The sequence below is a fragment of the Mirounga leonina genome, unplaced genomic scaffold (assembly GCF_011800145.1).
Source record: "Mirounga leonina isolate KUSES-001 unplaced genomic scaffold, KU_Mleo_1.0 Mir_239, whole genome shotgun sequence".
Classification (NCBI taxonomy): Eukaryota; Metazoa; Chordata; class Mammalia; order Carnivora; family Phocidae; genus Mirounga; species Mirounga leonina.
The window spans coordinates 588,249-650,148 of NW_023270624.1; the positions used below are offsets into that span (position 1 = coordinate 588,249).

At 52.1% G+C, this 61,900-nt stretch overlaps 1 protein-coding gene across 1 annotated transcript; it reads left to right on the plus strand.

Annotated features, from left to right (window-relative positions):
• Positions 1-20,134: 20,134 nt before the first annotated feature.
• On the plus strand, positions 20,135-53,123 carry RASGEF1C (RasGEF domain family member 1C). The gene is made up of 13 exons (XM_035029329.1): positions 20,135-20,485; positions 20,642-20,764; positions 21,949-22,086; positions 28,120-28,320; positions 29,506-29,580; positions 37,825-37,914; positions 39,471-39,573; positions 40,064-40,143; positions 40,226-40,321; positions 44,542-44,637; positions 46,389-46,512; positions 51,810-51,882; positions 52,373-53,123. The coding sequence occupies exons 1-13, from the start codon at positions 20,309-20,311 to the stop codon at positions 52,395-52,397; spliced, it is 1,401 nt and encodes a 466-aa protein (XP_034885220.1). The 5' UTR covers positions 20,135-20,308; the 3' UTR covers positions 52,398-53,123.
• Positions 53,124-61,900: the final 8,777 nt, after the last annotated feature.

A 61,900-nucleotide genomic window follows, 5' to 3' on the forward strand; every position in this document is an offset into this window, starting at 1 on the left:
CCTGCTCCAGATGCTGGGGGCACAGCTGTGAGCAGGACTGACAAAGCTGTGCCCCAGAGAAGCTCACAGCCCCATAGGGAGAATGGCAGATAAACAAGTAGCTAAGAGACACCATCACTATTCGGATAAGTGGCAACAACATGAAAGGAGGCCCGGGGTGCAGTGAGTGGGCAGCGGCCAGAGGAGGCTCTGCTGGGGGGTACCAGGGAGGCAACCAGGGGAAGGCCTGGAGGATGAGCATTCCCAGGGGGAGCACAGAAAGCACAGGGCTCCCCCGGGGTGCAAGTGAGTGCAGCATGTGCAACAGGGGAGTGTGGGGAGAATTGGAGACAAGATCAGAGAGGTCGTCTTGGAGCCCAGTCAGTGGGACCTCATGGGCCATGAGAAGGGCTTTAGGGAAGGGCCCGGACCTGTCACGGGATGGCTGGGCACATTCATGCACAGCCTCTCCGGAGCGGACACGGGCTTGTTAGCCCCCTTGTGCGTGGGGGGAAACTGAGGCTCAGGGAGGCGCCTGCACACTTCCTTGCTGCTCACATCCACCTGCCACGGCTCCTCCTCTCCCAGCAGACCAGCCCTGGGACGTGTCCTGTTCTGGGACCCCAGTGGCTCTGCATCCTCCCAATGCATTGGCCCCAGCCCCCTGCCTGCTGCCATTCTGAAGGTCCCTCCCAGGAGGGGACCCTGTGGCTGGACCTCCAAAGGGAACAGGAGAAGAGTGTTCTAAAACAGAGGAGACGGTGAAAAGCCTGACTCAGAGGCATGTCTGGGGCACGGCAAGCAAGCAGATAGGTCTGGCATCGTCTTGCTATTTTTTTTTTTTTTTGGTAAAATCGACTCATTTATTAAAATGAATATATTTTGTGATGAAATTTTATTTTCCTACCTAAGTTATCAGCATCACTTCCCATAAATAGAAAGTGACTGTTAAAATTCATGTAACAGGGGCACCTGGGTGGCTCAGTTGGTTAAACGTCTGCCTTCAGCTCAGGTCATGATCCCAGGGTTCTGGGATTGAGCCCCGCACTGGGCTCCTTGCTCAGTGGGGAGTCTGCTTCTCTCTCTCCCTCTACTGTGCCCCACCATGGGCTCATGCTCTCTCTCTAATAAATAAAATCTCTAAAAAAATTTTTTAAATTCATGTAACAAAAATGAGTATTAATTTTTAAAAAGAATAAAATTACAGAATAAAATATAAGCACCAGTGTTCTGGTTCTAGGAGAGTTCCGCTCTACCTTTCCCACTGAACACAGCTTAAAATCTGACAGAAGGCAGGGAGGAGCTATTTGGGGACTTGGGAAGCTAAGTCATCGTAGGCAACTGGGGAAGAAGAGCAGAATTTGAGGCACCACCAAACTGACAGTGGGCTTACCATTTTCCCTCTGCAGACGTCCCTCCCGCAACCACCAGAAACCACGGAGGGACCTTTGCGCCACGAGAGAGCTGCAGGGCAGACGCTCTGGTTCTGGCTCAAAGAGCAGGAAAGGGTCTCTTATTACACAGACAGAGTCTGAAAATAATGCATTTTTAAACATCTTTCTCCCACTTTTTCAGATCCCGGCCCATACACATTCCCGGGGAGCCTTCCTGGGCCCTGCATGAGCCTCACCCCTAAATGAGGGGAACCTTCTCTCTCTCAGTGGACGAGCTGATGTCCCCCAGAAGGCATGAGGAATCCTCTGCTTTTCTCTCTCTCTCTGTCCTCCTATCACTGGATGTAGACATAGTCATGGGGAGTGCACAGCAGAAGGGGGGTGAATTAAGCCCTAGCTTTCTGGCTGGCCAACCCAAAAGGGGAGCCCCAGGAAACTGCAAAATACCATAGAGATTTTAGAAAGGGGGGGCTCAGGAAAGCAAGGGCCTGACGTTGTTTATGCTCTCAAATCATAGAAGGCAAAGATACATAAACAAGAATATATAATACATATTTAATCAAGAATATATAATTATATAATTATTGTATTTTATGTAACATATACATTTTTAAATCAAAACATATAAACAACAGAAGAATCTCCAGACACTTAGACATTAAGCAGCACATGTCTAAATAGTCCACAGAGAAGAGAGGAAGTAAGTTTCAGGGCGAATTTGAAAACATTTTGAACTGAATGAGAATGAAAACATTACATTTGCATGTGAGAATTTGTGGGATGGGCCTAAAACAGCCCTTAGAAGAAACTGATAGCATCCAATTCTCACATTAGAAGGGGAGAAAGGTCTTAAATGAATACTTACAAATTTCACCTTAAGAAGATAGAAAAAGAGCAAAATCGACCCAAAGCAGGTGGAAGGAAGGAAATAATAAAGATAAATGTCAAAATCAGTGGCATGAAAAACATATCGTGGTCATGGGTTGGAACACTATCAACTCTCCCCAAATTCATGTACACATTTACTGCAGTTCCGGTCCGAGTCCCAGCGGGGTTTTTTGTAGATACAGACAAGGTCATTCTGAATCGAATACGAGAAAGGCAGAGGAATCAGAATAGCTTAAAACACCAACATGTGAGTAGCAATAAACGTAAATCAGCTTGTGACCATACATGCCTATAAAAAAAGTTCCTGAGTGCAACAGGAGGCATCGTGGATCAAACGTCGTCACTAATTAGAGGCCATCCGGCTCTGTCGCTCAGGGTGGCACAGAGGGGATCGAAGTCGGGACGAGGGGTCCGTCCTCTGGCGCCCTCTCGCGTCTGCTCTGCGTGCTGGCACATGGGCTGTGGACCCAGGGGCTGCGGACGCTCGGGGCTGGTGGCCAGTGTTTGCGCACGGAGTGCAAATATCCCCTTGCTGGGCCTCCGTTTGTCCACCTGCTGGCCCCGCCGGACTGTCACCTGGCACTTGGAGAGACTTGGGGGTGAATGCCCAGCCTCTGCATGGGGCCTCCGTGACCAGGTGGCTCCAGCAAGCACACACCGTCCGTTTTTTCAGAAAGCAGGCAGGGCCCGCCAGCGGGAAGCCAGGCTGCGGTTGACTTTGGACAGTCCTCGTGCCCCTGTGCAGACCAGAGCCAGACAGCGCCCCCCCTCCCCCCGGGATCTTCCCACCTCAGTCCTGCGAGGCCCAGAGAAGGAAAGCGAAATGTCCAAGGCCACACCGCAGTGACAGGCACTCACTGTCATGCACCGTGCGTATCCACTGCATGCACCCATTCCGACGTGTTTCAGACGTGTTTTGGGGGGCCCACCAAGCACAGTCCAGGCCCTGCGGAGGCTGCAGTGGGTACGATCTTGTGGGGAGACAGAAGGACGAAGTAAGCTAAAAGACGTGTAAACCTCAGGAGGGGCAAGGAGGGAGAAGATCTCCCTGGTGATGTGATATCGAGGGGCCACCAAAGGCCAGTCTGCTGGACCTGAGCTGAGAGGGTCACTTCCCACGCCCGCTGGGCATCCACAGTGTAACTCGGCGCTCACACCATCTGCCTGGAGACAGGGTCAGACTCCAGGGGTTAGGGGCTCCCTGCACCCCACAGGGCTTCCCCCAGCCCCCGCCACCCCGGTCGCCAGTCACAAGCCCGGTCTGTCACCCCTGCTTCCGATAGACTGACTATACATCAGAGGTTCCCCTGATTTGTTAGAGTGGCGCCCAGAACTCAGAGAAACATTTACTTATATTTACCCGTTTATTTAAAGAGTATGGGGAAGGATGCCGATGAACAGCCAGATGAAGGGGGTACATAGGGCAAGGTCTGGGGAAAGTCGCGCAGCTTCCTCGCTCTCTCCAAGTACGTGACTCTCCCAGCCTCTGCGCGTTCACCAGTCTGGAGGCTCTCTGAACCCCGTCCTTCTGGGCTTTTACCGGGGGCTTCATTACATAGGGACGATGCATTGAATCACTGGCCGCGGGCAATTGGTTCAACCGCCAGCCCCTCTCCCCTCCCCCGGAGGTCAGGGGGCGGGACTGAGAGTTCCAACCCTCCAATCACACGGTTGGCTCCGCCCGGTGAGCACCGCCCCCCACCTCCTTCGGCACTTTGCAAAAGTCATCTCGTTAACATAAACCAGGTGTGGTTGAAAGGGGTTTATTATGACTATCGCAATACCTGGATTGCTCTTACCGCTTAGGAAATTAAAAGGTTTTAGGAGCACTGTGCCAGGAACAGGGACGAGTATATTGCTTATTAGAAATGACCAGATCACAGAGGTCCTCTCTGGCAGATGCATCCCAGCAAGCTCCGAATGATGGGGAGTCAGCCAGGTGACGTGAGGGAAGGGAGCTCCTGGCAGATAGTGTTCTGAGCTGAGTCGTGTGGAGGAGGCCAGACGGGACCTCCTTTACCTCCCTTGCCCTCCTGCTGTTCTTTAGAGTCCTGACAATCTCTCACCCTCCTGGGAGGGCAGATTCCGGCCTGTATGGACCTCTGCCCTCCCGGGCTGCATCCAGGGCACTAAAGTGTGGGAAGCTAGGATTAGACACTTGGTGTCCCCATCCCTTAGACTGGGTATGCCCATGGCCCCATCTAGGCGGCGCAGGTGAACCACGGTTCAGGCCCCACGGTTCTCTGCACCTCTCCCTCCCTGCAGCCCCTCCTTCTCCCCCAAGCCTGAGAGAGTCCTGTTTCTCTGCTTCTCTGCTCTTTGCTGCCACTAGCTTCCCGGGGCTCCAGCAACAGGCTGGCGGAGGGGGGCGGGGGGCGGGGGGAAGGTGGGGAAGGGGACACTGTAGGGAAACTGGTTACTCTCTTAAGTGATGCCCCTCCTCCTTTCAGTATCCCCGACTTTCCAGGGGAGGGGGCCGAACTGGCAGGTCCTTAAGCTGTGGGTGGATTATCGCTGCCTTTCCAAAAGGAGATATTCTTCTCAATACCCTCCCCCGCCCCGACTTTGTGCTCCTAGCTAGAGGTTAACTTTCTGTTTGTCCACTTTAAAGGCATTTTTACAAGCTTTCCTAACACTGTGTCATTGATGACAAGCATATTGTATATGGCTTATCTGCAGTAGGGAGCCAGGTTTTTTCTTCACAGAGACAAGGCTGACCTGGATGATGGGGATGATGCTGGAACTGTATTGGGATGGGAATCTGCCAGAGGGTCTTTCCCTGGAGGTTCTGCTCCAGGGAGCCAGGTGGAGGGACCTGGGGCAGGGGGGCAGTGTGGGTCACCTACACAGAGGACATTCTTCCCAGCATGGGGCCCACCTCTTGCACAGCCTGGAGAAAGAAGTCATGGTCCACAGAACAACGTGCCCAGGTGCGTGGGAAGCAAGGGGTGTCCAGTCACATGGAAGGACGTGTGCCCTGACTGGACCCCAGAGCCCTCACTGACCCCTCTCTGCTCCTCAGGCCCAGGCAACGCCAAATGGCTCCTTGCAGGTGGGACCTGAGAGGGGTGCTGGACAGAGCCACCAGCAGCTAGGGGGAACCTACAGGAGGCACCTCCAAGTTAGCAGAGTTCCACTGGTATGTCCCTGTCCACCTTCAGTTGGGGAAAGGAGGCCACGGGTGGGCAGTCGTGAGCCCTGAAGGTAGGAGTCTCCCTGGAGCAATTTTTTTTTTTTTTTTTTTTTGGCATCAAGATTCTTTCCACTTCTGGTGACGCAGGTCACCCAGGTCAAATTGGCCAAAAAAAAAAAAAAAAAAAAAGGGCCAGGTTTTGACCCAAATTGACCCAGGTCAAATTGGCCAAAAAAGAAAAAAAAGAAAACCAAAAAAACAACAACAAAAATGTGAATTTACTGTTTCACATCCAAAAAAGCCTACCAGTGGGGCTAACATTGGGCGCAGCTGGATCTCAAACACTGTGCTTAAGGCTTTTCCTCCTGCCCCCTCTCAGTCCTCCTTACCTTGCAGGGGTGGGGGGGCAGGAAGGAGGCTTCCCAGCAGCTCAGGCCTTCGTCTCCTCCATCTCCATTCCAGCTGGAAAGAGAGCATCCCCCACACTGAGACCTCCGCTAGAATACACTAATAGGACCCTTGTTAAACACACACACATGGACAGGGAAAATAGGAGTAGCAACGACAGCAAGAAACTTTAGGAAGCTGGACAGCAGGTTGGGTGAGTAACCAAAGATAGAGCAGCCTTATAGAGCAGCCTGAGAAGTCAAACCACAGCCTGCAGACTAAGTAAGAGGGTGGGCTCCAGTCAGGAATTAGGCCTACAGCTCCTCTTCCCAGCCCCCAGATCAGAGTTCCTCCCCCAGGCAGCCCACCCGGATTTCCCCCTCCACCAGCTACTCCACAAGCCCTGCCCTCTCCCTCAGAGTGTCCAACCAGCTTCTTAGTCTCTGACAGCCAAGGATTCCCAGACACCTGAGGAATCCTTCCAACAGGGCACTTGTTGACCAAGACAAACGAGGGGGAAAGGCAAATTGGGGCAAGCAAAGACAATGCAGGAGAGAAGAAAATTTCTAATAAAACTAGGCTACTGATATCCTCAGAGAGGTAAGAGAAGATTTTACATCTATGAAAAAAGAACAGAGCTTCATACATTTAAAAAGGAACCTTCAAACGAAAAATACCTCATAGAAATTAAAAACAGATCAACAGAAATAAACAACAGAAGGTTCAGAATACAAAATTGAAAAACTCAGAAAGTAGAGTGATATGGGTTTTTTTTTAATGGAAAATAGGAAAGAAAGGACAAAAATTGGAGGACAAGCCCAGGAGGTCCAACATGAGTACTGAGAGTCCCAAAGAAAAGAGAGGAAGTCTTCAGTGAAATCACTTAATTAAATGTCCCAGCACTGAAGGGCATGAGTTTCTCACAGAAGAAGCTGGAAAGTGCTCCACACGATGGAAATGACCCATAGCAAGGGGCATCACTGTGAACGTTTGGGACACTTAGGACTGGGATGAACAACCATCTTGGTGTGCCTGGGGCTGAGGGGTTTCTTAAAATACGGATTTTCAATGCTAAAACGAGGATGGTCCTGGGAAACCCAGAATGACCAGTCATCCTACTGGGATCCAAAAAGTCTATAAATCTCAGAGAGAAGCCAGAAGGCAATGGCTTCAAAATTCCAAAGAAAAGTGATTTCTAATTTAGAATTCTATACCCTGCTGAGCTTTCAATCATACTAGCAAGTGTGACGGTAAAGAGAGAACCTTTCCAGATATGTAAGGTCTCAAAATTTTTTTTCCTAAGCATCTCTTCCCAAGAGACTATTGGAGGACGTGCTCCATCAAAATGAAAGCATAACCCCAATGTTCATAGCAGCAATGTCCGCAATAGCCAAACTGTGGAAAGAGCCGAGATGCCCTTCAACAGATGAATGGATAAAGAAGATGTGGTCCATATACACAATGGAATATTACTCAGCCATCAGAAAGGATGAATACCCAACTTTTACATCAACATGGATGGGACTGGAGGAGATTATGCTAAGTGAAATAAGTCAAGCAGAGAAAGTCAATTATCATATGGTTTCACTTATTTGTGGAACATAAGGAATAGCATGGAGGACAATAGGAGAAGGAAGGGGAAAATGGGGGTGGGGGGAATTGGAGGGAGAGATGAACCATGAGAGACTATGGACTCTGAGAAACAAACAAGGTTTTAGAGGGGAGGGGAGGGGGATTGGTTAGCCCAGTGATGGGTCTTAAGGAGGGCACGTACTGCATGGAGCACTGGGTGTTATACGAAAACAATGGATCGTGGAACACTACACCAAAAACTAATGATGTATTGTAAGGTGACCAACATAACATAATAAAATTAAAAAAAAAAAAATGAAAGCATAAACCAAGAAGGGTGAGGAGACAAGGTACAGAAAGCAACCCAACACAAGAGATGGGGAGGGACTCCCTTGGAGGATGATGGAGCGCTCCTAGGACGGCAGCTCTGCATGGAGGGAGCTGAGCCATCCGGCAGCAGGGTGACCCCAGAGACAGACGGTCATCATGAAGACCCCCCCACTTCCATCAGGCCATCTTCTTAAACCAAGGACAGAACGTCCAGGATGGCTTGGCCCAGATTCTCGCCAGGACTTGGCTTGTCTTGACCATGTGCCCCCGAGGGTCTCTCCCCTGATGCTCTGCTGAGGGTACGCATATCCCCCATAGAAGTTCTCAGCGTTTCCCTGAGAGCAGGAGGCAGCCCCTTCCCTCTGGCCATGCTTCTGGCACATGTCCGGTGCCTGGTCCACACCTCAGCCTTGCTAAGCGCCCAAGTGTGAAGAGCCCTGTGTTTCCCAAGACTCACTCGTGACCTTGCTTGCAACTTCCCCAGAAGGGGCCTTGTCAACTCCCACAGAAGGAGAAGTCAGACCACGACCTGAAGACTGTTTGTTCCATTCACCTCCTCCTAGAGCCTCTGTCCAGTGTGCCTGCCCTCTGTTTTTCAAGACTAGGTGGTATATTGTCTGGGATAGATATGCAGGTAGAACTATAATGAAAAGCAAGGAAACAATTAGCACAAAAGGATGGTCATCAGCTAGAGTTGAGGGTTAAGAAGTCAGCCTGATTTGGGAAGGTGCATAAGGGATTTTAAGGTACTGATGATCCTTTTTATATTAGCCTGGGTATAGTTCACAGATGTTCATTTAGTTATAGTAATAAAAAATTATTATATTTAAATTGTAGATGTGTTTATAGACTCTTTTGTGTTTAATTTTTGTAGAGGTATAGAGAGGAAAAAGTATCAAGGGAACATGTCTCTGGGGTGATCTCCCAGCAAGGCCCAGGATTTACTCTGATTGGATAAGTTGGGTCCCTGGTCAGGGGTGGGAGGGGGGGTTGCTGCATTCTCACTGGCCTGGACCCAGTTAGCCCCTCACCCCAACTCTAACCAAGGTTCCAGCCAGTGGGGAGAAGGGGTTCTGGGAAGGAAGGAAGCATAATGGTTGGGAGCCTAAAACAAAACCTCTTCACTGTGATTCAGGAAAGCAATTGGGAAGGACATTTTGATTCCCTTGAAAGGACTGACATCCTTCAGCCCATTGCCTCTCCTTACAGAAGTCTGCCCTCAGGAAATAATTGAGGATAGAGACCAAGAGTGAGGGACCATATGGGTTATGGAGCAGGAGAGAGGCCGACTTTTCCCTCTTTGAAAAGCTCCGTGTTCAGTCACCGTCCTGTGGTGGGGCTTGGGGCTATCAACCTGCACTTGGCAGACTGGCTGTGTGCTGGGCCCTGAGCTCTCAGAAACTGGAGCTTCCTGAGATCTAGAAGCAGCAGGCTCTGTCAGCAGGAGCTGAGGGCCATATGGAGTATAAAACTAACTCAGGCCTGTCCTCCCCTCCCTCTGTCAGACCAAATCTGTTGGATGGCCTCCTGAAGGAAAGGCCAGGTGCATTCCCAGCCCAGGCAAGCAGAACCCCCGGGCTCAGGCCTGGGAGAGGCCCTGATGCCTCCACAGCATCCTTGCAGATACCAGGGAACAGAGAGGAACCCTTCACGGGTCCCGAATTGGAATGAGAAGAGTGTCTCAGCCCCAGGCTTTGTTGGGGGGGGAGGTGGAGAACCACAGCATTTTGGGGCCCCGAACAAGATGCTGCCACTGCTCAGAGTAGCAGGGCGTGAGTTGGCATGGTCCAGGGCCCTACCCAGGGTGGCCTGTGAGAGTCAAGAAGAACTTGCCTGTAAGCTGAGGTCTCCTCTTCAGATGAGTCCATTAGGGGCTGCTCAGCAGGCTCCATGCCTCCTGAAATCCAGGGCATGTTGGGGTTCCCAGTATTCAGGTTACCCTCCCCAAGCTCCTAGTCCCTGAGCCCAGCTCCCTTGATGAATCTCCAGACCATATCTATCTCCCACTCAGCCTTTGCCAGTTTCCCCTCTGAGGGTCAGGGCCAGGAGCTGGGCCTGGAGTCAGGAGCCCAAGGTTCTAGGGTACTAGTCACCAGCTGCTAACCTTGTGCACCCCACTTTACCTTTTAGGGTGCAGGTTTTCCCATCTATGGAGTGGTCAATCATTCCCATATGGTTGTGTTAAGAATTCAGTGATGTGTGAGAACAAAAGACACATAAAGCATGACACATGTTTTCTCTTGAACTGAAACCGCTGGGACATAGAAACTGTCTGGGTCAGGTGGCCCAGGCATTTCATCCAAGACCCTTGGAAAAGGCCCCAAGTTCAGCTCCCCACCACCCCCAAGGGCACAGGGACTGTGTCTGTTCCTGCAGAAGCAGTCCCAAGCAAAGATGCCCATTTGGCTCTTTAACAATGCACTGATCTGGCTGAAGCTCCCAACCTCCTACCTGGGGAGCAAGTCTGGTGTGGACCCTGCAAGGAAACCTGTAATTCAGGCTTCTTCTTGGAGCTCCTGCAGGCTCTGCAGAGATTGCACAGATAAAAGCAAAACTGGACAAAGCTGAAACGGGCTCTGAGGAGAACCAGCTGGACTGGAGTAGGCACTCATTCTCATGACAGGGAAAGAAAGAGACCTGGGGTTTTCAGGATACACACACAGAGCCGGGAGCTGTGTGGCTTCAGCTCCTCCCAAAACACTGCAGGGGGACTAGGAACATCACCCTAGAAGGGCTCTAAGCTCAACCCCCAGAGCACACCTGGCCCTGATAGAAAGATGGAACAGTGTCAGATGCTTATTCTCACCAGCATTATTCTCTTTGTCCTGGAAATTTCTGTCCAATGCATTATGACAAGAAGACTGTGTGAGGTTTAACCACCCAGAAAGGAAGAGATTAAATCACCATGAATTGTAGACATAATTGTCTTCTGGAAAAACAAGGCTGTTAGAACTAATGAGATCTAAAAATCCACATATAAAATCCAATAGCAATATCCAGTTAAAGACACAATGGGGAGAGGAGAGTATTGGGAAAGACAGTGGAGCAAGAAGCACCAGGACTCCACCACCAGCTAGACAGCAAAACTGACAGAATTCGTCTGATGTAACCGTCTTAGAACTCTGGAGCCCATCCAAAGACCTTCAGCTTCCAGAGGAAGGCTTGGAAAGTTTCAGTTCATTTTGGTCAATTTAAGCTCTTAGCACAGTAGCAGCTACCCATCCTCCACCAACGACCCCCCACCCCCACCCCCGGCCTCTCGGTAGCAGCCTTGCACATATTCCTGGAGTAGCTTACCCACAGCTGCGGGAGCCAAGGTGGGCAAGAAGGGCCTTGTCCTGCAAATACTGGGGAATCTGTGTCCTGATGCTTATTGCTGTTTTTGATCACAGAGGTGCAGATACGGAGGCAGGCCATCATTACTGCGATCTGTACTGGCTGAAGAGAATTCCAGGGGATTTAAAGAGCCAGAGCCTGTTACTTTCCCCCCTTCATTCTTCCCTTTTTTCTCTTTTGGGAGCCAGACATTTAAGGATTAGGATCTTCAAAAGCAACCACGTATACAAAGGAATTTAAAGTTACTGCACATGCCCAGAGAAAGGTGTAGGCTCAGAGAAGACCCAAAAGGGCCTTAAATTCATACCTCAGTCTGATCCGGGCACAGAGGCACCCTACAACAATTTAAAAAAACAAACAAAACAGAAACCCCTGCAGAAATCTGATTTCTAGGGTTACTACATTACAAGATTCAAACGTCCCATTTTCAACAACAACAACAACAGATCACAAGACCTACAAAGAAATAGGAAGGAAAAGACTGTTAAGGGGTGGAGGAAATTAATCAGAGAAGCCATGCCTAAGAAAGATGAGATGATGAACTGATTAGGCAAAGACTTCAAAACAACTATCTCAAAGATGTTCAGAGAGCTGAAGTTAAAGATGGATAGTCAAGAAAACTATGTATGAACAAAATAGAAATATCAATAAAGAGATAAAGAACATAAAAAGGAACCCAAAAGAAATTTTTAGAGCAGAAAAATACAATACTGAAATGAGAAATTCACTAGAAGTTTCCAAAAGCAGATTTGAGCAGACAGAAAAATCAGTGAACTTGAAGACAGGACAACTGAAGTGATTGATTCTGAGCAACAGGGGGGGAAATGAAGAAAAATGAACAGAACCCAAGGGATGTGTGGGACACCATTAAGCAGACCAACATACATGTTGTGAGAGTCCTAGAAAGAGAACAGAGAGAAGGGGCAGTGGGGTTATTTGAAGAGATAATGGCTGAAAACCTCCCAAAGTTAATAAAAGACATGAATATAAACATACAAGAAGGTCAACAAATTCCAAGTAGGATAAATTCAAAGAGACTCACACTGGGAAACACATTATAATCAAACTGTTGAAAGATAGAGAGAATCTTGAAAACAGAAAGAGAAAAGTGACTTGTCACATACAAGGAATCCTCAATAATATTATCAGCAGATTTCTTATGAGAAACCTTGGGGGCCAGAAGGCAGTGGGTTAATCAGAGTGTCAAAAGTAAAAAATTGTCAACCAAGAATCCTACATGCAGCAAAACTGTACTTCAAAAATGAGGGAGAAATTAAGACATTCTCAGATAGCATCATCCTCAATGATGAAAGACTGAAGGCTTTTCCACTAAGATCAGAGGATGCCCACAACACAAGGATGCCCACCTCTGCCACTGCTATTCCACAAAGTACAAGAAGTTCTAGCCAGCGCAAAGATAAATAAAGCCACTCAAATCGGAAAGGTGGAAGTAAAATTAGTTCTTATATGTAGAAAACCCTAAACACGCAGACTGTCACACACACACATGCTTATTGGACTAATTAACATTCATTTAGCAAAACAACAGGATACAAAATCAACACCAAAAAAAACCCAATTGTGTTTCTACACACTAACAATGAACAATCAAAAAAGGAAATTAAGATGGGGCTCCTGGGTGGCACAGTCCGTTAAGCATCTTTCTTCAGCTCAGGTCATGATCCCAGGGTCCTGGGATCGAGCCCCACATCGGGCTCCCTGCTCTGCGGGAGTCCTGCTTCTTCCTCTCCCACTCCCCCTGCTTGTGTTCCCTCTCTCGCTGTGTCTCTCTCTGTCAAATAAATAAATAAAATCTTAAAAAAAAAAAAAAAAAGGAGGGCACCTGAGTGGCTCAGTTGGTTAAGCAACTGCCTTCAGCTCAGGTCATGATCCTGGAGTCCTGGGGTCGAGTCCCTCATCGGGCTCCCTGCTCAGCAGGGAGTCTGCTTCTCCCTCTGACCCTTCCCCCTCTCACGCTCTGTCTCTCTCTCTCATTCTCTCTCTCAAATAAATAAATAAAATCTTAAAAAAACATAAAAAATAAAGGAAATTAATAAAGCCATCCCACTTACAATAGCATCACAAAGAATAGACTTAGGAGCTTATAGTTAGGAATCAACTCAGCCCAGGAAACGAAAAACTTACACAGTGAAAAGTATAAAATGTGGCTGAAAGAAATGAGAGAAGACACAAATAAATGGAAAGACACCCTGTATTCATGGATTGATATTGTTAAGATGTCAATTCTATCCAAAGCAATCTACAAATTTAATGCAATCTCTATCAAAATTCCAGTGGTGTTGGGGTAGAGGGCCCTCCAAGCCTCAGCCAGCTTGGAAAACCTGGTAAATCGTGGGAGCCCAGTGGACAAGTCTTTTTGGCCCAGAGCACCATTAGCAGTTGGAAGGACGACCCGTGTTACGGCTCCAGGCCCTGCAGGTGGCGTGGGCCCTTGGGGAGGACTGGTCTTGGCGGCCCTTTCTTCTCCATGGCAGACACTGTGCTGGGTGCTTTGTACACTTAATCTCGTGGCTCCTCTCCATAAACTGAAGAGGAGGGATTCTTCTTCCCGTTCTCAGCACATGAAGGCACTTGAAAAGCTCAGGAGACTCTTCGTGCAGCAAAGGGTCATCCTCTAGGGGCGTCCTCTGTCTCTGTCCCTTCAGCCAGGCCTGGCCCAGCGCCCAGCCAGGGACGGAGGCCTGGGAGCACGTCTCTCCAGCCCCCAAGACACACTCTGCTGACCAGCCATGTGCTTTTCTTCCATAGGTTCTATGGCTTTCCATTCTTTGCATTCTTTGTTTTCGAATGCCAACCAACAAACAGTACCGGGGACTGTGACAGCAGAGCGGGGCTTGGAAACTGCCCACCTGGGAGCTAGAGATGTTGTTTCTGAATATGCTTTTGTCCCACGCTGTGGCCCCCATGGTGGCTTTTTTTTTTTTAATAAGTTGAATTGCCACCTTTAAAATCAGAGTAGCCAGGGTGCCTGGTTGGCTCAGTCGGTTGAGCCTCCGACTCTTGGTTTTGGCTCAGGGCATGATCTCAGGCTTGTGAGATCAAGCCCCGTATCAGGCTCCTGGGCATGAAGCCTGCTTGAGATTCTCTCTCTCCCTCTCCCTCTGCTCCCCCTTCTAAGAAAAAGAAAAAGAAAAAATGAAGATACCAAGCATACAAGTCAAGAGTCCTGGCATTTATTAAACTTGGAAGGTCTGAGCATGTGGTCAGCCCCCCAAGATCCCAGTGGAGCTGTGCTCTTTTGTGCCCACAACTCTAGACTCTCTCTATGGACTTCTCCTTGGGGGGAACCACAGGGCCCTTGCCAGCCTCTTGCCAGTGAAGAGGAAGGTTAGATGTTTGGGGAATGAGAGAAATGTTGGGGAATGAGAGAAAGGTTACCCTCTAGGTCTGTACCTTCCCGGGAATTCCATCTGATCCAACACTTGTCCCTGTGTCACATACAGGAGTTAGGCTTAGGCCACACAGTCCCAAAAAGCTGTCCAGCACTAGACCCCGGCGGCAGGTGGGCTCTGGGTCTGACAGCGCAAAACCCCAGAAGGAAGGGTGCCCACCTGCAGGATGGCTTTGGGGGGGCAGGGTCCTCCCCGCAGATGCAGCGCAGACTGGCAGCCTCGTAACTGTCGCGGGAGCCCCAGGACCTCCAGATGCTGGGCCTGGAGACCTAAACACGCAGAGACAGATGCGCCTCATGGGTGGGGGCTGGGCAAGCGGGAGTAGGGGATGTGAGCAGGGAAACCACGACAGAAGTGCACGTGTAGGAAGGGGGCAGCTGTGACTCAGAAGCCAAGCCCTCCCAGGCCGGCCTCTTCAGGTCAGGCCCTCTTCAGGTGCATTTTTCAGGGTGGCAGCGTCTGATCAGCCAGGGCTGGTGCCCGCCCCTTGGCCAGGTGTGGGCGGAGCCTCCCTGAAGGTCTCAGCACCCCGGTCTGTATTCATCGCAAGGCGTGGTTATTGCGGGAACACCCTCAAAGCCTGGTGTTCTGGCCACAAGGAAAGGAAATGGATGCCGAGGAGGCAGACCCAACAGATGGAAGCACGAGGGGGGTGGACTTGGGTCCGGATCCAGGGTCTGAGCTGGGAAGGAGACATGGCACCCGGGACTGGTGCCCACGGGCCAGACTCCATGTGGGCGAGGGCTGGCCTGTCTCCAGGAGGGGCTGAGGTGACCCCCGCGGCCAGCCAGCACATGCTTCTCTCCTCACGCCCTGGGCACTGCTGGTCACACTTTCGGAGTCTGCCGCGTCCCCTGGAGGCTGTGGTCTGGGGGCGCCAGCATCAGGGCCCAGCTGGGCTGGTGGACAGGAATGGGGCCTGGGACTCAGATACACCTGTGCTCAAGTCCCACTCAGCCAGGTACGCAGTGTGGGAGCTGGGCACCCGCCTTTCTCTGCGAGCATTCATCTCCTCATCTGAATGATGGGAGGGCTGAGGGGTCAGCGAGCGGGGCCAGGCCCAGGGGCTTCTCCCTGCTCCTCCCTCCCGCTGACTCTCCCACTCGGAAGCCCGCATGTCAGCCGCATCCCCCCATGCCACTCTAATCTCAGGCCCCTCTGCTCTCACCTGCGCTGCTGAGTCACTTGAACACCACGCACCTTGACCAAGCACCCACCATGTATGGGCCCGGGGGGGGGGGGGCGGGCGGGAGGAATCTGGGGTGCAGCAGTGAGCGAGCCAGGCCCCTCCTGGAGGACACGCAGCATGGGGAGACCCAGGCCAGCATGAGGCCTAGGGACTGGGAGGCCACCAGGCGGGCATGTCCAGTGTGTGCCAAGGCCTGGTGAGTGGCTCGTCCTGGGGCAAGGGGTCCTCACCTGGACAGGTCAGGGAGCGGCCTTCGCGGTTCCAGCTGCAGAGAGTGGCTTGGCCACTCTTGGTTGTAGGCCAGCACAAGGCACTGGTGCCCCCTCAGTGGGCTCGCCCCGGGGTGGACATGCCCCCGACCCGCCACCCACTGCCACCCTGGGATCTGCCCAGGTGTCCCTGGGGCCTGTCATCCTGGAGGCTTTGTGTGATGACTGAGCTGGAAGGAATGACACTGACTCACAGCAACAGGGACAGCAGGGTGGCGGGAGGCCCACCAGGGACACCTTTTTTCAGTGCTGCAGCCTGATTGCAGTGGTGGTTTAACAGTCTCGTTCGTGCCATGGGGGTAAAGCGGAAGCCTGCTGGGGTCATACCGCGCACGCGGCTGCTCACACACGCGGAGCCCCGTGCCCCAGCACGGCAGAAAGAGCGAGAACCTGAAACCGCTCTTCGGAGGGCACAGGCAGAGCCGCCTGCTGGTCCCCCGGTGCCCCCAGCTGTGGCGAGCCCCTCGAGCTCGGACCCCGTCTGTGCCGGCCCCGGCCCCCAGTCCACCACGCGTGGACACCATGCAGGCTGTGTTTGCAAAAACACGGATTGGAAGGCTTACTGGTGATTTCAAGGACTTTCAAGAGAAATTGTGATGATAAACAATTTCCCCATCATCACTGGCTTTAAAAAAAAAAATGTAAAATACACATAACATAAAATCTACCATTTTAGCCCTCATTAAGCCATTTCTAAGGGTACAGTTCAGTGTATTAAATGCATCCGTATTGTTGAGCAGCCATCCCCATGACCCTTTATAGCTTGCAAAACTGGAATTCTGTCCCCGTTAAACACGAGCTCGCCCCCTCCCCCCAGCCCCTGGCAGCCACCATCCTCTGTCTGTGAATGTCACTATCCCAGCACCTCCTGTGAGTGCAGCCACGCAGTATTTGTCCCTCCGGGGCCGGCCTGTCTCATTTAGCGTTCTCCCCTCAAGCTTCACCCACCGTGTAGCCTATTCAACATTCCCTTCTTTTTTTACAGCTGAATAATATTCCATCGTAACAGTAGCCCACATTTCCTTTATCCATTCACCCGGCAACAGGCCCTTGAGTTGCTTCATCACTGGCTTTTAAAAATTACCCCTGGACAGCCAAATCATGGAGTACTGTGAGACCGTTAAAAAAAAAAAAAGAACAAAGACGCTCTGTCCTGCCATGGAAAGCTCTCCAAAATACATTGTTAGGGAAAAGAGCACAGGAGAATGTGTACAATGTGCTAATAAAGTCAGAAAAGGGAGAATATGTACTTCTATTTCTTTGTCCTTGCATAAAGAAGCTCTGGCAAGATAGGAGACTAATACAAGCAGTTCCTTATGGGATGGGGGCGTGTGGGGGGCTCTAACTTCACGTGGCTGTGTTTTTGCAGAACGGGCATGCGATGACCCCACCACCCTGCCGTCCCCCTGATCCCCTGCTTGGTCGATCACTACTATCTGTCCAGGATGCACAGCCTGGCTCCTGCCACCTAAGCACACACTTCCATGATCACAGCATGTCGCCCATTCCCCTCCCCCCCGCAACCAACAGCTTAGCTGAGCTTCCGCACACGCTGAGCCTCTTGGCCGCGCAAGTGTCTAGGTAGACTGCCTCCTGCCCTCAGTCCTCCGCACAGACCGCAGCACCCCTCCTCCAGCAGGAGCCCCTGTGCCTCCAGGGGTCCTCTCATGGAGGCCAGGGACGGGCTCCCACAGCCCCATGCTAGCCATGCAGGAAGGGGCAGGAAGATGGGCGGGCCACCACCGCAACTCTGACTGCACCTACCCTCTCCCCTCGCCTGGGTGCCCCCTGCAGAGCACGTGCCTCAGTGGGACAGTCCGTCTGCAAATGTCAGCCTGCTTGTTGTCTGCATCCCGCCACCGGCTCCAAGAGATCCCGCTCAGCCCACAGTACCTCGAACGGAGCCCGTAGTCACTCCTCGCAATAGCCCAGGGAGGGAGGGACCCAGAGACTGCAGCAGGAGGACATCCACGGAGACCCGGCCCCAGGCCCAGCTGGGGACACCATGGGTGGCTGGAGACCAGAGGGGTGACACCAGCAGCCTGCCCACTCTTTGGGCATCCCTGTGGATGGCGATGGTTCTGGTCCCCAGCCTCACTCCAGCCTCCAGCGTGAACCCGTTGCTCCAGAGCAGAGCTGAGTCGGAGCCCAACCCCCTCCCCATGTGCCCAGCGTCCCGCATCCAGCCCCCAGTGGCAGGCCAGGCCTGGAGGTGTTCTGCGGGCCTCCCAGTTCATCTCTTGAAGTGGTAGCATCCTGGCCTCCCCAGAGAGACTTCTCCCACACTGTCTGGTAGACCACCCTGCCCTGCAGAGAGGTTTCCAGAATCACCACCACCCGAGCTACTGACTCATCTTTAAGAAAATCCGCCTAGGATCTGGGGCAGCCCCAATGCCACAGAGAGAAGGTACCCAGTGTCCAGCAGGAGAGACCACACTTTGGCAGCCTTGCGTGTGTTCTGTCTTGTGGAATTAGGCTCAGACTCTGCGCCCTGGGCCACCAGAGTCGCCCACCCTTCCCCAGGCAGCCCCCCGCGTGCCCATGTGCACGGCAGCCTCCCCACCAGGTTGGCAGGGGGTGGTTTGGTGACATTGTACAGTTTCATCAGCTGAGAATTAAACACTTCCAGCTTTGCCGGGGAGGGGAAATAGAGTCACCGCCGTCCCCGGGGCCACGGCGGCTCGGGCTGTGGTCCACACGGGTTCCCATGCCCCCCTCCCATGCTGTGACCCAGTCCCTGTACACCCTCAGGACAGCCCTCCTGGGGACCCCCTCCAATCCCCAAAATCAGCTCTGACTCTGCACATCCCCGTCTCTACTTTGAGAGCCAGGGCACCCAGGGGTCAGGAAAGACAGAAATGGCCCGGGTCCCGGTCCCTGTCTGCCATGGGGGTGGCACAGGCAGAGTGAGCGGGGTGATGGGGAGACTCTGTCCCCTGGAAGGTCCCTGTAGTGAGCCTGCGGGACTCCACGCTTAAGAATGTGGGGGTGACTTCGGGGCACCTGGGTGGCTCAGTCGTTAAGCGTCTGCCTTTGGCTCAGGTCATGATCCCAGGGTCCTGGGATTGAGCCCCGCATCGGGCTCCCTGCTCTGTGGGAAGCCTGATTCTCCCTCTCCCACTCCCCCTGCTTGTGTTCCCTCTCTCGCTGTGTCTCTGTCAAATAAATAAATAAAATCTTAAAAAAAAAAAAAAAAGAATGTGGGGGTGACTTCAATGTCATGGGGAATGCTGGTTAGACAGGCTTGGCCAGGACTCACTGCCATGAGTGTCCTGAAAGGCTTAGTTCTGGAAGACTTGCCCTTGGGGATATGTGGAAGAACCGGGGAGCGGAGACACAGGTCCACGGCCCGCACCTGCTGTGGGCCAAACCCTTGACTCGGTGCCGCTCGGAGCGTGTGCCCCGAGCCCCGCCTGGAGGAGATTTGGGTGGAGAAGTCACCATACAAACAGCCATAGGGGGCCTTCCTTTGCACCCGGCACCCAGCCTGGGTGGGGGGAGGGTCACTGTAGGGAAGAAGGGAAGGTTTCACCAAGGAGGAGGCATTTTAGCCGTGTCCAGAGGGATGGAGGGGTGAACACGGTGGGAGAGGCTTCCCGTGGGGGAAACAGCTGGATGGGTCAGTGGGTCGGAATCTCAAAGAGCCTGGAATATCAGGCTACAGAGAGACCCTTGAGAGAACCCCAACTCACACAGCTTCCTGCAAGGCCTCACCTGACGAACTCAGGAATGGGCCCACTTCCCTGGTGCTTGGTGCCATTCTGCCAGCTCAGAGACCCCAGTGGGGGCGGGGGACGGGGCGGGGAGAGAGCTGAGCGCCGCAGATGTTCTGGGATCCCACCTGAGCCCTCCAGTTTGGATCAGGCCCATTCCTGAACTAAAAGTCTTTGTGGCCGGGGCGCCTGGGTGGCTCAGTCGTTAAGCGTCTGCCTTCGGCTCAGGTCATGGTCCCGGGGTCCTGGGATCGAGCCCCGCATCGGGCTCCTTGCTCTGCGGGAGGCCTGCTCTCCCTCTCCCGCTCCCCCTGCTTGTGTTCCTCCTCTCGCTGTATCTCTCTCTGTCAAATAAATAAAATCTTTAAAAAATAATAATAATAATAATAAATAATAAATAAATAAAAGTCTTTGTGGCCACGGGCAGAGGCAATATGCAAATTGCGGTCTAAGCCCTGTCAAAAACAACCTTGCCTGGGGGTAGGAGCGGAAAGAGTCAGTCCCTAAGTGGCTTGGACCAAGAGTGGGGGAGGGTTGGTTCCTGAGGGATGCCGTGCTGGGGGGTAGGGATCCCTGGCAGCCCTGCCAGGAAGTGATGGGCACCAAAGTGCCTGGACGAGGCAGGGCCCACCCAGCCAGGCGCCCAGGGGACCGAAGGGCCCCAGCCCAGGTGTGCCTCAACTCCTCCTTTTACTGCAGACAGGCATGCCCCGGACACTGAGCGCCTCCGACATGGTCACCCCTGGCAGCCCTGGCCCACCCCCCACTGAGCCCACGGATGGCGAGCAGGCCGGGCAGCCCCTCCTGGATGGGGCTCCCTCGTCAGCCTCCCTGGACACCCTGATCCAGCACCTGGTGCCCACGACTGACTACTACCCCGAGGTGGGTGACCCACGCAGTGGGGAGGAGGGGCATCAGAGCGGGCTCTCTTCTGCCACGCAAGGGGGAGACCCTAGGGCTGGGGCTGGTCTCGGACCTGGGGGCACAGCCCTGCCATGCCTTTGTGAGCACATGCTGCCTTTCTCTGTGTCCCCCCAGAAAGCCTACATCTTCACCTTCCTCCTGAGCGCCCGCCTCTTCATCGAGCCCCGGGAGCTCCTGGCCCGCGTCTGCCACCTGTGCATTGAGCAACAGCAACTGGACCAGCCTGTGCTGGACAAGGTGAGGGCCAGGGCGGGGGCCTCCCGGTATCAGGCACTCCCCTGACGTGCCCTCACGCGTTGACCTCTTGGAGTGGCGGTCACTGTCCCCCATGCTCCTGAGCCGGAGCCCACAGGGGCTTCCTGACTCGTCTGAGGCCCAGAGCTAGAAGGGACAGAGTTGGGACCCTTCAACCAGGTGCTGTTTCCCACTGTCCTGCGGGAGGCCCTGAGTTCACAGCATGCCCAGACCCGGGCCCCCAGAGCCCCATCAGCAGGACCCTTGCCACCTGGGATGGCCCTGCGGCATCTGCTGGGCTTTCTGCCTTCAGCACACTCCGTGCCATCCTCCCCCTGTGGGGTCTGCTGATGGCTCAGCCTTCCTCCGTCCCCGGCCAGATCCCGCGGCTGTGACTGTTTATAGGTGTGTCCTTCGGGCTCTGGCGCTATCCTGAAAGAAGCCCAACTACAGCTGGCCTAAGACAAAGGGACTTCGCTGGCTCATGCAACTGCGAGGTCTCAAGTACCACTGGCTCCTGGGGCTCCAATGACCCCCATGGAAACGTGTTCTTTCTCCCTCCGACCCTCTGCTCCGTTCTCCTCGGGGCCAGCCCCACCCTCACTCGGCCAGGGTCTCCCTGCCCAGTGACAGGTGGCCTCTGCCACTCCAGGCTCGCCATCTACTCTTCCCACTTCCAGTGGAAACAGCAAGCCGCGCTCTAAATAGGTCCCAAGGAAAGTGCCGACCTCATTGGCTTAGCTTAGGCGACAGGCCCACCTGTGAGCCAATCAGTGTGCATGATGGGGCTGTACGACGTTCTCATTGGCCAGCACTGATCTGGACCCCTGCCAGGGGGCCTGAGGCGAGGTGAACTGCCTCTGAACCCCAAGGGCGGGGAATGAGGGAGACGGAAACTCCCAAAGCAAACTGAGATGTTATCACCGCAGAGAGGGAGGTAGGATGCCCAGCAGGCAAGAACAACAGAGGATCCTGCGCCACACGTGTGTCTGTCCCCCTCTGTTCCCCTGTGGTCAGCCCCCAGCCCTATCACCTGACACAGAGAAGGCACCAGGCACACCTCCCTCGGCCACCAGGGGCGCTGCCGGGGTAGCCCGACCCCAGCAGAGCATGCGCAGTGCGTGGCTGATGCGGCGGCTGATGGGGCCCCTTCACCTCGTGCAGACGCTCCTTGGCTTGCCTTGCAGGCCCGGGTCCGGAAGTTTGGCCCCAAACTGCTCCAGTTGTTGGCCGAATGGACGGAGACATTCCCGCGGGACTTCCAGGAGGAGTCGACCATTGGGCACCTGAAGGACGTGATGGGCCGCATTGCCCCCTGTGACGAGGTAGGCAAGCCGAACGCAAGTCCTACGCCCTGTCTGCACGCCTACACCGGGGACCTGAGCCTGTTCCTGGGGCCAACCTCAGGGCCCTCATCCCGCCATCTGTACACTGCAGCCCCTCTCAAATCAGCCCCTTTCTGCCCCATCAGGGAATCAGGCCCTGCAGAGCTGTCAGGGAAACCAGGCCTCTGGTTCCAGGTCCGGTCTCTTGACCTCTCTCCTGTCCTGCGCTCATACACGGCATCAGATGGCAGGCGAGGAAAGACCCCCTCACGGTCTCTTGCGACCAGGCCCGTGGTCAGTGACCCATTAGGCTGGCCTGGAGGGCCCTGGTTGGGGCAGAGGAGGAAAGAGGGCCCCCCTGTGGCTAAAACCACATCCCAAGGTAAATGCAGCCCTTGTGGCTTGGAAGGCAGCCAGTGGGGTGGGCATCAGGCACCCCACACCCTGCCCTGTTATCCCAGCTGCATTATTCTGGGGAAGACACTTAAAGGTAAAAGGGGGACAGAAATCCCCACCTCTCAGGATTAGGGTCAGAATACAGAGAAGGACCCTGCAAAGGGGATGGAAGTCTCCTGGTACACTTAGAAGGGGCAGGCTTATCGGAATCTCCAGAGTGATTCTGTGGCCAGCATGCAGCTGCTTTCCCTAGGAGAGAACACTGGGGGGAATGCGGGTCAGTTGCCCTGGGAGGAGACTGCATGTGGCAAGCTGGTAGCTAGTCATGTGCCGAGAAGTGGGTCTGGACATGGCAGAGCCCCGTGCTTGTGAAACCAAGGAAAACCACCAAGGCAGGATGGGCAGTAGGGAGCCATAAAGCAGAGAGGGAGACCTTGCCTGTGGGCCGCATCACATAGCAGACAAGTGACTTAGCCACTCTGAGGGCTCGGTGAGATGAGAGTCATCTCCTCCTCCTCCTCCCCCTCCTCCTCTGCATCTCCTAATCCATCTGGGGATCCTGACACTTGGCTTAGGATGCAGCAGGAAGTGGGGTCATAGAAGGCTCAATGATTGGATGAGTCAGGAGGGGTGGGTACAAGCTGGGAGGGAGATTCTGGCTGGCTTGATGGTTAGATAGTTGGCTACCTTGATGGATGGGTGGAGGGGGGAAGATAGATGTTGGATATTCTGATACGCAGACGGATTTTTAGTGTGAGTGAATGTGGACAGATTGATGGGTAGGTTGGGGGGTGGATAGATGGATGGATGGGAGGATATGAGGGTGGGTAGGTGGATGGATGAATATGGATGAATGGATGGATGGATGAATGGGTGGGTGGGTGAGTAGATGGGTGAGTAAGAATGGATGGGTGGATGGATGGATGAGTGGATAGATAGATGGGTGGGTGGGTGGGTGGGAGGATGGGTGAATAAGGATGGACAGATGGATGGATAGGTGGATGGATGAATAAGGATGGATGGATGGGTAGATGGATGGGTAGATATGTAAGTGGATGGATAGGTGGATAGATGGATGGGTGAATGGATGGATGGGTAGGTGAATGGATGGATGGATGGATGGATGGATGGATGGATGGATGGATGGATGGATGGATGGATGGGTAGATGAGTGGGTGAATGGATGAGTGGATGGATGGATGGATGGATGGATGGATGGATGGATGGATGGAATGGAGGGTATGCAGGGGGATGAGAGTCCAGTCTTCTGCTTCAGCCCCCTGTCCCCAGGAGGTCTTCAGCAGAATAAGATCTGAACCACTGACAAGACAGAATCATCCACCCTTGTCAGGCCTGCCTCTGCCATTGGTGGAGCCATTTCCAAGGCAGACCCTGTCCTTCCAGCTGCAGTGGGGGGATGGGTGTAAGTCCTGGGCTGGCTTCCTAGGGAAGTAGGGCCTTCTCCCCTGAGAAGCTGTCAGGCCTGCTACCAGGACTGTGCTGGGAAATCTTTTCTAACCACCCCGTGGATGAGAAATGAGTGAGGCCTAGGAATGGCTGTCGAGAGCAGCCATCCACCAGGTGTAGGTTTTCGGGGCAGACATAATTCACCTGAGACATTCTCATTCCTTGCCTTGGGATCCAGTTAGGTGTGCTGAGCGGTGTGGGCTGAAACGGGGGTGCTTTCTTGTGTCTTTGAGACCCAGAGTTGCCCTTGCCCAGAGAGCAACCGCCCCAAAGGGCATGTCCTCTGGGTGCTGCCGCCCCTCCCCTGGAGGCTGCAGGTGGACCGTGGGTTGCTCCCTTCCCAGCACAGAGCACAAGGGCTCGGCCCAGAAAGGAGCCAGTGACCTGTCTGATCAGGCAGGGCCACGGTAGGACTCAGAGCACGGGGTCTGGATCAGACTGCCTGAGCCCACTCAGACCCCAGCTCAGAAACCACAGCTGTGTGACCTCAGACAAGGTGCTTCACCTCTCTGAGCTTCAGTCTCTTTATCAGCAAAACAGGATAATCATCACCCACCACACAAATTTGCAGTGAAGAGTTCCTAAAGTCACGTGTGTTCTTATTTCGGCACTTCGTGAGCTGTGACGGGGAATGAATTATTTCCAAAATTCAGGGGATGTGGGGCTTATTTTTAACTTGTATGGAGTTTTTATTGTGGAACATTTCAAGCATACACAAAAACAGAGAATAACAACCCTGAGCTCCCATGTATTCACCACCTAGGCTCAACAATTATCAACATTTTGCCAAATTCACTTCTTCTCTCCCTCCACCCATTTCCCCCTCCCTCCAAATTATTTTTAACCATTATATGTTTAGCTCCAAGAGTATTTCAGCATTTTCCTGTAACAGGTTTCTCACACAGGGACCAGATCAAATGATGTAAAGTGCGGTGCCCAAGTCAGTGAAATGAACACGAGCATTCTCAGAGCTGTGTGTCTTTGGGCCAGTTCCTTAACCTCTCTGAGCCCTCAATGTCTGTCTATAAAGAGGGAGGGTGATAAGGGCTGTGAGATAACAGTGGGGCTCAGGGAAGAAGAGGAAACAGCACAGGGCCAGGGCCAAGGGGCTTCCCCATCAGAGGGCCGTGAAAGGTGACACCTCCTCTTACGTGCTGTTCCCTCCCCTGAACCCTCATGATCTCCCTGCACTGCCTGCCACCTCTCAGCATCTGGGAACAAAAGGCCAGAGAGGAGCTGGAAAGGCCCTTCTCCATGACTGAACATGGCCACTGCATCAGGATACTTGTTTGGGGCCACTCCGTGCTAGCCTGGGCACCCTGCCTGCGAGGGGCTACCCGCAGGCTAGACTCAGCAGTTTTGGCTCAGGGAAGCCAGTGCTGAGGCTGAGGGGGAAGCCAGGAGAGGCCCAGAGGCCACAGCTCCAGTAAAGGAGACAGGACAGGAGGACCCATGTGCCCTGGCCACACCCACCCGGGGCGGCTGCAGAGGAAGCTGATACCACGGGCCCTCCCGGGGATGGCCTTGCCTTCCCATTCCCATGACGACCTGCTGGGCTCACACTGCTGCCCTCGGAGGCTCCCCCCAGCCCCCCGCCCAAGGGCGCAGGGAGTGGAAAGCTAACACAGAGAAAAAACTGGTGGCAGGTGCAGAGCTCCTGCCTCCGCAGGGTGGGCTGAGCCCACTGCAAGTCACCCTGGGCTTGGCTCAGGTGGGATTTTCAAGAATTCCGAAGAACAGAGGCCCACGACTGTCCAGTAGGAGATGAGTTCTAACCATGAATGGCCAGGAGGCTCCTGGAGAGCCTTTGAACGACCTCTGTACTTGAAACCCAGGTCCATGTACACGTCAGGTGGCTCCGTGGAAATGGATGGCATCGGGCAGGCTATGAGGGGTGGAGCTCTCCGTGCGTGGAACGTGCCTTCCTGACAGGGACAAGGGACAGCCTCAGCATTCTCAGAGCTGGGTCTCTGGGTCTGCTCAGACGTACCTAGAGCTCCCAGCCTCTATCCACAAGGGTGTAGGAATCATGAGAGAAGAACCAGCACACGCCATCCCCCTATTCAGAGGGGTGCAGAAGATTCAGGAAAGAACCAGCAGATGAACTTGAGGTTAACACCGCCGGGTGAATTCTAAAGGAATTAGCAAGCAGAAAAGGATCATCATTGGGAGTGAATATATTGGTTCAGTAGAAACAAGTCTTGAGAAATCATCTGCATATTTTTAAAATAGCGTAAGCCCGTGGTTCTGTCAAACTCTAGGCACAGACACGCTGAGGCCTTGGCTTCAGGAGGGCTCCACAGTCTACGCCGGCGAGGCTGACCAGCAGCTAGAAGCAGGTGAAGGCCATGTTCCTCCAGTCGGCACATGTGTGTGAGCCCCTCCCGAGTCCTTCATGCTGTAATCTTCGTGGAGCTGGTAGTGCAGAGAGAGGAGGTACACAATCCCCCGATCGAGGCTTGGCCAAGGGTGTGAAGGAAGCCCGGTGCTCTGAGGTCACAAGCGTGAGAAGAACGTGCAGGAGAGAGCAGGCCCTCCCAGGGTCTCGGGGTGAGGGGCGGGGAAGGGGCCAAAGGGATGAAAGAGGGGGACAGGGGCCATGTGGAGGCCATCGAGTGTAGCCAGAGCTGACCTCAGGACCCCCAAGCCCCGCGGGGCTTCTGTCTTTGCAGAGGCACTGGGGATGCAGAGGTCAGATGTGCATTTTCAACAGACCACTCTGGCTGCAGAGTGGAGTGCAGAGAGGCCGGCATGGATGCAGGGGGGCCCTCCGAGGACCTGCACCACAGAGACAAAGCATGGAAATCGCAGAAAGCGAAATGAGGAGGATCGGTGACGGCCAGGAGGGGTGTGCGGGAGAGGGGGGCTTGAGGATGGCCGCAGGCCTGTGCGCAGGACACAGGTGCTCCGGGGGCTGAGACAGGGATGCGGACAGAGGAGGCAGCTCTGGGCAAGGGGGGCGAGACGGCCACTCGCACACATTGGGTCGAGGTGGCCCCTTGGCCATGTGGCTCCGCAGATCCGAGAAGAAGCTGTATGTGTAAGATGGATGTTGTCCACACAGACACTGAGTAACACTCTGGACATGACCCAGCTTACCCAGGGCCAAGGGACAGACTGAAGGGGAAGGGGGAGCCAGAGGAGATGGGGGGCGGATCTCCAGCATGGAAGGACGGTGCAGACGAGCCTGCCAAGAGCCCGAGGCAGGAGGAACCGGAGACAGACCCAGCCTGAGACACGGCCGCGGGCTTTCCTGACAGGCTGAGTGAGGAGAGACGGCAGGGGGGCTGGTGCAGGTGTCGGGGCTCACAGGATGCACCCAGCTCCCTAGTTTCGCAGCACGCAAGTGAAGACCTGACCGGCAGCGTGCCGACCACACTCTTGGACCCCACAGAGCTGAGAGGGGCTGTTCCTTCTGCAGGCAATGGACAGAAGAGTTGGACCTCAGTTTACCCACATACCGTCCCGCTCAGCAGTGGGCCTGGCCCCCACGGCTCTGGGAGCAGGAGCTAGGGTTCGGGTTTGGGTAGGATTAGCAGTCTCCTGTCCTGATTCCCGTGTCCTGAAGGCTCTGCCCGTGGCCACTTGAGAGAGTAGCACTTCCGTGAGCAGCAGGTGGATGCCGACTCGGTCACCAGAGCTCTGGGCACCCACGGCCCCCAGGAGCCCTGTCAGACTTAAGGAAGTGTGAAGCCCCCATGCACACTCGGCCCAGCTAGCCAGATGCCCCACCTGCAAAATGCTGCTGGATCTCTGTGTTTCAAAGCAGCGTGAAGAGAGCACACATCTTCTATCTGACTACTGACCACCCGCCATCCTCCCAGGCCCCTGGGGCCGCAGGGCACCCCACCCGCCTGCCTGAGGGCTCATCGCTGCCTGGACGCCAGGCCCCAGACACCCGCCCCTGCTCCGGAGCCAGCTCCTCAGCTTGTGGGGCCTGAATCACCTCGGGGGCGGGGGGGCATCATGGCCTCTCTTCCCTGCACCCCATCCAGGGCAGCCCAAAGCAAGCACGCATCTGTCCGAGCTGCGCGGTGAGACACTTCTGTCCACGTGCCCAGGGTGGGGACAGGGCCGGGCACCGCTCGCCATCGCTCGCATCCCGGCCGGCCCAGAGCCTCAGATGCTAGACATGCTCAGGCATGCACTCCTCTCTTTCCGCCCCTCCAGGCATACCGAAAGAGGATGCACCAGGTCCTGCAGGCTCTGCACCAGAAGCTGGCCGCTCAGGGCCAGGGCCCGGAAGGCCTGCTGGGTGCCGACAAGCCCATCTCCTACAGGACCAAGCCGCCGGCCTCCATCCACCGGGAGCTCCTCGGCGTCTGCAGTGACCCCTACACTCTGGCCCAGCAGCTGACCCACGTGGAGCTGGTGAGCAGGCCTGTGCCATCCCCTAGCCAGACCCAGAGCCGGGGAACAACTGAGAACCGGCCATCCCCGGCCCCTCGCCTTGTGTCCGCATCACCCAGGGCTCGAGCCTGTCCCAGCAGGGCCAGCCGGGCACCTCCAGGACGCCCTGGCTCTGGAACAGTCTCTCGCCATTCCAGCGGGAGGGCTGGACATGCTAGGCCTGCCCAGCTTGGACCCTTGGCCTCCCTGAGAGTCTGGGCCTGGGACGGAGGAACTGGGTTCAAATGCTGGCTCTGGCACCACCTGCCGTGTGCGCTTCCCCCCACTAGTGCCTTCCCTACCAGGGCCTCAGTTTCCCCATCCAGGACTCACAGACACACTGCACCCACCACAGCCTTCCAGAGAAGTGCAGGTAGGCCTTCCTGCGTGTGAAGGGGACATCCCAGCCTAGCCTCCACAGGTTGGGTTCCTTGTAGATGCAGAGGGGCCAAGGGGCCTGCCCCAGAGAGAGGGGAGGTGGGGAGCAGGTTTCTTCTCTTTTAAACCCTCCCCCATTTATGGCTCCCTTACTTTCTGGCATTATCCTCAGAACTTAACGTGCACCATCTCATTCCATCTTCCCTCACCCGGCCAGGGAGGTGCTATTTTGATCCCCTCTGCACCAATGAGGAAACTAAGGTCCAGAGAGGCTAAGAGACTTGCCTGAAGTCACCAGAAAGAACAGAGCCAGAATTTGATTCTGACCCATACCTCCCCGGGAGGGAGCAGGTCATTTCAATGGCCCAGTTTTGAGCCTCGTTTCCTGGGTATAACCCCTCCCAAGCACGCCCTGTGGGGACCTTGCCTCCTGCCCCCATGAACTTCGGCAGTCCCTGGGCATGGGAAAAGAGGGGTGCCTCCTTCAGGATGGTTTCAGGCTCTGTGACAACCCAGAATGGGGGAGCTCCCTCTCTCATATAAATAAATAAAATCTTTAAAAAATATATCAACCAACTACTGAAGTCTGAAAAAACCATAGTTGGTCAGTCCTTCTTTCGAGTAGAAATGGTGTTCTCACCCTAGTGCGAAGGGCAGGTGTCCAGAGACCGTCCTGGGGTGGGCTGAGAGGTAGGGAACCCGCAGGAGCACCATGCCAGGCCCGGGGTGGGCACCCCCCCTCCCCGCACCTGCCCCCTTTCCCAACTCCTCTTCTCCCTTCTGGTGCAGGAACGGCTGCGGCACATCGGGCCTGAAGAGTTTGTCCAGGCTTTTGTGAACAAGGACCCTTTGGCCAGCACAAAGGTAGAAGGCCCTTGGACAGGCTGTCCCACCAGCGACCCCCGCCCACTGGCCGGTCTGGGGAATTCGGAGGTGCCCGGAGCAGAGCAGATGGGCTTTCAGGGGCTGCGTCCACTCCACCCGTGCCCCTCCAGCCCAACAGCCCCGAGTCCTGGGGAAGCCGGCCGGTCACCCACCCAGCGAGGGCGGAGGGCGGGGGTGGGCGTGGAACCGAGGCCCGGGGTGCGAAGGAGAGTGGAGCGCGCCCCAGGCGCTCTCCAAACCCCCAAGGCTCTCCCAGCGCGTTTCGGTGGGCGCTGGTGCCCTCCAGCGGCCACCCGGGGTAGCGCGCGCGTTACTGCGCGCCGCCCAGGAAAGCTAAGGGCGCTCTTCCCTTAACTGGTGCGGTGGCCCCCGGCCACGGACTGTGGACCGCGTCCACGCACGGGATTTCGGGTTTGTCCCTCTTCTGTCAGAGCCCAACCAGTAGGATGTCTGGTGCTTATCAGCCGGGTGCAATTCGAATCAGAACTAGAAACATTGTTGTCTTCTGCCCTCTGGTGTAATGAAATAAGAGCAACTAAATATGAGTGCATTTTCACCTCTCAGATAAGCAAAGATAAAGCATCGTGGGTGTGTAGGGAAAGACACACTTTCATACATGGCTGGTGCGGGGGGGATTGGCACAGCGGCTTTGGGGGGGTGCAGTTCACAATAGCATCAACGCTTGAAATGTACACCCTTGACCTCAACTTCACCCGCCTAATAATTTATCCTAGGGATATACACACCCTATGTACACAAAGATGTATGCATAGAGATATTTGGGATATACTGTGGCTATTATGGCCAAAGGCTGGAAGCAACCTACCTTATCACTCACAGGGACTCAATTACAAATTACAGTACGTCCACACATGGAATGCTATGCATCTATTACAAAGAATAAGAGTGGCTAGAAGTAGAGAATAATCACCCAGATCCATTATAGAGAGAGAAAAAAAAAATCTAGAGCGAAGAGCAGTGATGAAGAGGATGTGGCCATTTGTGTAACAACAAAAGGAGGGAGCGTGATACCTGTCTGTTTGCACAATGCATGCGTGTAGACAATCTCTAGGAATACTGAGTACTCTTGGGAGCCCTGCTTGAGGGTGGGGCTTGGAATGGCAAGGAGACTCGGCCACTCTCAGCAAGTTGTTCTTATGTTTGGTTTTGGTTTTTGGCCATCTCCAAGAATTACTTTTTTATTGTGAAGGACATCAGATGACCCGTGACCTCTCTTCACCCACTCTACGGTAGATGAACGTTTGTGGTTGTTTCCAGCCTCTTGTTATTATAGATACTGCTGCTATGAACATTCTTACACGTTTCCAGGTACATCGGTGCATATTTTTCTAGGGCATCAGTTCTCAAATGATTTGGTCTTAAGACCCCTTTATACTCTTAAAAGTCATCAAGGGCCCCAAAGAACTTTTGGTTATGTAGGTCGTATCTACCAATATCCATCGTATTAGCCATTAAAACCATAACTTTTAAAGATATTTATTTATTCAAAATGGCAATAATAACATATCACATGTTCACATCGGTAACATATTTTATGGATATAACTAGATTTTCCAAAGTAAAAAAATTACTGGGAAGAGTGATATTGCTTTACTGTATTTTTATAAATCTCTTTAATGACCAGTGTAACAAAAAGACAGCTGGATTCTCTTATCTGCTTCTGCATTCAATCTCTTGACATACAGTATTTGGGTTGAAAAATCCAATGTCCCACAAATATGTAGTTGGAAAAGGGAAGAGTATTTTACATTATTTTCAGATAAGTGAATATTTTTCTTTGATACTATGCTAAAACTCAGCAGGTGGTAGTGTTTTTTAAGATTAGTTGCAATTTGGAATCTGAAAATGTTATCAGTGGACTTTCTGTACTCGGTTGCATTTAAATCTGTTGGTCCACCTTGCATCTTAATGGATCTTTTGCCCATGTGTGATTTTATAACATCATACGTTGGTCATTTGGAAAATATGAGTTCTCTGAACCAGGCAGATCTTCCAAATGTTGGTGCATTTCATTATACGATATTTTAAAACCACACCCACTAATATCACTACTGATCTCATCCTTGCAAAAAAGCCCTTGCATATTGGGAAACTGTCAAGGTCACAGACGGGGATACATGTGTTATAAGTTCCCAATTCTCTCTTGAAACCTTGAATTTTATCAGTGACAACAAATACTATCAATTACTTCCTTGAAGTGACAGGCTCATTTTGTTGATTTTCAAGAAAATACCAACTAGGGTGCCTGAGTGGCTCAGTCAGTTAAGCGTCTGACTTCAGCTCAGGTCATGGTCTCAGGATCCTGGGATCGAGCCCCATGTCGGGCTCCGCGCTCAGCTCTCCTTCTGCCCCTCCCCCTGTTCGTGCTCACTCCCTCTCTCATATAAATAAATAAAATCTTTAAAAAATATATCAACCAACTACTGAAGTCTGAAAAAACCATAGTTGGTCAGTTCTTCTTTCGAGTAGAAATGGAGTTCCATGAGAAAAGTGGCCAGTTCTGCTCACAAGTCACACTAATGTTTTTCCTCAAACCTGACTTCTGTATGCCCCAGAAATGCTTTTGTGTACTGTTCCATCCCACAGAATACCAAAAAGATATGTGCACAAGATTGAGATTTTTTTTTTTTTTAAGATTTTTTTTCATTTATTTGCCAGAGAGAGAGCACAAGCAGGGGGAGCGGCAGGCGGAGGCAGAGGGAGAAGCGGGCTTCCCGCTGAGCAAGGAGCCCGATACAGGACTCGATCCCAGGACCCTGGGATCATGACCTGAGCTGAAGGCAGATGCTTAACGGACTGAGCCACCCAGGCATCCCAAGATTGAGGTTCAATAAAATTGAATATTTCACCTCCTCGAGGACATGCTGAAGTCACACTCCACATTTTTCTTTGACTAGGAACGTGTGATAGTGAAGAACACAATGACCACGAGTATGGTTTGGTGACTCTGTTTGTTTGGGACTAAGGGGGGGGCAATTTCACCCACTGGTCTTTCACACATTAGTGCAAATGTCACCACAATGAAAAGACAATGACGTTGTATGAACACGAAACTCGTTGTGCCCTTGGAGAACTGTCACTCTACAATATACCCAGGAGGGAAATGACTGTGTCAGGGGCAGGGCTGGTGAGGCTGCCCACGAGAAAGTAATCTTGCTCTGCATCCTAAGTGACACTTGAAATCGTCAGACTTCCAAATGTTTGTCAAACTGTTCAAGGGAGCATCTTCTCATGTGTCTTGGACATTCCTATTTTCTCTTCTATGAAATTCCTGTCACCCAGTTTCCTATTGGTGGTTTGGCTTTTTCTTAAGGATTTTAAAGAGATTTTTGGTAAGCTTTAAAAAAACATTTGTACTAGATGACTATCCTTTGTCAGGTGAACTGCAAATTTTCTCCTTTTTTTTTTTTTTTTTTTTTGCTTTTCATTCTCATTATTCTTTGGATGAGAAGGTGTTTTTAATTTTAACCTAGTTGGAAAAAAATATTTTAACCTAGTCAAATTTATTAACCTTTTCCTTTATGTTTTTTTTTGGGGGGGGTGGGGGAGGTAAGAAATCCCTCCCTACTCCCTACCCAGGTCATAAAGATAATCTCTGATGTTTTCTTCGAGAAGTTTTAATATTTTGTCCTTCACATTTAAGCCTTGGATTTGAAATTCACTTTGTGGCTATGGCTTGAGGTGGAGATCCATGTTCATGGTTTTCCACACAAATAGCAAGTGTTCCTGCACCACTATTTATATATTGTCTTGCCTGCCTATACGCCCTGACAGTTCCGTCACTGTCATATGCCAGGTTTGATCTACACGTGTAGATGTCTGTTCTGTCCACTGGTCAATTTTCCTATCTCTGCGTCAATATACATCGTCTTCATTATTATGGTTGTATACTTGGGTTTTTTTCTCCCTATCTGGTGAAACAAACCCTCCTGTTCTTCAGGAGTGGTTTGGCCATTCTTGGCCCTTTATTTTTCTATTTGAAATCTTATAACCCTTGCAAATTCAGTGAAAACCCTACTGGGATTTTTGTTAGAATATATGAAATATGGACCAATTTGGGAAGAATTTTCATCTTCATGATACCGAGTCCCCCAACCCATACAAATGGTGTGTTCTGCCATTTACTTAGATCTACTTCATAATACCTTTCTAATGTTTTATAACTATCTCCATAAAAATATTACAGATTTAGTTAGATTTTTCATTCTCATTATTCTTTGGATGAGAAGGTGTTTTTAATTTTAACCTAGTTGGAAAAAAAAATTTTTTAACCTAGTCAAATTTACTAACCTTTCCATTTATGTTTTTTTGGGGGGGTGCGGAATGCATATTTTTGCTATTATTTATGGCATCTTCTATTGTACTTATTTCTGAACTGCTTGTGTAGTTTAAGGAATGTCTTTAACTTTTGCATATCAACTTTGTATCTGGCGATACTGTACATTCTTCTTAATTCTAATAGTGTCTCTGTGTTCTTTGGTGTTTTTCACATAAACAGTTACATCATCTGGGAATAATGACAGTTTTGCTCCTTCCTTTCCAATCCTTATTCTTTTTTTTAAAGATTTTATTTATTTGAGAGAGACAGAGAAAGTGAGAGAGCACAAGCAGGGTGAGGGGCAGAAGGAGAAGCAGACTTCACTGAGCAGGGAGCCTGATACGGGGCTGGATCCCAGGACTCCGGGATCATGACCTGGGCTGAAGGCAGATGCTTAACCGACTGAGCCACTCAGGCGCCCCTCCAGTCCTTATTCTTTTTATTTCTAGGGTAGTCATACAAAGAGTCCTCCACTGATATGAGATGGACATGAATGACAGATGGGTCCTGTTTTTTAATTCTCTGAAATGTTGGGATTACTAGTTATTGCAGAATAACCCTGCTAAGTCTGAGCAATAGAATTTATTTTTCTTGCGTATTGTGCTAACTAGCACCTCTGGCAAAATGTTAAATAGAAGTGTTGCTAGCAGGCATTCTTCTTTTGTCCTGATTGTAAACAATGCTTTTAAGATGTCATAGTAGAGTATGATGTTTGCTATGCGATTTTTTTTTTTTTTTAGATGCCCATTATCAGCTCAAGGAAGTCCCCTGGTCCTACTTTGCTGAGAGTTCTTATCATAAATCGTTGTTGCATTTTATTGACTACTTTTTCTGGGTCTATTAACCTTATGTTCTCTTCCCTTTTAAACTGTTAAGTGATTATTTATACAGTAGTCCCCCTCCTTATCCGTGGGGTATATGTTCCCAAACCCCCCAGCGGATGCCTGAAACCATGGATGGTACTGAACTCTGTATATACTACATTTTTTCCTATACACACATACTTATGATAAAGTTTATAAATCAGGCATGGTAAGAGATTAACAACAATAACTCATAAGCAAATAGAACAATTACAACAATATACTCTAATAAAAGTTATGTGTATGTGGCCTCTCTCTCTCAAAATATCTTATTACACTGTACTCACCCTTCTCCCTGTGATGATAAGATGCCTACAGGATGAGATGAAGTGAGGTGAAGGACATAGGCACTGTGATGTAGCATTAGACTACTACTGATCATCTTACTTCTGGACCATGGTTGATGGCAGGTAATTGAAACGATGGACAACAAACCACAGATAAGGGGGGAGCTATTGTATTCGTCGGTTTCTTTCTTTTTCAATGTCAAGCCAACCTTGCATTTCTGGGATAAATGAAACTGGGTCGTGATCCTTATATTTTTCATACATCCTTAGGCTCAGTTTGCTCTCGTTTTGTTTAGGATTTCTGTAACTATAATCATGCGATTGACTTGTCATTTTCCTTTCTGTCCCTGTTCTTGTCTCATCTTTGTTTTCTCTCTCCCTGTTCTCTGTTCTGTGTGAATGACCAAATTATCTGTTCCTGGACCATTGGTAGAATTTGCCAGTGAAACCATCTGAGCCTGGTATTTCCTTTTAGGGAAGACTTTTATGTGCCCATTCAAGATTTTCCTTGTTTTGGTAATTATAGGACTATTTAGGCTTTCTATTTATTCTTTACTGTACTTTTTAATTTATATTTTTCCAGAAATTTGACTCAGTCCTCTTAAGTTTTCACATTTATAGACACAAAGTTATTCACAATACTCTCTAGTTATCTTTTCAGTTTTTTCATATTCATATTCACCTCTAATATTCTTTGTATTTACTTCTCTGTTTCTTCATCAATCTTGCTAAGCGTTCATCAATTTTATTAGTCTTTTTAAATAAAGAGCTGGCTTTGTTGATTCTATATGTTGCATCTTTCTTTACTATTTCATTTTTTTCTTTAATCTTTATTATTTCCCTCCATCTGCTTTCTTTGGATTCTTTCTTTGTTATTCTTTTTCTAATTTTTTAAGTTGGATGTTCAGCCCATTTTCATCCTTTCTTCCATCCTAATAAAAGTATAGTGCTTGCTTCGGCAGCACATATACCATCCTAATAAAAGTATGAAAGACTATTCATTTCTTTCTAAGTATATTTTTTATTTGCACCCTCAAAATTCTGTTTTTCAGTATTCTCATTATAATTTCCATGATGATTTCATCTTTGACTCATAGATTATTTTAAAATGTGTTTTTACATTTCTGACTATTTGAAAAGAATACACCTTCTCATATGATTGAGTGCAGGCAGGCTTCCATACTTGTCTTTTAATTCAACTATGTAAATTGTGCTGCTCAGATTTATATTTATACTGCTTTTTTAATCTCCACAATCTATGAATTGCTGACCTTATGTTAAAATCTTCCACTGTGGCAGTAAGATTTGATTTCTCCCTATAAAGGAGTTTACCTTTCTGACTTTCTTTGCCTCTGTATTTTGAAGCTATGTTGTTAGGCACAAGCGAGTTTAAATTTGTGACATATTCACGATTAATCAAACCTTTTATCATTATGTGGTTCCCTTTGAATCTCCTCTGATGCTTTTTGCCTTAGAGTCTTTTTTTTTTTTGCCTTAACATCTATTTTGTCAGGGTGCTAGGGTGGCTTAGTCGTTAAGCGTCTGCCTTCGGCTCAGGTCATGATCCCAGGGTCCTGGGATTGAGTCCCGCATCGGGCTCCCTGCTCAGCGGGAAGCCTGCTTCTCCCTCTCCCACTCCCCCTGCTTGTGTTCCCTCTCTCGTGTTCTCTTTCTCTGTCAAATAAATAAATAAAATCTTTTTTAAAAATCTATTTTGTCTAATATTAGTATAGCTATATGATGAATATCACATATTTTTCAATTTTTTCATGTATATCTTTGGGTTTGGGGTGTGTCTCTTGAAAATAGCAAGTAGCCGGAGTTTTAAAATTATAGCAGTTGTAATTACCAACTTACGTGGATTCTGTGCATCCTTTGCTTGTCTTCCCACACCTTCCCTGTCTTTTCTCCTCCTTACTTTACTTCTTTTGGATTAATAGATCCCTCATTCCATCTTCCCCTCTACTTACTGAAGGTCATACTGGCCATTTCAACATGGATATTTAAGTTAAGTTTAATCTTTTAAACTCTCATGCATTTTATGCAGTTGAATATTCTACCTCAATTGAAAAATTACATTTCCAAAGGATATTTTATGGCATATGAAAAGGTTCATATGGAAAAACATGACTGCTGTCTAGGTGCAGCTTATCTAACACGTATTTCTCCTTAGGGCACTTCACAGCCCTTGGGTGCTTAGGAGCTACAGCGCTGTGCTTGGAGCCAGTCTAAGCAGGGGACTCACCATCACACTGAGTAGATCACCAAAAAAGACAGGTGTTCACACAGTATGGGAGCTGAAACGGAAGGCACATTGTCACTTAGCTCAACCTCAGCTGGGAACATACCGGCGCTTTGGGTGACTCCCGATTTTTTGCCACTCTGCACAGATCCATGAATGACAGTGAAAGAGACATGAGTAGTGATTTGGGGTTACAAATGCATTTTGAGGAAGCAGACAGATTCACAAATATAGAATCTATAAATAATGACAATCAACTGTGTGTGGGGGTGTGTATATACATACGTACTTACGTATATATATCATATTAAATGATATCTTTGAATGTATAGAAAAAAGACTGGAAGGATACACATCAAATCATGGGTATTTGTGGACGGTTTTGAGGTCTCAGCATTTTTCAGATGATCTATAAGAATGATCGATGAACTGACTTCATGTTCCCAAAGTTATTGAAAGAAAGACTGAGTGTGGTCCTTGTGTCTTTCCTAGCCTTGTTTCAGTGACAAGACTAACAATCTGGAGGCTTACGTGAAATGGTTCAACAGACTGTGCTACCTCGTGGCGACTGAGATCTGCATGGTGGGTAGAAAGCTGGGGAGCGTGACCCGGCACAGCCAAAGGTGGCAGGGGTTGGGGAGAGCCAACCTGGGAGGGAACCAGAAGGGTATCTTGAGCCTGTCGGTATGCAAGCCCAGGATCAAGCTGGGCACCTCTCTGGGACAGCAGGTGTCACCCAGCTTGCCTGCAGTGACATTTCCCTCTGGGTAGAGCCTGGCACAGATCCACTGGACTCCGACATGGGCATCAGAGACTGCCTGCTGAAGGTGTGAGAGGCAGTTTGCTGCTTGGCCAGGTGGATCTGTCCCCTCCATCTGTGCCTGTCGGCCTCGGGTGCCCTGACCTGCAGCCACACTGTGCTTGGCTCTCTCTGGATTTAGAGTAGAAATGACCCAACCTTTAAGCATTGGGAGATTATACATGGAAAGCCCAGGTCTCCAACTTCTCCCGGAAAGCAGGAAGACTTGTCAACGCTGGGCCAGAGGCACGTGTCACCAAGGCATGGTCCCTCGGGGCCAGACCCTGTCTCCCCTCTTCTCTTCCTTGGAGTGCGGGGAGGCTCCTCACCCCTCCCACCATCAGGTGAAGCCCTGGGACCATTTGTGTCGGGGAAAGATTGGAGGCGGCACAGGTGCCAGGTGGAGCTCTCTGGGAGCAAATGCTGAGATAGAAATTGGGATAAGAGAGAAAGGGGCAAAGGCAGGGCCGTTCAGAAGGAGAAGCTGGTCTGTGATGCCTCAGCCTCGGGAGCGCTTCTGGCTGAGGGCCCACAGCGGGTGGAATGCTTGGCCTCTGTCCCCCTCCTTGCTCGGCCATCACTGTCACTGTGCAGGCTGCCCGGGAGGGACAGGAAGGACCTCAGGAGGGAGGCTTTCCCAAGGGGGTTTGGGCAGCATGTCTCACGCTTCTTGGTAAAGACCACTGCTGCGCAGAAGTAAGCAAGCAAGATCTGTATGGGAAGAGCGCAAGGCTTCCAGAGGCCCCACCTGTTTCCTGCATTTCCATCTCTGGCCTGGCAGCTCAGAGGGGGCTTTGCTTGGGCAAAGCTGGATTGAACCCTTCCGGGGGCTGGGCAGTGCCTCAGTCCAGGACGGCCCAGGGGATGACATGGTTTGTTTGGAGCCTCGGAGAAGTCACAGTCCCAAGCGCGTGGCCATAAGCTGGGGATGAGGTCATGCAGTCATTCAACAGAAAGCAAGGGAGGGGCTGCGCCAGTGACAGGGCCTGGGTCAGTGTGTGGCCCCAGCGTGGGGAGATCGAGCGTGGTGCACGGGGGGACAGGCGAGGGAGCCGTGGAGGGTGCTGGAGCCGGACCCGGAGGGCGCATTGGTGTCTTAAACACGGCAGGAGGCTCCTCCACCCCATGAAGTCCTGCCAGGCCCCACCTGAGCCCTCCAGGGCGGTGGGCTCTGCTGGGCCTGCCCAGGACGTGCTGAGACCCTGAGCCCTCAGGCTGCAGCCTGCCCCAGCATCAAGCGTCTCGGCCATGAACGGGGCTGAGAGCATGTTGATGAGGGACTGGCCCCATGATGGGGTGGGGACGTGTCACCACTGAGGCTCAGGTGCTCTGTCCCCAGCCGGCCAAGAAGAAGCAGAGGGCCCAGGTGGTGGAGTTCTTCATCGACGTGGCCCGTGAATGCTTCAACATTGGCAACTTCAACTCTCTGATGGCCATCATCTGTGAGTAGGCCGCCAGGCCCCAGGCGTCGCTGGGAGCACCCCCAGAGAGGCTGGATGGGCACCCACGGCGGGAGGGGTCCGAGCCAGGGTGCTCCTCAGAGCAGGGCGGGTGCTGCTGGGCCCGGAGGTCCTGGAGAGGTGCCCCCTTTGAGGCAAGCTTACCCTCCTCAGAGGGGCTTTGTGAGGACTTGGCCGTGTGTCCCTAGATCCAGGGAGCGCGGGGACCTAAAGCAGACCCTGGTCACCGTGTGGTGCCAGTGTGGTGGGGAGTGGGGCAGGGGCCTGCACACACAGCTGCCAGGCTCCCTGGGACACAGTGTCCACGAGCACCCACCCACCCATCCACCATCCAGCTGTCTGCAGCGGGCTCAGCCTCGGTCAGGGGCAGCCACCCCCAGGCCTCCTGCCCGAGGGGGTGAGCAGACTGTGCGGCCCGGAGATGCCCCCCCCACCCCCCACCCCCCGCCCAGCTCGACCCTTCCTCTTGCAGCCGGCATGAACATGAGCCCCGTCTCTAGGCTGAAGAAGACCTGGGCCAAAGTGAAGACGGCCAAGTTTTTCATCCTCGAGGTGAGCAAGGCTGCTGGGCTGCCGGCTGGCCCTGGCCGACCCTGGGACGCAGCTGCCCAAATGCCTCCCTGTCTCCTTCTAGCACCAGATGGACCCAACAGGGAATTTCTGCAACTACAGGACAGCCCTGCGGGGGGCAGCCCACCGCTCCCTGACCGCCCACAGCAGCCGTGAGAAGGTAGGTCAGAGGCTTGCCTGGCCTTCAGAGCTCCTCCCTACTCCATACCTTGGCCCCGGGTGGGCTGTAGCAGAGAGCCAGGATGCAGACTCCAAGGTCACCTGGTCCAGCCCCCTGCTCTTCTGCAGCATCTGCATAGACAGCCATGCTCCTTGCATGCCTCTAAAATGGGGAACTCACCACCTCACAGGACAGATCAGCCCATACTCACGCAGCTCCCACTGGTAGGAAATGCTTCCTTATCGGGCTGGGGTTGTCCTCTCTGGCTCTCTGGAGGGCCGTGCAGAGGAAGGCTGCTCCCTCTTTTTTTTTTTTAAGATTTTATTTATTTATTTATTTATTGAGAGAGTGCACGCAAGCAGGGGGCGGGACAGAGGGAGAGAGAATCCCAAGCCAACTCCTCGCTGAGCACGGAGCCCAATGTAGGGCTCGATTGCACCACCTTGAGACCATGCCCTGAGCCAAAATCCAGTCAGATGCTCAACTACCTGAGCCACCCAGCTCCCTACCACCCCCCCCAGGCTGTTCCTTTAGTGCCCCCCAGGCCCCCTCCTGCTTCCAAAGTCAACAGCCCAGGCTCCAGTCCCCTCCCCACTTGGATCTCTTTGGTCCCTGAACAGTTTGATTTGTCAGATCAAATTGTTTCAGATCAAATGGTCTCTAAGTGCACAGGGTCTTCCACCACCTTACTCCAAATGCAAGACCTTCACTGATGGGGCCTCAGATCACAGCCACGTTTTTGACGCTGAGTGAACCAAGCTTCTCCCTCACTAAAACTGCCTTTTCACAGGCTCTGTTCTTCTACATTTGCGGCGGGGCGGGGGGGGGGGATGGCGGTTAGGGGAGGGGGGTGCCTTCACTGACCCTGATCAATTGTATTGGTCTCCCAAATTCTCCTGGTGGCCTCCCACACCAGAAACTGCACCTCGGGATTGCAGCAAGCCTCTGACTTAGGACCTGTCACCAGCCTGGCAATTAGAGTGGTCATCTCCATGGGAAGAAACCACCGAGGCTTGCCATGCCCTGTCCGCCTGGTCTCTGGGCAGGGATATTGGTGGAATTAGTTCTCTGCCATGGTTTGCGCAGGTCCGTTTCCAGCCCGCGGGGTCGCAGAACAAGCTGCTTTTCTTGAAATTCAAAGTCACTCGAAATTGGACAGGACAGGCACCAGGGGTTAGTTCGGCTTGGGGAGCAGACCAAGACAGGCACACTTGTGCTCCCCGGGAGGCCTTCCAGCCCTGCACGCCCCGCCCGACAGGGGGACTGCACACAGAGCCTGGCCGCACTGCTGGCCACATGCTCTGCAGCTGGCCTTTCCTGGTCGGGCTGTGAGCCCCTCGGCAACTCTGGGCCTGAGGTGGGTTCCGCCGGGGAGCAGCATTCAGAGAGGCAAGACCTCAAAATCCAGGGCAGGCTTGCCTGTCCCCCCGGAAGCCAGGAAGCTGGAAAGCCAGAGTGGCAGGGACAGCAACCTGGCCTTTTGAGCACCTGCTACCCAAGGGCCACTTGACTCTGTCCCCGGCCCCGTTTAATTCTGACAACGACTCATGGAGTCTAGCAGGGCCATTTCCCGGATGAGAAGACAGAGTCTCAGAGAGGAATCTCACTGTCCCGTCACACAGCAAGTAGGCAGCAGGGCCAGGAATCAGACGTAGCCTCTCCGGCACACCACCGGGCTGCCTCCCGTTCCTGGGGTGCAGGTGCTGGGCAGCAATCACAGAGCTACTGACCTGTGGCCCAGGAGTGGGACTGCGGGGTGGAGTATACAGAGCTGACTGCAGCTTTGGGGCTGAGCTGTCAACTGCGACAACTGGCTTTTCCTCCATCCGTGCTGGCCAGGTGGCCGTGGGGCAGACTGGGCTGCCCTGTCCCTGCACGCTGAGCGCCCTTCCAGCTCGGGGGTGCGGGGATGCCGTGGTTTAGGTCTGGGGCTAGAGGTGAGTGATTTACGGAGCTGTGCATTCATTTCATTTCACTGCATTCTCCTCTAACTTCCAAAGAGATATGGGCCATCAGCTGGGCCCACAGGAGGTGCTTCATCAATGAGTGGGAGACTGGAGGATGGATGGTTGGGTGGATAGAAGGATAGAAAGATGGAAGGAAGGAAGGAAGGAAAAGAAGGATGCTCGCAGATGTTCTCGCAATTCCCGGCTGCCCCAGCTGAAATTTGGAGGCCAAGAGGCTCCAGTGGTCATGGCATTCTATGCTTTCTTCCCACCTGCCCCTCTCCTCCCATCTCTGTGATGGGGCCCACTCCACACTGGCTTCTTCGGATGACCCCCAGATGGAACTGCTAGCTCCAGAAAGCAAGGGCAGTGGGTTACAGTCCTGCCAGCCAGGATGCTAAAGCCCGATGGGATGGTAGCCTGGGCCCACATGGACAGGCAGAAATGGTGAGAAGTTCTCAGACATGGAAAACACTACCTCCCTGAGGACCAGCCCCAGTGCCCAGTGTCTAGGAAGCCTGCTCCGGGCCCCTGAGGAGCTGTCTCTGTCCACAGAGTCCCACTGCCCTTAATCCCCTCCCTGTCTTGGCCCATCTCCCCATTCCAACCCAGTGCAACCATCATGCACCGACCGTGGGCCTGGGGCTCAGCACCAGCGGTGGGGGGTGGGGGAGATGCACAGAGACCACCCACCCTCCTGGCACAGTGAGGAAGCCGGCAGGACAGGGGCTCTGGAGCCAAGCCACCTGGGTCCTAGTCCTGCCTCTGGTACTTATTGCTGTGTGAGCTTTTGTGAGTTGCTTAACCTCTCTGGGTCTCGGCTTCTTGTCATAAGGTGGGGTAATAGAGCCCTGCTTCACAGAACTTGCTGGGAATGAAACTCTGATCCCCGTGCATGGAATATTTGGCACAGTGAAGCCCTCAGGCCCACCACCCCTCAGTCCTGGACGAACCAGGCAACTGGTCTCCCCGCTTAATCTGTCTCAGGTCCCAGCCCCAGTGTTCACTCACGGGGTGACCTTGGGCCAGGCCCTGCTGCTCTGTGGGCCTCAGTCTCCCATCCGCCCTGCCCCGCCGAGCCATCCATACTGTACTGAGCTTCTGTACTGAGCAGTGTGGTCATGCCCAGGTCCTCACTTCAAAGGCCTTGTCAATTTGGGTGGCGGGCGGTGGCGGCGGGGGGGGAGTGGAGAGCCAGAAACATCAGGGCCTGGCACCTGGTCCCAAAGGTGATGGGCTGGAGGCTGCTCCTGGCTGGCTTGGCAGCAGGTGCGTAGCTCTGGAGCCCGAGGGCAGAGCAGGTGTATTAGTCCCTTGGGACCGACGTACAAAACACACCAACTGGGTGGCTTGGAACAATAGAAATGTATTATCTCCCGGTTCTGGAGGCCAGCTACCAAAGTCAAGGTTGTCAGGGCCATGCTCCCTCCAAAGGGTGCATCCTTCCTGGCCCCTTCCAGCTTCTGGTGGCCCCAGGTATTCCTTGGCCAGTGGCCAGTCCCTCCCGCCTCGGCCCCCATCTTTGCATGGCTCTCTTTGCTGCGTATGCCCAAATTGCCCTCTTTCCGCAAGGACCTCAGTCCCTAGAGTAGAGCTCATTACGCCCAGTGTGACCTCATCTTAACTCAGTCCCATCTGCAGAGACTATCTCCAAATAAGGTCCTGTTCACAGGCACTGGGGGTTAGGGTTCGAACATATCTTTTGGGGGGCCACAGTTCAACCCACAGCAGCCAGCTCCCCGAGGGTTGTCTGAGCTGTCAGCAGTGTCCCTTCTCTAGGGGTCAGCAGTTGGCTTTTGTGCAGAGCACAAAGGGAGAAGCAAGGCATCCAGCAGTGACACACAGAGACCCCTCAGGCACCGGAACAGGGATGCAACAGGATCGATCTCTAGCATCAGGCATAAAATGACAAAGCCCTAAGTACATATTTTAAAAAGTAGGCCACAGAACCGTGCAACAGATGATTCACATTCCGTATGTATTTAATGGCAGCCTCAGCACGCACCTGTATTCCTCCTGGAGCACTTGAACCAGGAAGGCCTAGGTCTGTGGATCCCTGGATTGTGGGGACAAACTGCCACGCCCTCTCCCAGCGGGCGGTGGAAGAAATGTTCAAGGGGCATTGGGACCTTGCGTCTTTGATCCAGCCCCAACACAGGGGGAATGGCACCGTATACAGTAGGCGCTCAGTCGGCACTGGAGTCTGATGGGGCCTGGAAGGAAACAGTCTGGCCGTTGCTGACTGAGGGCTGACCAGCGCCTTCTCCCTTCCAGATCGTCATTCCCTTCTTCAGCCTGCTCATCAAAGACATCTACTTCCTGAACGAGGGCTGCGCCAACCGCCTCCCCAACGGACACGTCAACTTTGAGGTCAGGTCCGAGGGCCTCGGACTCTCAAAGCCCCCAGGACAGGGGCGCTGGACTCATTAGTCCAGGGACTCGAGGCAGAGTGCTGCAGTTTACAAGACATCGGGGCGGAATTATCAGGGTCCCCCCACCCCACCCCTTCCACAGGAGGAGAATGAGGCTCATTGATCCCCCCACCGCCCACCCACCGGTGAGGCAGACTCATTTGCAGCCCTTGAAGAGCACCTAGGAGAAAGCCCCACAGACCCACAGTGACAACGGGCGAGGTGCTAGGATGGGGCACAGGGCATGGGCCAGGGGAGGCCTCCCAAAGGAGGGCCCCTGAGCCCCCGAAGAGGTGGGCAGAGGTAAAGAAAGATTTCTACTCCCTCTGAAGACACTCACTGCCATCAGCTCGAGTGTCCCCTCCTCCAGGAAGCCCCCTTTGACCACCCAGACAGAGGTTGGCCTGTGCTCAGTGGGCTGTGCCTTCCTCCCTCACCGCTCCTTAGAAACAAAGTCAGGCTGACCTCCCACATGGGACGACCTGGCACCCATGTCTTGGAGTGGCCCATGGGCTAGGCATGGTGGGGCCAAGGCCCAGGAGCCCTGAGAGCCCTGGGCAGTGAGAGCAAGCGGTCACTGAGTCAGACAAAGCATGCCGTGCAACGGTGGCATCCCCCAGTCTGCAGGAAGGACGAGGCTCTTCTCCCTGGGGAGGGCTGGTGCACCCTAGTGCCGGCTCCACCCAGCCTCCGACACCATGGGGCACTCAGTCTGGGCTGGCCCCTTGCTCTCTCTGGGCCTCAGTCGCTCCCTCTGTAAAGCGGGGCTTCAACCACAGCTGCCCTGCAGGTGTCCCCAGCCGGGGGGCCCCCACCCAACACCTGGGCCCTTTGGCCTGGAGCTGCGTGTGCTGTGGGGTCTCACACACAGACCCCCCAGCAGAGCTTCATGTGCCACAGGCAGGCCTGGTTACCCCTGAGCAGCCTGGCCGTTGCATGCCTGGGGCAGTCTGGGCTGGAGGTGACATGGAGGAGGCTGGGCTTGGGTGAGACTGCAGGGGCCCGGGGGCCGGGGATCGCACTGTCCAGGAGCCTACACGTACCAGGTGTGGAAAGCCCTGTACTGGGCCCTTCTTGAACTGGTCCTCAGAACCGAGGCCAAGGGATCAAGTGATGAAAGGCAAGACTGCAAGGTGCTCGTGTGGCCCCAGATTTGGGGCCCAGGCAGTGGGGGCTGGAGCCGGCCACCAGGACTGATCAAAGGATGCCACAGAGGATAGTTCCCACCCAGGCATGACTTGGTGCTGCTATTTATTTAAAATCCTTCAAGTTAGCACCATTTTTTTTTAATTTAAATAAATTTACTTAAAGTTTACTTAAATAAAATTCTACTTAAATGGATTTACTTTAATCTTCCTTAAATACATTTATGTACATTTATTTGCATCATTCTCTAAATAAACAAACTTGTAAGGATAATCACAAAAATTAATAGAAGGAAACTAGAGTAATATTTACGTCTAGCTGAATGCACTGTCTGCTGCTGATGAGCCCTAGATGCTCTCTCCGCAGATTCCTCAGAGGGAATGAAGAGATACAGCAAACACCCAGCATTCCCGATGGGGGATTCTGTCATTTACTGCCTGGTGCTTTGCCCTGCCCTCCCCAGAGGTGGGCCTCCCTAGGAGAGATGAGTGGGGCTGCCCCACTCTTACAGGTGACCTCCAGGCACTGGGGCGCTCCCATTTTGTGTCTCTATGACCCTGGCAGAAATTCCTGGAGCTGGCCAAGCAGGTTGGAGAGTTCATCACATGGAAACAAGTGGAGTGTCCCTTTGAGCAAGACCCCAGCATCACCCACTACCTGCACACCGCTCCCATCTTCAGCGAGGATGGTAAGGTGGTCCCATGGTCTCTGTCACCCCCAGATCTGGGACTCTTGGGTGGTCTCTTAGTCATATCTCCATTTGGGGCCCCTGCTCTGAGCAGGATGCACCATGCCCATGTTTTCTGGATCTGAGAGGGAGCAGAGAAGGCTGCGTCCCCCGGCTGGATGGTTGCCACCCCCAGAGTACAAGACAGGGCCCAAGGAGCTGCAGGTTGGGACCTCAAGGGTCCCCAGGGCCAGGCTTCCCCTTGGACACAGCATGGATGCTGTTGGGCATCATAAATCTAAACCATCTATCTGACCCATTCTCCCCCATTGGCAAAGTTGGCCTAATGATAAGGACTCCCCTCCCAGGGCTTACACAAGGAAGGTGGAGCCCTGGCTCACTGTGAAGCTTTCCACAGCTGAGTATGTGTGTGTGTACGCACACATATAATGATATGAGGCATCTTTTCTCCAGAGTACCGTTCATGTCTGTCCCCTCCAGTAAATCAGCATTCCCATCTGATCATTTATCAAATATGACAAATTTGCTTATGAATTTGCAAAGCAAGCTTACTCCAGGAGTCCCCTCCTTCAGGAAGAGAAAGTGCTGGAAGCAAGTGGTCATCTGGGCCCGAGTTGATCATCCCAGTGGAGGTGGTGTGGCCCCATGGTTAGCTGCTTCCTGGATCCAAGACCCTCAACCCACCCTGAGAGGCCCCTACTCAGCACAAAGGAGGCCTGGCTCCTCTTCACAGCAAGCATCTTATGACGGGATTCCCCACTCATGCTCAGGAGAACATTTTCTGCCAAAAACAAAAACTTAGGGGAAGGATTATTTTGATGATTTTACTTTTAAGTGTTAATACTTTCAAGTTTGCGATTTTTTTTCTTATGTTTTGGAGCGAGTAACTTTTTGGAGGGGTCTCGCCTGTAACTGGAAGCCCAGCAGCATGATGGATAAACCAGCCTGAGCTACTCCCACCCCAGCAAGCTGTGTGACCCTGGGCAGGTGCCTCACCCTCTCTAAGCCTCACCTGCTGCATCTATAAAGTGGGGTAATGAGAGAAGCTACTTCGGAAGCCACAGTGAGAATTACTTGAGTTGGCACAGGCAAAGCCCATAGGACAGCCCTCCATTGATACTAGTTTGTGTTAGTTTCCTACTGGGCCTGTAGCAAATCACCACAAACATGGTGACTCAAAACAACTCTAATTTATCCTCTTTCCCTTATGGAGGTTATGGTCCAAAATCAGTTGCACTGGGCTGAAATCAAGGTGTCAGCAGACCTGGTTATTTTGGGAGGCTCTGAGGGGAGGGTTTCCCGGCCTGTTATGACTTGTATTTATGGCCACCCATATTCCTTGGCTAGTCACCCTTCCTGCACCTTCAAATCACATCATTCCAACCTCTGCTTCCACCATCACATCATCTTCCCTCTCCTGTGGTCAAGTCTCCCTCTGTCTCCCTCTTAGAAGGACACTTGCAGTGGCATTTAGGGTCCTGCTGGATAATCCAGGAGAATCCCTCCATTTCCAGATCCTTAACTTAATCCCATCTGCAGAGGCCCTTTTGGCCATGGAAGGTAATTATTCACAGCTCCCAGGGATCAGGATCTGGATATCTCTGGGGACCATTATCCAGCCTACAACACTAGTTACTGAGATGATTGCTAATAACAATTAGCCAATAGAGGTTGGGCAATAAAATATGTCAAAACGCATATTAGGAGAGGGGTGGGGGGGCCTGGGGCAGGGAGAGGGGTGAGAGAAGGGCATTTCATTCCCTCCTTTAGCCAACAGTATCTCTAGAGAGCCTATTATGTGCAAAGTGGTGATTTGGCTATGAACATACAAATGAAACCCTGGCCTTTCTGACCAGCACCTTCCAGTGACCTTCCTTCCTCCTCTCCCTCCCCGTCCCCTGAAAAAAGTGGAGAAAGCAAGAGAAGGGACCTAAGCTGGGTGGAGCCCCAACTGGGTCAGTCACAGTCCCTGACAGAAATCCTGTCCTGCCCTCAGCTCCAGGTTCCCCCTGGCAGGACCCACCTAGCAATCAGGTCAACCTTGAGACTCCCTGAAGTAAATGATAATATAGAAAGTATCAGCAAAGAAACAGAAGATATAAGGAAGAACCAAATGGAAATTATAGAACTGAAAAATACAATAACTGAAATAAAAAACTGAGTGGATGGGCTCAAAAGCAGAATGGAGAGGACAAAGGAAAGAACTGATGAGCTAGAAGACAGAACAATAGAAATTATACGATCTGAACAACAGAGCCTCAGGGACCTGTGGGACTACAACAAAAGATCTAACATTCTTGTCATCAGAGTCTGGAAAGGAAGGGGACAAAACAGGCAGGGTTGAAAAAAATCATCCAAGAAGTAATGGCTGGAAAGTCCCCAGATTTGGAAAAGGTAAAAACCTAGAGATTCAAGAAGCTGAGTGAATCCCAAAGAGAATAAATCAAAAGAAACCCACACCAAGATACATCATAGTCAAATTTCTGAAAACCAAAGAAAAAGAAACAAATTTTAAAAGCCCTGAGAGAAAAACGACACTTTACCTACAGGGGCAAAATGATTTGGATAACATGAGATTTCTCATCAGAAACTACGATGGCCAGAGGCAGTGGCATAGTTTTCAAGTGCTTCAAGAAAATAACTGCCAACGCAGAATTCCATATCCAGTTAAAATATCCCTAGGGAATTTACTACAGATAAATCAAAATGGAATTCTAAACACTGTTCAGGTAGCTCACAGGAAGCTGGTTCTTTGAAAAGAACTGTAACATTACCATCCTCCAGCAAAGAACCTCTTGACAAAGAAAAAATAGAAGACAGAAATTGCTAATATCAAGACTGAAATGGAGAATATCACTACAGACTCTGCCAACGTTGAAGAGCTAGTTAGGAAATACTATGAACAACTCTACACACATTAATTTGACATGTTGGATGGAATGGACCAATTCCTTAAAAAACACAAACTACCACAAACTCAACACAAAGTAGATCAGTTGAATAGCCCTATGACCATTAAGGAAATGTCTGACTTCAGATGGTTACACTAGAGAATTCTATTAAACATTTGAGGAAGACTTAATACTGATCCTGCACAATCTTTTTCAAAAAATAGAAGAGGAGAGGACTTCCCAATTCATTTTATGAAGCCAGTATTGCCCTGATACCAAAACCAGACAAGGACAGTAAAGAAAAAGAGAGTGAAGACCAAGATCCCTTGTGAATATAGATGCAAAAATTTCTTAACAAAATTTAGCAAATAGAATTTGGCAATATTAAAAAATAATTACATACCATTACCAAATGAGTTTATTCCAGAGATACAAGGCTGTTCAATATTGAAAATCAATCAGTGTGATCTACCATATTAACAAGCTAAAGGAGAAAATCATTTGATTATATCAATTGATATAGGAAAAGCATTTGACAAATTTCAACATGCAGGCATGGGAAAAACTCTCAGAAAAATAAGAATAGAGGGGAATTTATCAACTTAATAAATTGCATCTACAAAAACTTTTCCACTAATATAATGTTTAATGGTGAAAGACTGAATGCTTTCTCACTAAGATCAATAACAAGGCAAGAATATCTACTCTCACCATTTTTATTCAAGATAGTAATGGAGATCTAGTCCATGCAATAAGGCAAGAAAAGAAAATACAGATCAGAAAGGAAGACTTAACAGTGTCCCTATTTGCAGAAAATGTAAAAAGTCTCAAAGAATCTGCAAAACTCCTAGAATTAAGTGATTAAGCCCAAGTTGAAAAATACAAGATAAAGATGCAAAAATCTATTATATTTCTATGTGCTAACAATGAATATGTGGACACTGAAATTAAAAATACAATCCCATCACTCAATATAGTCACTCAGAAACATGAAATACTTAGGTGTAAATCTAACAAAATATGTTCAAGGTTTGTATGCCAAAAACTGTTGATGACAGAAATCAAGGAAGATCTAAATAAATGGAGAGACAGGATGTTCATGAATGGGAAGGCTCACATAGCAAAGATACTAATTCTCCTCCCCAAATTTAAGTACAGGTTTAATGCAATTCCTATCAAAATCCCAACAGGATTTTTTTTTTTTTTTGCAGATAAAGGCACAATTGATCTAAAATGTATATGAAAAGACAAAGGAACTAGAAGAGCTGACCAATTTTGAAAAAGAAGAATAAAAGGAGAGGGATCACTCTACCCAATAGTGAAGCTGATATAATACAGCTATGGTCCTCAAGGCCATGTAGTATTTGTGAGATAGATACATGGATCAACGGGACAGAATAAAGAGCCCAAGAATAGACCCATGCAGATATGCCCAATGATTGACAACAGAGAAAAAGCAATACAGCAGAGGAAAGATAGAACTTGCCAAAACACTGATGGTGCATTTGAACATCCATAAGCCAAAAAGTGAGCCTCGACCTCAACCTTATACCTTCTACAAAAAAATTAACTCCAAATGAATCACAGACCCAAATGCAAATTGTAAAACTATACAACTTTCAGGAAGAATAAAAACAACAGCACATCTTCAGGATGTAGAACTAGTTAGAGTTTCTCATAAAACTAAATATGCAACTACCATCTGACTCAGCAATTGTGCTCTTGGGCATTTATTTGTCCCAGAGAAACAAATCCTCATGTTCGCATGAACACCCTCACTCCAACGTTTATAGCAGCTTGATTTGTTCTAGCCAGACACTGGAAACAAGGCAGATGCCCTCCAGTGGGTGAGTGGCTAAAGACACACTGTGGTATATCCATGCTGTGGAATACTCTACAGCAAGAAAAAGGAGTGAAGGATGGATACACACTCCAGCTTTGATGAACTCCGGAGAATTACTCCCAGTGAAGAGAACCCACCCCAAATGTTATGTACTGATCCAATTTATATCACATTCACAGAATGACAGAATCTGGACATGGAGAACCTATTAGTGGTGGCCAGGGGCTAAGAAGGGGGTGGGATGGAGGGAAGTGGGTGGTCCTTACGAGGGCAGCATGAGGGATCCTGGTCATAATGAGGATGTTCCGTGTCCCAATGGTGTCGATGTCATCATCCCGCTGGTGGTCCTGTGCTATAATTTTGCAAGTGGTTCCCATGGGGAGAAACTAGGGAAAGGGTACACTGACCTGTCTGTATTAATCGGTTCATATGACTGCATGGGAGTCTACAAATTCCCTTGCAGCTAGTTTAATTTAGGAACCAAAAGCAGGTCAGACTCCGGGTGTAGAGCAGGTTATTATCACCAACCATAACTGTGTAATTTCACCTCGCTTCCTGACTAGGTCTTTATTTGGCTTCTTATGAAAGTGAGAGCCCAGAGAACCAAACAGAAAAAGAGAGGTGGAAATCTCTAAGGTGAGTCTGGGAGCCAAGACAGGGATGGGGACGGCCTGGCGGGGGGAGAGATGTGGGTACTTGGGGCCAGGCCAGGCTCCAGGGGCTTTGTGGATACCCAGGTCCACGGGGAGGGGGCAGGTCAGGCCAGGCTCTTAGGGGTGGGGGGCAGAACTCAAGTGCTGGGGTGGGAGGGAGGCTGGGATTGCAAACCGTCCCCCAATATCCATGGCTGGAGGCTGCCCCTGTGGGCTGTCAAGATGTGTGTCCAGGTCCAGGACCGCCCCCCCACCCCCGGTCCATATTCTTATGCCAGAAAGTGAGGCAGCCCCTCCTGCTTGTTCAGCCTATAAATGCAGCCAAGTGGAGGTTCGTGGACCCACAGCAGCGGGCTCTGACAACTGAGCCAGGACAGTTGTACAGAGCCTCTCTGGGGCGGGAGTCGCCTGCCTAGCAGGTGACGCGCCGGAGGGAAGTCTAATCACCACCCCGAACATGTTTAAATCTGCAGATCTTCTATTTTGGGGAAGACGTGAGAAGCTCAAGGAGGAGGAGGAGAAGGAGGAGGAGGAGGAGGGGAGGAAGTCAGCAGAAGCCTTCCACAGCCCTGCCTTAGCTGGCCCAGCAGAAAATAAGAGGTGTTGCCACCTCACTGCTTTGCAAACCGTGACCCCACGGCCTGGCGCCAGCCCCAGCGACCACACGGCCCGGGAGACCTTTCTCCGCCTTCCATGGAACTTCAGCTCCGGGGAAGGGCCCAGGACCTCCTGACCTGCGGGTAGCACGTGGCTCAGGGGCTCTGCCTTCAGGACGGTGGGGGTCACGTTGCTGGCCGGTCGGTCCATCCTCAGCAAGGACGTGGCACCGCCCCCAGAGCGTTGGGTGACTGTGGTGTCACTGTCCCTGGGTGATGAGCAGCACCGAGGCTGACACCCCGTCTGTGCCCAGGTGGCCTGGGAACCCCCACATCTCCAGCAGGCACCACCAGCGGCCCCTGTCGTTCTGCTGACGGGCCCTACCCTGCCCCCCCGACCCCGGGATGGGCTGGTTTCTGCAGCCCAGTTCACCCCTTTCTGGATCCTGCTGGTACCAGGGGACGGCTCTCTGGTGACAGCTGTGACTGACACAGGTCACGGGACAAACCTGAGTCGCGAGAATGACAACATGTACAGTACACTGTAAACTTTAGGTTGGTATAAACACGTCCGTACGCCCTGCGTAGCCACGTCCACACGCCGCTCACTCGTGGGCCTGGGAGGCACCTCTGTTAGGACGCAGGGCAGTGTCCCAGCTCAGGCCTGGGGACGCTGTGGCCTCGGGTCCAGAGAGGGCCATGGTGGCCATTTCCACTCCGTAGCCCACATTGGGCTGACAGGGCCCGGCACATGGACACCCACAGCCCTGCATGTGGCCAGACACCTCTCTTCTTGGGGTGCGGTGGGGTTGAGGAGCCCCACGGCGGGTCCCCCTTGGACTCCCCCCACCCCCAGACCCTCCCACACGGAGTCAAGTTTCTATGCCAGGGAGGAGACGGACCATGGAGCTGCTGAACCCCCACCTGGCACGTGACCAGGTCCCCCAGCCAGGAAGGCAGGGAGTACAATGTGCACCCACTCTCCCGGTCAGGGCCTGCTGGGCAGAGTGGGGGGTGTGTGTTGGGGTGCACTGACCCACACTGGCCAGCGCCTGGGCCCCCCTCAGTGCCAGACGTGGCTGTCCTGGTGGCATGGACTTGGGTCCCCTCCAAGCGATAGGCAAAGACAGAGCAGCCAACACATCCTGGTGCCTCCTCAGACTCGGGGAATTCTGCTCGGCAAGGCCTCGGAAGGCATGAGAACATTCTTTGCCCAGACCAGCCCACCCCCTTTGCATCTGAGACCCCAGAGCGGGGGAGTAGGGACTGGGCTCCAGCCAGCCTCAGGCTCCCGCCCTGCCCGACGCCACACCCAGCTCCTGCTGGGGCCCCACCAGCTGCCTGGAAGCCCCTCCTCTTTGCATCCCTCGCTCCCTGGCATCCCTTGGGCAACATTAGACAGGACCCTCTGCAGACAGCAGCAGGCACTGTCCCCACCTCCTGGTCACCCTGAGTACGGCCTGTCCAAGGTGGGGAGTAAGGTCACAGGGGTCCGCGGCCTTGGAGACACATGACGGCCGGTCCGGGGCCGATGCCACTGGAGCTCAGGGAGGCCTGCTTAGAGTCCAGTGTCCACCAGAGGATGCTGTCTCCTACCCCAGCCCCAGGGAGACCGGACACTCCAGAGCAAGCTCCCCACTCACCCCCAAGGGCCCAGCTTTGCCGCTCACTGGGCTCCATGTCCATCTCCCGATTCCCAAGCAACTTGGTGCAGGAAACCCCAGGACCCGTGAGGAAACCCCAGAGTGCTAAGCTTTGGGAGGGGCCTGGGGGGCAGCAGGCCACGGTGACTCCCCTGCCCCCTGCAATCCCTCACCCAGGCCCAGGGTACCAGCTCATTCTCCAAAGCCAAGCCCCCAAATGCCCCCCCCCTGAGCCATGCCTCCCTATAGCCAAGGCCCACCTCAGTCCCTGCTCCCTCCCGCTCAGAGATGGCAGCAACCTCTCCCTAGGCTGTGGGGAACGTGAGGAAAGCATATTGGAGAGAGCAGAACAGCACCCTCAGTCGCAGCTCCAGTGGCAAATCAAGCCTGTCGGCGCCCACAGAGGGTGCTGCGGGCCCTACCGCCCCCAGGCTTGGGGCCCCAAGGCAAAAGAAACACTGTTCCTTGTTTCCTGCTTCTGTGACCTTGTACATGCTGTTCCCACTACCTGGCATGCTATTCCCCACCTTGTCAATCCAGTCACAAGTGCAGCCCACCCCCATCATCTCCATGCCCGCTCCCTCCCGCCCCTCAGTGGCTCAGTGCAGATTGAGGGTGGGGAGGATGGCAGAGGGAGGCTGGGACTCACCCCCCCGCTGGGCAGGTGAGAGGGAGGCAGCCAGTGATGAGCCCCACAGAAAAGGCAGGGCCCGAAGGGGCTCCGGCTGAGTGTGTTTGTGTCTCCAGTACACCCGGGGGGCCCTTGAACCTGCTCTCTGCTTCTCTGAGCAGTTGCTAGGTCGAGGCCCCAGTGCAGCCCAGAGGAGGGCCTTCTCTCGGACACCTGCCTGGCGGCCCCCCAGGTAAAGATCACAGTGTCCCTTGGCCAGGTGCAGCCTCAGAGCCCTGACAGGAATGGCGCCCTGCAGACGGCCACATCCAGCACGCATGGCCCTTCCCTGCAGAGGCCCCTTTGTCCTCCTGCTGACCTGACCTCAGTCCTTGCAGCTGGGTTCGAGGACCTGCGGGGGCTCTGAGGGATGCGGCCTACAGCTGTGGGGGACGGTCAGCAGCCTAGGTGGTGCCCAAGGCTGATGCCCGGGAGGCTCGGCCCAGGGCCAGGCGACATGGGCCCCTGACACACAGCCCAGCTCAGCCATGAGGCGGGCATCGGGGCCTTGGGGCTCCAGGGCAGCCAGCAACCCCACTGTGCCCAGGAGGCCAAGGAGAGGGCCTGGCTGTGGTCTCTTCTTGTGCTTTTTCTCCAAGCCCTCCGGAGAGGGAAAAGTGGGGCGGGGAGGGGGGACAAGAAGACATCCCAGACCAGGATTTGCTTCAGAGGCCGCTGGGACTGGCTGGGATTCCGAATCAATCCATTCTCCCGTGGCTGATGCATGGGTCTGCCGAAACCCCACGTGGCTGTATCATTGGAGACTCACCCCCACCATCCCCAGCCCCCCACAGTTCCTAAGGTGAGGGCGTCTCCATCACGACCCAAGATTTTTCCCAGGAACCTAGCCACATCCAGGCCTCTGCAGAAGCCTGGTTATCTCAGCTGGCAGCCCTCCAGGGTAGGACCCTGAGGACCCCAGGGGAGGTTCTCAAAGGTGTGGCCAAAACTGTCCCAGAAGATGAAATGATAGACAACACCCCCCTTCCCTAACAACTCAGGGACAGATGGCCACCGGCATGGCCCCTGGTGCCTCGGACCTCTTAGGCGGTCATCAGACCTCGGCCCACTGCATCCCCCAGTGCTGCAGAGCTCAGATGAGGCATCTGAGGAATGGGCACCCGCCAAGCAATGCCCCAGGCTCTAACCTTCACCCACCCATTGGGGCGCCAAGGGAGCAAGAAGCCGAGTAACTCAGCCCAGAACTGTAGTCAGGGAGTGCTTCGGCTAGAAGCTCCTTTGTACCCTGAAACTCTGTCACACGTGCCGAGCCCCAAGCCTGGAGCTTTACACGCAGCCTCACAAACCCCATGTCGCCGTCCCATTTGGCGAGTGACAAAACAAGAGACTCAGAAAGGCAAAGCCACTGGCCAAGGACACTGGGCTTAGGGGATGACGCCTGCGCCTACCAGAATCCACCAGCCCCCGGAGCTCTGCTCCTGAGGGTGTGGAGAAGCCAGGGGGACAAGGGGACTCCGGCTGGCCTCCTGGTCTTGCAGCAAACACAGACACGATGACACACAGCTTTCCTCCACTCCTGCCCCTGCTTTTTGCCGAAGGGCTGTGCCCCCTGGTGGCCCTGGTGTTTCAGGACTGCCCTGCGGGGTCTCAAACATACTCAAGACAAAACCTCCTGCTGCCTCCAGCTACCCTCCGCGGGCCCTGCCGGGGGAAGCCGTGCCTCGTCCCTGGTGGCAGAAGACAGCAAGCCTCACCCCCATCATGCCACCCCGTATCACCAACATGCATGCTCTGAGATTCCTGTCCTGCAGCCTTGCATCTTCACTGAAAACGGCCCCATTTCCACTCTCCAGGACTCCTCCCTGAGTCCTGGGGTCCTGGGCCAGGAGACAGATCCAATAGGGAGACCTGGAAACCCATGCAAACATACATCTGAGCAAAACTCTGCCCTTGCCCATGGCTGAGTAGGGTGCCTGACACCATCATCCTCTGGCGTCCGACCCTGGGCCTCCAGGCAGGACCAGAGAGGTGGGAAGATTCACTGGAGATGAAGAGGCCTGAGGCATGAGCTAGAACGCTCACTATTGACCAGTGGGCCTTTGCCAAGGGGACGAGCTTAGAGAACAACAGTTCAGCAAAGAGGAGGCTGCCGAAATCCAGAATGTCTGGGGTGGAGAGCAATGGCAGGAAAGACCAGCAGAGGCCAGACGGTGAAAGACCTCATAGGGCAGACCAAGGAGATTGAGGTTTATACCGCAGGCTCTAGGAACAGGGCAGGGGGGCAGGCACTGAAGAATTTTAAGGAGGGATGTCATGGTTAATCTGATGTGTCAGTTCGACAAAGCCATAGGCTGCCCAGATATTTGGGCAAACATTATTCCGAGGGTGTCTGTGAGGGTGTTTCTGGATGAGATTTCCATTTGAGTCAGTAGACTGAGTAACGTAGATTGCCGTCCCCGATGTGGGTGGGCCTCATCCCATCAGTTGGAGGCCTGAAGAGAACAAAAGATGGAGGAAGGGAGAATATTCTCTCTGCCTATCTTCCGCTTTTGCATTGGAATTTACACCATTGGTTCTCCAATAATCTTGCACTCAGCAGATCTTGGGACTTCTCAGCCTTCATAGTTATGTGAGCTAATTCCTTATAATAAATCTGTCTATCCATCACCTATCTCTCCTTTGGTTCCTCTGGAGAACCCAGACTAATACAAGGTGGAACATGGCCAGTTTTAGAAAGATCTCTTTGATACCTTTTAACCCAATAATTCTACTTTTGTAATTTATCCCAAGGGGGAAAAATTCAAGATTAGCATGGTATTCGCATAACAGAAAAGTAACGAATGGTTACGTTATTCCTGTTCCTAAGGCAGAAAGCAGAGGGATTTAGCTCCCCAGCCCAGCCCAGCCCAGAGCTTGGAGAGCCCCCACCTGCTGAGGAGCCACACCTGAACCATTTCTTGGAACCCACGGGGGGAGACAGGTGCATTGTCCTGGCCTCCGCGTGCACACGGGATGAACTAAGGGAGGGGCTAAGTGCTACACTAAAGCTCAGTGCAGCCCAGCAACGCAGAAAACTTTTCAATCGATTTATTTACTCCTATGGCTTTATGGACACTTACACCCTCTTTATTTCAATAATGATTTACCTCTTTGGAATACAGCCATGTGAAGCACAGTTGGGGCTTAAATTAAGATCTCTTCACGCTAACGTACACAACCTCTCTGGGTAGGTCTGCCTTTAGCGTTCATCGTTGGATCTCACACACCACGGCACTTAGCAGGGAGACCTGCTAGCAGGTGACGGGGTTGAGAGAAGAAGGTGGGCTGGGCCGGGGTGTGGTAGCCGAGGTGGCCAGAAGGGGCCAGATGTGGGGCACAGTTTGAAGGTAAAGCCAATAGCATTTGCTGAGGACGCGCAGGTCAAATGTGAAAGCCAAGGAGAGGTCAAAGCCGACTCTGGGGTTTTTTGGCCTCAGAGAACAGAAGAGTGACATTGCCATATCCTGAGATGCAGGAAGACCAGGAGAGGAACAGGACTGGAGAGGAAAGTCAGGAATTTGACGCAAAGCATGTTCTGTTTGAGATGTCCCTTAGACAGCCCAGGGAAGACAGTGAGTATGGATGGAGCCCATGATTCTGGGGTTCAGAGGGAGATCACGCCTGGAAGGCTGTCAAGCCACGGGCCTGGGTGACACATCTATGGAATAGTGAATAGAGAGAGATACCCAAGCCATGGGCCTCTCGAATGTTTAGGGGCTGAGAAACAAGGCAGATCCATCAAAGGACATTGAGAAGGAGTTTCTAGAAGTTAAGAGGGAAACCAAAGAAGAATCTGAAGCGGATACAGACTCAAGAAGGAGAGCGTGATCAGCTGTGTCAAATGCTGCTGAGAAGCCAGGTAAGACAAGGACCAAGAGCCGGCCTCTGGGTTATCAACACGGACATGAACGGCAGCCTCACAGGGAGGCGTTCCAGGGAAATGTGAGGGGTGAAAATCTGAAAACAACGGTGCCAAAGAAAATGGAGAGCTCTAGGATCCTGGAGGAGAATGGGCAGGAGACGAAAACAGTTCACAGAAGAGGTGTGAGTGACCCAGACATGTGAGAAGATGCTCATGGGTCACAGCGATGCTCACCTTCGCACTGGCCACGCTGTCTCCCTCCGACCATGGAGATCCTTCTCCCAGCCCTCAGATCGATGTCCTGGGTGTTCCAAGTGATCTGACCTCAATACAGCTGTGTTCCAGGGACAAGGAAAGCCCAGGGTCCCCCTACTGCTCCGCCATTTTAACTCGTCCCCCCAGGAAGCCCCCTTCACTCTGAGGAAGCCCACACAGGTATACCATTTGTAAGTCTTAGATTGATGAAAATAATAATAATAATAATAATAATCGTAACATCATGTGGGCAAAGCTGAAGAAACAAGCACTCCTACCTTGCTGTTTGGAGTACAAAATGATAACACCCCTACAAAAGTGAGTCTGGCAGTTTCCATCAAAATTACAAGTATGTGCACTCTGGGATGCAGCAATCCCACCGCTAGCAATTTTTCTTCCCGTCATGCTTGCACACCGCCAAATGAACGAGCCTGCCTAAGGCTATTCATTGCGGCACTGGGTGACAGCAAAAGATTGGAGAACACCAAGTGTCCATAAATAGGAAGCTGGTGAAATCAAGCACCGCACAGCCCGAGCATTGAACGCTGGGCAGCTGTTGTAAGGATTCTCTTGATGCACTGATATGAAAAGGTACCCGTGAGATTACATAGGTAGAATGCAACACGTAGAGTAGGTTAGCATTTCATAAAAAGGGACGGGAAGGAATATATATTTACATTTGCTTATGTTACATTAAAAATCTCTTTAAAACTTTAAAAACATTTAAAAATACACAAAAACCTAATAATAATAGTTAACTGGGTGAACAGAGAAAGACTTTCGGTCTTGGCACCATGCAACAGGTCACCTATTCAAGAATGAAGTTAATTTTCAAAATTTGACGCCCACAGGGAGAGAGCATGTATCTGAGAATCTGAGGGGAGAGGGCTTCCAATTTCTAGCTGTGGGAGATTTCCCTGCAGGTGGGATGGCTGCACAGGATCTGTATATTCTCAATTTCACAGAATATTGCAATGTTGCTTTCTAGAATGATGGTACCACAGTGTGCTCCCGCAGCAGGATTCATGGGTCCCCAAATCCTTGACAAGACTTAGCATCTCAGGATGTGTTCTGCTGCAAGATATGTGCACCAAAATGAAGAAATAAATCAGGAAAGATGATGAGGATCAGCCATTGTAGGATCTAACGCAGGAAGAGGACAAGGGAAGTCCTAGGGAGACAAATGGGCAGTATCAAGAGAGGACCCGGGATCGACTGGAGTGAGCAGGGGGCTCCAGGCTCCGGGAAGAGCCTAGCACTGAAAGAAGGCTGGCAGAGGTGACCATCCTAGCCATCAGTCCAGACTGCCTCTGGCCAGTGGAAAAAAAAAAAAAATAGGGGAGGGAAGACAAGGGATGACTGGCTTCTGTTACAAAGCCTTTAACACTGGGGACGCCTGGGTGGCTCAGTGGGTTAGGCAACTGCCTTTGGTTCAGGTCATGATCCTGGGGTCCTGGGATCGAGTCCCGCATCGGGCTCCCTGCTGAGCAGGGAGTCTGCTTCTCCCTCTGCCTGCCACTCCCCGCTCTTGTGCTCTCTCTCTCTGTCTCTCTCTGATAAATAAATAAAATCTTTAAAAAGAATAATAAAAAAAAAAAGCCTTTAACACTGAATTATTTTCGTCAGACCTTGATTTTAAATTTTAATTTTAAAAATAATTTCTAAAGCCAAATCATAAAATTCCATTCAAGCATTTTCAAAGAATTACAGTAATTCCCAGTGGGAGGTAGGGTTGAGTTTGCAAATCTGAGAGGTCTGCACCCAGAGGAATGAGCAGGGCCATGGGGAAGTGCAGGGACAGCAAATGATGGATAGATATCTCAAAGGTTATCTCCTTCCAAAATAATATGATCCCAAATGCACAGGCTACCAGGAAGAACACCTGGGGAGGACAGCGAGAGGTGGCCAGATAGATGCTCTACTCCAGGTAACCACCTGGAGTAAACCAGGTGACCAAAAACACAGGGCTCCCTCTCCCCACCCCCCCACCCAGATCAAAGTCAGGAGTTACCATATCTCCTCAAGAGGAGCCTTCCAGCTACATGTTGCAAAAGGTAAGGCTTGAGTGAGTGCTGCTGAGTGGTTGGGGACCCCTTCCCTCCACCTAGTTCCAATTCAGAATGGAAACTCTACCCCAGGGTAGAATCAGGGAATATTGAGGCCCAGATCCCCCTCAGCCCAGCTGATTGTAGGGTGTTCTATAGTGGGAGAAGCAAGCCAAGAAGACCAGAGGCTATACCCTGTGCTCTGCTCATGAGGCAAGGATGTCATTCTGAGAAAGTGAGCCACTGTCCCACTATGGAGTGGTGGCTCAGAAGTTTTGTTCAGTAGGGAGAGGCAAGCTGTAAGAACAGAGAACTCCCAAGCTCTACCCAAAGAAAATGACTTTACTTGAAACAGAGTGTAGGGGAGCTCCCACTTAAGGGTACTCTCGAAAACAATAAATTTTGGAGGTAAGCAATTAATAGGAGACTGGTAGCTTCTTGAGAACAATCTAAGCCATAAATCAGCTAGCTTCCCAGAGAGAACCATGGAAAAGGACAGTCATGAGTCTTCTTTTCCCCAGCCTCTAGTAGTAGGAAGGACCTCACCGTCCGATAGGTGCTCATGACCATATATTGTCAAGGCCACCAACCACTCCCAAAGCCAAAGTCACATGTTTCAGGCTTCCACTGAGACAGTGCCCACTTCCCACAAACTGACATTTCATGCAGTTAGCTATTGCTACATAAGAAATCACCCCCAAGGGCGCCTGGGTGGCTCAGTTGGTTAAGCAACTGCCTTCAGCTCAGGTCATGATCCTGGAGTCCCGGGATCGAGTCCCGCATCGGGCTCCCCGCTCAGCAGGGAGTCTGCTTCTCCCTCTCCCGCTCCCGCTCTTGTGCGCTCTCTCTCTCTCACTCTCTTTCTCAAATAAATAAAATCTTTAATAAATAAATAAATAAATAAATAAATAAATAAATAAATAAATAAAT

What these genes read in the sequence shown, in the direction of transcription:
- RASGEF1C (XM_035029329.1), top strand. Translation starts at nt 20,309, where the DNA reads ATGCCCCGGACACTGAGCGCCTCCGACATGGTCACCCCTGGCAGCCCT. An exon ending in ACCAGCCTGTGCTGGACAAG is followed by an intron (nt 20,765 to 21,948) that starts GTGAGGGCCAGG and finishes CTTGCCTTGCAG; the next exon opens with GCCCGGGTCCGGAAGTTTGG. An exon ending in TGGCGACTGAGATCTGCATG is followed by an intron (nt 37,915 to 39,470) that starts GTGGGTAGAAAG and finishes CTCTGTCCCCAG; the next exon opens with CCGGCCAAGAAGAAGCAGAG.